Genomic DNA, 71,742 nt, shown 5'->3' on the forward strand with positions numbered 1-71,742 from the left:
ACAGGCACGACGCCTATAGGAGATGGCCTTAATAGGATTCCCTAACCCGTATAACGTTCATCGAGTAGTACACACGGACCACGTAGGGCCAAAAACGTCTTATTTTTTACATACAGAAGTTAGTTACACCGTCTTCTTCATAAAGCAAAACCACAGAATACACTAGGAGGATTACAAAAGCTAAAGATCTATTCACAAGTACTATCCGCCATCTCCATTGGCGAGCTCCGAGATCGTCACTTCCATCTATAGCCAAAAGAACCTAGCTATCTAAAAAGAAGTTCAACAACGAGGAGTGAGTCGAAGCTCGCCTAACGACTAAACAATCCTCTCACTTATTCATTCAAGTGAGTCTTAAAAAAGAATCAAATAGTGGGATACCAAGGGAAACACATAGAGGAAACATGAGACAATTGCAGATCTATCCGACGTAGCGAATGTGAAAGCTCAAAGATTCATTCAATCCCCCCCTTAGATCTCCATGGCTGAACACTCATATAGTTCCAATTCCAATCCGTGTCAAACTGGCGGCTTACCGGGTGATCCCGTTCTATTTCTATCTTGCCCCTGGCAAGGTGGTAACGATATGAGCACTGAACCCTACAAGTCCTTCGCCAAATCCATATGGCTGAACCTCCCTATACACAGTCCCACTTCAATTCGCCAAAACCCAACAACAAATAACATGAACCCAGCATCGATTCCTTTTACCCAAGACCTCAATTTGCCAATTCAAGGAATGGATCGCACCAACATCTCCTTCTTCCCCAACCACATGATCGAACCACCTCACGCATATTTTCTTCGATTCACCACAAACGGACAACATTCAGGACGATCAGCTCACATAATGTGTTTACCCGAGACCCAACGACACCGACTCAAGCAATGGATCGTTCACGAAACCCCGATTCCTGTACCATGCAAGCTCATCTATCCATGGACATATTCATTCACAAAACAACGATACACGCTCAAACAAACGAAGAATGGGCAGATTAGTAATAGGAATAGATATCTACTTGCCTTAGGATAGTAGACGAAAAAGATGGAGTCCAAATCGAGATCGAAATGAGCTCAGGCTCTTCTCTTTCTCTTCGTGAGCGATTGAGCCAAGGGCGAGAACAAGGGGACGAGTGGGCTGAGCACAAGGCCTAGAACAGCTCGTGAATCTTCGTTGTCATGCCATGGTTTCGTCGGCCAAAAATGAGGAAATGAGAGCTCGGGTGGGGGAGTTTCGGGCGGATTCAATGAAGAAAGGCTAAGTCGGTGGTGGCGTGCGGGAATCGGTGGGGGCTTCGTGGTTCCAATTCCAAAACAATTCTCACTCGAACCACAGCTATACGATCCAAACCGAACACGCTCCAAAATGTTCTTACAAGTAGTATCGTCGCGCCCGTCGACAAACTAATTCCCAATTGTCCATCGCGACAAGATTATCTCCAAATCGTAATTACAGATAATCCAAGTTCAACCTTAATCGTCCCGCTCGCTAATACAATTCTGATAGAAATTCAGGCCGTCAAAGGGGAGGTAAAATAGGAGGGTAAAACCTAGAATTACAACATTGCTCTCTTAATAAAATTTGATCATGTCTAATCTCCTATAAAAAAGAAAGTAAATCTCTCAGTGGCCTATCTAATGCTAGAGTGTCATTTATATCACATGATTGAAATATCCAAATTGCTAACCAACCTGTACATGAGTTTTCCTTCTCTGAAAGTATGTACAATTTTGAGAGAGAGAGTTGATTTCTAATAAGTTTGCGTTTAAAATAACCTTTCTTCCAGACTAAAAAATGAGAATGTCACCCAAATCTAGAGAGAGAGAGAGTTGATTTCTAAGCAAAGAAAATGATCGCTTACGATTCCACGTCCATAATAAGTTTGCAAACACCACTTTTTTATTACTCAGAGCAGGGTCTCATGAATTATCCCACAATCTGAGTCTGACCATCGCCCAGTTGATCTCTTCATCTAGTTCTAGGTTCCCCACTGGTGGTTTGACAGCAACTTTTGCTGGCAGTTCAGCGGCTTCCCTTTGGCGATCTTCAACGAGTTCCGCGGTGCTACACCCAGCAGCATGGGCGACTTACCAATAACGCAGGTGAGCCCAGTAGCTTGCAGCTACTCCGGCGGGAGTCAAGCAGTCTCATAGAGACCCTGCAGCGCTTCCATTCCAACCGCCAGCTCTTGGCCTTGCATCGTGAAGCTTTTGTACTCGAAATTTCCTAGCCGGTTCCGTTAAACCTCCCCTCCGTCGAATCCTCCCCCCGGTCTAGTTGCAATGGAAGTTCCATTTTTAAGTTCTTCCCTTAAACTTGCATAATTCCGATATCCAATTACCTAATTTGAGGTATATTGATTCTCACTTGATTTTGTGTGAAAGGCAACTCTCATATTGGCAATTTTCTCTTCCAAGTCGTTACATTTTTGCTATAATTAATTTGATCTTTAACACTAAAGATTAGATTTTCAATTAAATTGTTTCCTATTTTGGCCGTGGTGAATGTTTGATTATGTGAGGCTTATATACCATATGTCATTAGAGAAGAAAACATTCCTATTATGAAACTTGCATCACTTTTGGGATAGATTGCATCCATTTAATTTCTTACTTAAAAGAACTCATATTTTAGGACCTATGTAGTAATTAGGATATTACCTAACTTAGGTTAGGATTAGATATAAATCATATGTTAATTCAAAGTAGGTCGCAGTTTTCTATAATCCAAAATTAAAATTCATGAAAGGTAACATGCATATCTCACATGGAACTAGTTTGATAAATTGCATACCATGTATTACATGTCACTAATTATCACATGCTTTAAAGTCACGTGGCATCCATTAAAAAAAATCCAAAAGTAATTGAATGTCATTACATTAGAAATCATTTTTAGGTCATTCATACATTTTTTTAGTTAACATCTAGCGGAATATATGGGGCATTATCATAATGAAGTAATGATTTGCTTAATGCACTAAGGTTTTTAAAATCAATAAGTAAGGTGTTTATCGTTTTGATTATTAAGTGTTAAATTCTTATTCGCACATTCGCATGATCATCTCTTACATGTTAGTGGTTTAGACTTAAAATTGACTAAGGCTCTGTTTGTTTCAAGGAAAGTGTGACGTTTCCGGAAAAAATTTTCCCGAAAGTTGTTTTCTGCATAACAAATGGAGCCTAAAAGTGCTTGCAAAATATTTTCTAAATAAATAAATAAAAAGTACCGAAATGGCATCAAATTTAACTAGTGCAACCAAGTTCCCATATCAATGAAATTGTCTGCTTTGCAAACTTAAAAATGTTATTCCACAATTACTTGATTTCTAATCGACCTATAATAGATTAGTGGCTACTCATAAATGAACTGAATTATATGTTTAAATAATTAAATCAAAACCCCAAAGTTGCAATTAGTATGGGTTTAGGAAAAATTTAGTTAAATGCTTGGTTAGTAATCCCTTAGCTTTCCTTTAATGGTTCACCTCTAGAAATGTCTTGATATACATATTTTCATAAGATTCCATGCACGACTATCCATTTTCTACTACACATGTTTCTTGAACGATATATTTTGGTCCTCACCAAATACAGAATTATGAATCTATTTGCAAGTTTTACGTTTTTCGTATAACAGAAACGAAATTCATGGCAGTGTCACAAAAGGAGGGTGGCTGACATTGACATTATGATAAAAAGAAACACATAATAGTACGTAAAGATGTTAACAAAAAATTATGTGCTCATTGCTAGCTAAAGAGCACTAATTGCCACAAAATTCTTTCTGTTTCACAATAGTCTATCATGGTTCTTGGAGAGTATGGTACCCAAATATATGATAAAATCCTAATAAAAGAATCATGGATATCGTGGTGCCCAACTAGACCACAAAAGCAATCCCCGCTTGATACATCATGGGGTAAGTAGATACATCACCCTTGATCGGATTAGACCGTTTAAATTAGCTATTCCATTTAAACAACAACAAAAAAAATGGACAACAAATTTATTGGAGTAAATAGAATAATATATATTACGCTAAAATAAACAGAAAGAATATCCATCCGAATATCGCTAAATCGGAATAGTGGTATTCTCTTTACCATCCAAGTAATGAACAGAAACACGCGTAGCATGGTCGATATCACGATTAATTCCATCCATGAAGAAGAACATCGGCTAGATTAAACGAAGACCATACAAACAGCTTTGAAGTTCTAATACCAAATACAAATGCTACTTAAGCATGTAAAAACAAATATGAAAGAATTAAAAAAAAATCAGCTTCCACCAGACTAAGATATCATAGTCCTAGACACAGTAGTCAATGTATATGCATCAAGGTGAAGCCTCACTATTGGCCCCTCGCACTGTCGTTTCGTTGTTCCTCTGCGTTTTTATCTCCCTCACCATGGACCTCCACATGAATAATGAAGCAAAAGATTGCCATATATCCTCCAAGTCTACTCCTGTGTCTCCGACATTATTACGTAGACGAAAAAGAAGGCGAAGATAGTGATTGCCCATGGCGGGCCACTACCTTGTTCATAGCGATCGCGATCTTCACCTACTTATCCGTGTATGTGATAATGCCGGAGATACGGGAGCGGACTCTGGAGGAGATGTGACAATCTTTTGGCACATTATTCATGTGGAGGTCCGCAGAGAGGGAGATAGAAATGCAAAGGAACAACGAAGCGACAGCGTGAGGAGCCAGCAGTGAGGCTTCACCGTGATGCATGCACATTGAATACTATGCGTAAGACTCTGACATCTCACTCGGGTCGAAGCTAGTTTTTTGTAGTTCTTTCGGATTTGTTTTTACATGCTTAACTAGCATTGGTACTTGGTACTGGAACTTCAAAACTATTTGTATGGACTTCATTTAATCTAGTCGACTTTCTTCTTTATGGATGGAATTAATCGTGATACTGACCATGTCATGTGTGTATCTATTCACTACTTGGATTGCTAGACAGAATAGCACTATTGCGATTTATCGATATTCGCATGGATATTCTTATTGTTTATTTTAGCGTAATATATGTTCTGCTATTTACTCCAATAAATTTGCTGTCCATTTTTTTTTTTTTTGTGTGTTTATTTTAGCATAATATCTATTCTTTTTATTTAAAAGAAATAGCTATTTTAAATTGTCTGATCCGATAAAGGGTGAAATATCTACATACACCATGGTTCACATGGGGAGAATTTGTACAATTAGGCACCACAATCTCCATGAATAACATAAATACATTATGAAAATAATGGCATATGAACCATGTTAGACATTAGGAAGCACATAGAGTTTTGTGGCAATAAGTCCTCGTTAAACTGAAATAAGCACATAATCCAGTGTCTTTGTTTGTTGGATATTGTGTCAACATAATTCAATGCTTTGGGGAGTGTCCATCTACTAATACTTTTACCCTGCATTTGAAATGTTTTGTCGGGGTAGATGGTAGTAGTCCACCACTACTATTCTAGGTTGAACCACCCAAAGGGACTAATGGATTACTAAACCAAAATACTTAGCTCACGCTCTTTCAAGCCCATACCAACTCACGACTTTCAGGTCAATTAACAAGCAAAAGTAGATCCAATTAGGAGTCGCCACTCATCGATTTTCGGTGGCTCCAGTAGACACCCAATAATATATGGAAGAGTATTTTACTTCTATGAAATGGGTTCGGAAACTTGATTACACTAGTTATTCAACTAGTTCCCTTTCGGTACCTAAACTTGATCATTTATTTCCTAAACTGCCTAGCAGTCTTTGTACCAATTATGAGTCATAAAATTATCATCCCCTAAGGTGTCCATGTAAATTTTTTGGATTTATTATATCATAATTGTGCTAAAAAAGAAAAGAATAATCAATATATTGAAAATGCACAATCAAGTAAAATCAAAATGTAAATACACAAACATAGGCCTAGCATTTATGAGTAAGAACATTCAAGATCCTATTGTAAAGTCCTAAGAGCTTATTCAATTTTGAGTCCAATTTTTGTCTAAAGATTTTAACATTTTTTTACGCTAAGCCTAAAATGTTAATTAAAATTCCTAAACTATGTGAAATATAATTTAGAAAATATAAAAATAATTCTAAACTAGAATTAGCATGAAAAATCTAGTAAAACTAATCAAAGTCTAATTTCTATTTTTTAAAATTATTGGAAAATGATCCGGATTTGGCCAAGAGGCCCGACCCACTCCATGAGGATTCTAGGTTGGTCTAAAGCCCAGTTCGAAAATGGCCTATTTGGGCCTCAATTTCGTTCAGCCCATTAAACTCCTCTAACCAGCCTAAGCCCAAATCTTAAGTTTGACCCGAGCCAATTCTCAACCCAACTTTTATTTATCTTTTTCATATTTTTCCCATTTCTTTTTTTTTATATATATTTTACATTTTCTGTTTATTTTTTATTTTGTTAGTTTTTTATTTTTGGTCTTCTTCTTCCCCGGAGACCTCTCTTCCTAAAATCTTACCGTAGCCTCTCCACCCCGATTCTCAAGGCCGACCTCACCTTCATCATCGGCCCGGTCACGGCCGTTATCAAATCGTAGCTAGAAATCAAAACGAACCTTCAATTACCATTATTCATTTCCGGCCACCGCATTTTCCAACTCAAAATTAGAACTTTACTCTACATATACATAAATATATGTACAAAAAATCAGAACTTTACTCTATATCTACATAAATATATGTACAAGGAATAGAGAACTAACGCAGACGTCCTTAAATCGTGGGCTATACCATCATCAAATGAGCAGTAGTTTCAACTTGAATATTACTCCACAGCCAGCGTCGGAAATCGAACGTCATGTTACAAAGCCAAAGAAAAGTAACGTAATAAACTCGATTAGACCAATCAATGAAGTGAATGTTGATCGATCTTAGATCTAAACACCGTCCAAAGGCCGATTGCACAAGATCATCAGATTCAATATTCTCGGACAAATCATCAAACAGTTACTATGCTCTTAGAACATAAACATGCACTTTTTTGGATCCAAGACTATCGACGAGCACGAGGAGAAGAAATTTACCTGGTTCCGCACTAGGGAAACGTCGCCGGAATCGACAATGACGGGGACGAAAGCGTCGGGACTACCTCAACGAGCGGAATTCCTTTCTATTTTCTCTCTTTTTCTCCTTTTCTCCCTCGTTCTCTCCCTCTCTGTGAATCTGTCTCTCTTTTTTCTAGCTAATGAATCTCCCTCTTTCTGTTATATCCCCGATCTTATCTCCTCAAAACCGATTCTGTTAGCACTATGCCCGATTTTTCTTCCGTACCCGGAGGTGACGTGCGCCCACCTGTCACCAGAGATTCCGTCACTGTCGCTCGTGGTTTGCTTCCTCTCTTCGTTTGATCAAGCGAGAGGAAGAACTTCACTTCCTTCACTCGGGCCCGGCTAGACACATTCATTAACAAATTCGAAGACTGGGAGACTTGGGCCCAAAATGTCGTTTTTTTATCCAGCATGCATTGCTACATCGCGACTCTTGAGGTATGTAATCCTTTAGCTGTGTAGATGATGAGTTATTTGTTGATTAATCCACTGTCTTTCAGCGATTCTGCTACGTTGTTGTATCTTAAGTCCTTTGCATCTCACCTCAAAGTTAGAATTGTTTCTATGGTTATAGCCCTGTGATATTCCTAATCTGAGCGCACTTCTTGAGCCAGATACATAGACTCCTAGTCTTATCTTCTTAAATTTGAAAGTGGATAATTTAATTGCCAAGAAAAGGATGAATAAGACTCAGTTTTTCTTAATCACTTATCATATTATAGCTTTATCAAAATTTAAGAAACCATAAATTTGTTATACGGTATAAAAGGAAGACAAACCCACCTTTAAGAGATTTGATGACCTACCAGATATTACATTCTAGATACTATATAAGCTTTCAATTACAGAAACTAGTGAGGAGAAAACTGTATGAGAGTGGAAGCATTCTATCTTTCACAATGTATCTTTGCATGCGGATTCTTCTAGGAGTTAACTCTTTTTTTTTTGTTCGGTCCAATTCTAGGAGCTAATTAAGATGCAACTTTATGATGTTTTGTGTGTTTTACATTGCAAAGTTTCTCACTAACCGAGATTTTACACTACAAGAGAATATTTTTCATTTTCGTCGGGCTCCGTTGAAGTTCGCCTCCCAAATCTAATCTAGATTGAGGACATGCGTCGGAGATGACGCTCTCCTTAATCGGCTGAAAACAAGTCTATCCCGCAAGCTCGGCATAGACGACAAGTGGAGATAGACTCGCCCAAAGAGGCTATGCGAAGCCTTGAAGTAATTTGGTCATCTCATTGTAATCTGCCAACATCCCCTTTGATCGGTTAAGTTTTATCAATAAGAGTGAAGAAAAAAGAACATGTATAAAAGAAGATAATAAAAACAAAATGAAATTCATGACCACATATTCTTATATCGTATTGGTCCATCGTTGTGAAAACCAAACTCCACATGAAATATTTCATGTAATCAATTAATGTTTGTGTTGTTGTTTGATCAAATGGAATAATTATATTTAATATTGGGAAATAATTTAAGCATTACATTTAATAAAATTGAAAGCACAAAAATGACATTAGAGTATGGCCAAAGTTTAATACTATGTCGTTTTAGCGACCTCTGTGACGGCTTTAGCTGTCGTGTTTTCACTCTCTTCTTCTTCTTCTTCTTCTTCTTCTTCTTCTTCAGCGTCTCGCACAAGCTTCTACTTTTTTACTCTCTTTGTCGCTCAAAGCTTCACAGGGAAGCTGATGAAAGATTAGATTTTTCGAACCCCCAAACACGTCCAATTTCTCCTGCTAACTCCAAACCTCCATATGCATATACATATATATATGTATATGTATAAATGCAGATGCTCTCCGCGATCATGCGTCCCCATTTTTTAGCAACAATCTCTAGCTATTTCGCATGATTCCCCTGCTCTAGCTTTGTGATTCCATTCAGTCCATTTGTTTTGATATCCACATATAGACTATGAAGTATGTCAAGATTGATTTAAAAACATTGATATGTTAAGTGATGAGGCACATCATATTATACTTTGGATATGGTCCATTTGTTTTGATATCCACTTATAGACTACCAAGTATACCGATTAATATCGTGAAATTATAAGAGATGGATGGATATCGCATTTAGTGGGAGAAATAGAGACATGGTTTTCAAACGTGAGGCATACACTATGAAAATGGGAGATTTCTTAGGTAGTTCGTTAGAGATATCGAATTTTCATGTAAACAATATCTAATTTACTCTTTACTTTATATATGGAAGATAAGGATATTTTAATCTGTTGATGGGTGGACATCAAATTTGAAAGTCAACTTTACATATATTATAGAGGTAGAAGTATAGATGTGAGTCAATTCCAACGCCCGCTAATAATTTATGACATCACTTCATATAAACTTCATAATTCAGACTAAGTAAAAGTAGTATTTCTCTTCGAATATAACCAACAATACTTGGTGAATGCACGAATATAAATGCTAGCAATATTCACGATTATCTTATAATAACCAATTGGTACTTTCAAAATATCGAAACTTTTTCTCCGTCATTACATATCTACAGTGAGAAATCATTGTATAGGCTAAGCTCCAACCGTCTATTCCGGTCACATGTAAAAAAAAAAATGAAACTTCACTTAAATGTGATTTCTACACAATATTTGCATTGCGGTTAACTCTGCCTATCTATAAACAAGAATGTCTAACATATTTCAATGTGTAATGTTTAGGCATACCTATAAAATGAACTTGCACCATCAAATCTTTCGTCTAGTGAGTTCAAACGGGAAAATTCTCCAAAAAGTCCTAAACATATTGCATTTTTGTCAATTAAGTCCATCAAATCAATTTTGATGGGAAATCGCTAACATGCACAGCTGAAATGCAACTTAGGACAACTAAGTGTGGATAATTTTTTATAGTATTTTAACATCTTTTGAATTTTCTAGTACTTTTTAATGTTCTCTTTATTATTTCTTATCTTCTGTTTTCTCTTCTTCTTATTCTTCTTCTTTTTTGGTTCAAAGGGCTAGCAGCTCTGCTGGCCCTTGGCTGAGGGTCGGCAAGGGTCGCCGACACAAGGCAAGGGCTGGCAACCCTCGCTGGCCCCTAGGCAGTCAACCCTTGCCGGCCCCTGGGCAAGGGCCGCGAAGCCCTCACGGGCCTGAGCAAGGGGCGGCACGCCCTCACCTCACCAAATCTACTACAGGGAAAAAAATTGAGCTGCTAAATTATTTGGCGAAAAAAAATTGAAGCGCATAAAAGAATAAATTAATTAACATCAGAGTTAAAGAGTGAAAAAGAAAATATCTATTCTTCGTAGGTTGATGTGGTTGAATCTTCAAATTATGTAAAATCCAATTGTCGTCCACCAGGAGCTGAATAATGATCAAGACAAAAGGGTGGGCCGGAAAGGTCAAAGGAAATTTATTTTCACGGGGACATACATTCATCGTGACCATCTTATGAAACCCGAACAGACTTTAATCTTAAATAAATTGTCAAATCCCCCCAACTGAAAAGGCAATATCTTTAGTTTAGAACCTATAATTACAAAATTAAGTAAAACTGATGATAACATGGAGAAGACACAAGTGGAAGACTTGCTTGCATTATGATTATTATCGTCGCATCCATATAAATCGTCACCAGTAGTATTATTTAAGTAGTGAATGCTGAATGGTACAACCGTTTCAATTGTGCTCATGAGCTACTTCATTAATCCCCCCACATTTATTCTTAGTCTATGGATTAACATATCAAATCTCTCACGGGCAAAAAGTGACCTTATAGTTGGTACCCTTTGGGCAAGTGAATGTGCTGGTTTGATCATCTTATGGGTAGCTCTATGTAGGGCTGTTGATGGTCCGGGCCGGTCCGGTTCCAATATGGAACCAAGGACCGGACCGGTAGTCCCGGTCCTCAAATTTTTTGAACTAAGGACCAGACGAACAGGACCGGCAGTTCGGTCCTGTTTTGATCCGGTCCTAGTGAGACCACTAACACCAGTAGCTTATAGAAACCTAACCTTTGGATCTAAACTAACAACTTTCAATCTCAAACATCCAACCTAATAATACATATACATGACCATCGTACAACTATCATATGTGATCAAAGCGACCAAGCGAGGATGGAGACGAGGAGAGGAAGCAATGAGTCGACAACACCAATGGCCGACGTAGGTCTTGCCGGTGGCTGCAAGATGCTAGTAGAGCGGTGATGCCGATAAGCGAGAGATGGGACCGCGAGAGGAGCGAGCGGAGAGACGAAGGCAAGAGGAGCGAGCGTTGAGCAAAGCTATGTTGTGAAAGCGAGACACGGGCGTCGAGCAAGAGGAGAGAAGTGAGTGTCAAGCAGAAAATGGGAAAATTAGGTTAACTAGTTCTTCAAAAATTTCTAATTTTTTTTCTAATTTTGTGTGTGTGTGTGTGTGTGTGTGTGTGTGATGAATTGCTAGCCATAAAATATTATTCTCGTCAGAATTAAACCTAACTTGTAATTATATATACTTTAGGCGGTACGGTCCGGGCGACCAGTCCGATCCCATCCACCATGGAATCGGGGACCAAGCCCCCCCCTCAAGGCCGAGCCAACCCGGCCTAGCCGGTCCGGTCCAGTTTGCTCACCCCTAGCTATCAGCATCCAAGCATCCATCCTTGAAGAATTTAAAGAAAGTAGTCGGACCACAGCTCCCCAGCCCGTCAGTGCAGCAATACTTGTTGGTCTTGAACACCGCGCACGGGTTGTTGCACCCACCTGAGACCTTCAGCTCCGCCGGGCACTGGCCGTTGATGTCAGCTGCACACCTGATCTTGCGACACGCGCGGCTGGTAGAGCTGAAGTCCATCGGGATGTTGAACCCATCAGATGAGCGAAATGTCCAAGGAGTCCAGATTGTTGGGCTAGTTTAGGGCGAATTCGGTGCGTGTTGGGCGGGCTCCCCCAGCCCTGGCAATCCAGGGGTCGGTTGCAACCGTCGGTCTCGCACTAGCCCTAGTCGTTGGTGTCGAAATTGCAACAGGTCCGGCCCCATATGCGGGCCATGGTTGTGCCTAGGGCCACCGTTAGGGGCCTCGTCTAGCCGGGGTCGAACCGGTGCCCGCCACCAAGCAATACGGCAGGCCAACAATGTCGTGCATTGGTTGGGTAAGCAGCTGCATGTGGAGTGGGGAGGGTCAACAAAGTGACAAGGTTGGGACATGGCGTGAGGTGGAGCCTCTTGTTCTTGACACTTGACCGTGTGCAATGTTAAATTTCGTTTGAAGAGAGCTTTTCTCTTTGGTTTTTATTCGAGGGGTTTATATGGATTGGGGGTTTGCGTAAGGATGGAAATTTGACCATTATTTGCTACTCGATTTTCACATAAATTTCTAAGAAGCTGAACGATTCAAATGTGGGACAAAACACAAGTCAATCAATATATTTACTTGTCTTTTGAGTGACTACGCAAGGCATTCCGATGAAAGAATCGATCAATATTACGTAATTACAAAAATTAAACGATTTTGAATCAAATTCATTACCAAATTCAAATTTTAACTTTCAAAAATACTATAGATATGACCTTTTCAAAGTTAGAAGAAAGAATAGCTCAATTTCATTTTCCTGAATGACGCAATTACAATATATATTTCTGTCGCTTTCAAGATGCCTTGGTGGTGAAATGGCAGACACGCGGATGTAAAAGGTTTATAGACAGATTTAACCATTTGGAGATATTCCTTATTGATTAAAAGGAAAGGAAATTCATACGACTCCAACAAACAAAGTAAATAGCACTAGCAATGAAGACAAAAAAAGATCAAGAGTGATAGAATAATTAAATATTAAAACATGCATTCATCTCATAGGTTAAATTGTTAGAACACCTGGCAGTGGTCCTACATTTGACATGATATGAGGTTAGAGTTTAAATCTTTTGAGACCCCTGCATCCCCAATTAAATATTTTGACATTTAGTACTTAGGTAAAAAGAGCAAACTAAGCGTGAAGGGAGTGATAGAATAATTAAACATAAAACACCTTCTTCATCATTTAATATTTTCAATATTTAGAATAATTGGTAGTGATCTCGTAAAACATGACAAAAGAAAAACTTCTCTCATATTGACTTTTCAGAGATGACATTTTTTTGTTTTTTGGTCTATTTTTTCGGTGATGATTGTCGAGCACGTTATCAATAGAAACTATCTGACCAAAAAAAAAAATCAATAGAAACTAGAAACCAGTAATCACAAGGCATCAATCTGTCGGAATAGTCCATCCATCCCACATTATGTGCATTGTCAGCCGTTTGATTCAAACTGATCAACGCCATTCATTGGATCTTGTTCGTCTGATCTTTTGACAAATCCGCCTGATTTGAGCCCGGCAAATTTGCCTTGGTTTTACTCACGGCACGCTGGACTCGGTCTTTCCTTAACCTAATGAAACGATCGCTGAGAATAAGTTAATATTCATCACATTCATTCTAAGGATAAAGTACCGAGTATACTTCACATCAACAACGCCATGTTAATTATTAGACCCGTCAAACTGGTGATCCGACTCAAATAGACCCATTCCAATCCGTTTATGACTGCAAATCTAGTGACACATATCCAATCAAATTCATATTTGACTCAATCCATATTTCTAAAACAATTCCATATTTAATATAATCTAAGAAAACCCATACTCAAATAAAAGTGAAAATGTGGAATGAGTAAGTGCGAGATTGAATGAGAGCGAGAGAAGATGAAAAGAAAGTCATAGATAAGTGTTGGGCGTAAGTAAGTTGCAAACTCATTTACAACCCATTTAACACTCGTATTGTTTTTAAACATATTTATAACACACTTTATTAAATATAACTAACTCATATAAGAACTCAGCCCATCATAATGTGTTAAGAAATGAGTTTATAACCCAATTTGACAGGTATTTAAATTATCTATCTTTGTTAGGAATAATTTGTCAAAATTTCAAATGGATTTTGTTAACCCAAATAAAGACTATTTTTTATTTTCAATACACCATCCCTCTCAAGTCATGTGTAATCAATATATTGAAAATTGAAAAAAAAAAAAAAACCTCCTTATTAAATGTGATAAACAAGGAAAAAAGTGTCAAAAAAATCTTAAACCTATTGCATTGATGCTAATTTAATCATAAATCTTTTTTTATACCAATTTAGTCCTAAACCCTTTATATTTGTGCTAATTGAGTACATCCGGCCAATTTTGGTTAGAATTCGCCGACGTGAACGTCGGTTGTCTTATGTAGCCCGGTTGACGCTAACGTGGATTTTTTTATATATTTTTCAATATTCTATTATATTTTTAAAAAATTTTATTTTTTTCTTTTCTGCACACTATTTTTTTTATTGAGGGACGGAGAGTACCAACAACCCTGCGGGGCCCGGGAAGAGGGCATCAAGGCCCTTGCGGGGCTCCAACTAGGGCGTCGCCACCCTCACCTAGCCATGACGAGGGTCGTAGCACCCTCACCTAGCCGGATCTAGGTGAGTCACCAGATCTGGGCAAGGGCTCACAACCCTTGCGGACCATTGCAAGGGTCCGTGAACCCTTGCCTAGCGGCAGAGAGGGCCACGATGACCTAACCCAATGCTAAGGAGGGTTGTCGATGCTCACTGGGGATAGCAATGGTCACCCGACGACCCTCGCCAACCCTCAATCAAAAGAATAGAAAAATACATAAAAGAAACACGAAAAAATTGAAAAATATAAAACATTAGCATCAATTATGCCACGTGAAACGATCGATGTCCACGTTAGCGATTTTCTACTAAAATTGACCCGATAGACTCAATTGGCACAAATTCAAAAGGGTTAGAATTAAATTGGTAGCAAAAGAAATTTATGACTGAATTGATATCAATGTAATAAATTTAGGATTTTTTTGATACTTTTCCCGATAAACAAGTGCCCTGCTGGGCGCACCCGTTGACAAAATCTGTATTAGAATACCCATGGAGATCTGCGAAGCCATGTCAACTTATATTGTAAATACACAAAGAATATGAAATATTGGCAAAGTAAAAGTCTCAGTCATAGATATCGCTGAAAATGAAAGCTTAGACAAGTATTTTCATATTACATAATTATCATCAAACGTTATGGAATACCGCAAGATCACATGAAGAGATAAAAAAAAAAATACAAAGACTTGCATATATTTGAATACCTATGTGAAAATATCCAATCTTAGTCTAGTCCTATAGCACTAACATTGCTCAAAATTTCTCATGTAGAAAAAGTGGTAAAGTCAGTCCATTATGGAGGAATTTTGAGCGGAAGTTCATTTTTCCCTAGTTGGACGACATTGACTAAGTCTTGTGGATTTTATGTGCTTAGCGAATATTCCTGTTTTTATTTCCATCACGAGTCACTACTTTATATGTGCTCTCATTGTCTTTTATCGGTCGATTTGTGGCGCTACTAAGTCATGACATGGAAGTTCAAATAGCACTCCAGCACTCTAGATGCAATCAAGCAATGTCAACATAGACTCTTTATTCAATATAAATATGTAATAACAAAGTCTTTCTTAAGAATTATCTCGAAAAAAGTTCCACATAATACTCTGATAGGGAAAATTACCAAAAAAAGTCTTAAATCTATTGTATTTATGCCAATTTAATCCTAAACTTTTCAATTGTGCCGATTCGGGTCTAAACCTTTTGATAACTTGCCAATTCAGTCTTGAATCTTTCTATTATGTAAATTTGATCCTAAACATTTTCATGATTTACCAAACTAATCCTAAACCTTTTCATAAATTACCAATTTAGTCCTTCCAAAAAATTACTCAAACAATATGTTTAGGACTAAGATGGCAAAATTTCAAAAGATTTAGGACTAAATTAAAAAATTTTTCAAAAGGTTTAGAACTAAATTGGCATAATTGAAAGGTTTGGGATTGAATTGGCAAGTTGTCAAAAAGTTTAGGACTGAATTGACACAATTAAAAAGTTTAGGACTAAATTGGCACAAGTACAATAGGTTTATGACTTTTTTGGTAATTTTCTCTACTTTGATATACAATCGATTCATTATTCTCGTTACAAAGATTATTTCCTTTTGGACTCTCTACACATTTTGCTTCCCATTTGGGTTTGTACTTGCCTCATTCAATACTATTATTAGTTTTGTCCAACGGAAGGAAAATATTAGTTCTTACGACATTAGTTTTGTTTTTTTTTTGGTTGCCAATTAGCAATTATTGAGAATTCTAACATTTTCTGCAGCTTCTTATTATTTGCAAGGGATTAACCATTCTTCTTGCAAGTAGCATTTTTCCGGTGCCCTCCACTCTGTTTTCTTCCACCTAGAATTTGTGCTTGTCTCATTCAATACCATGATTTTTTTTTTTTGACAAAAAAACATAATTTTTAATGAGTTTCAATGTTGCAAAATAACCATTATTTGAATATTCTAACATTTTCTATAAATTTTCCTATAAAGTATTTTCTTAGATGATTTTTACTATTTTCTCAAAATATTGAGATGATATCATTGATCACATAAATATATGTATATGTCACATAGCAATAATAATTAGGAATTTTTTACTGTCGCAAAGTCCCCATATTTTAGTGTATGACATCTGAACTAAAAATTTCTTCTTTATTTTGTTTAAAAAATAGAGATTTATGCGAAATAGGATATAAGTTAGCGAATAACTTTTAATCAAATATACACGACCTTGCAACGCACGAGTATCCTCCTAGTTAATCTTATACAACCATATTTACTACACTATGATTAGGTCAATCTACCAAATCTGACGTGGCTCTCAAGTACATTTTGGGCCACATAGTACTCGTTGACAATGGGGTCCTTATCACTTCTAGTCCAATTTAACACCGAGTCTTATATGTTCTTTACATATGTGTGCTATGTGATCTATTTCCATATGATAGTTGAAGCTTTTAGATTGGACTTTCTAACAATATTAATTAAAAGCCAAGCCGAATGCACGTAGGAATCCTAATGTTCGTTTGACAATGAGTCTTATATACTTTTTATATACACATGATCTCCCTTCACATAATAATTATTTAAGCTTTTAGGCCGGAATATTTAACATGGTGTTATCCTTTTGCTTGTGTGTCCACCCCCGTTAAACTTCCTAACACCTAGCCTTAGAAATTCGTTTCTTTGAACGACAAAATTCAATTGATCAATGACCAAAACTTGCTTGGTGGTGCTTCGAATACCGAAACATGATTCCCGCAAATATTTTGGCCTCGCGTGGTGCGGTCGCATGCTTAGACTCCTCATTTGGTTCTGATAACGGCCCCGAGACATCCCTTTCATGTTAATATACTATTTCGAGGTTAAATATTACAATCTTTAGGCTTCTAGGACTTGTTAGGAAATCAAATGATGAACTTGTGCAAGATAAATGGAATCTGTCTTTATCGCCCAACATACTTATTCCCACTTATTCCCTGCAACTAAATCCATTCCCCTTGAGATAGCATACATCCAAGCCTTTGCTTGCTGGGGGGACTGATACTCTGAGTACATACATTATATACGTGTCCAACTCCATATATCTAGTATAAAAACCTCATCTACAAGGCCACAATCTCTGACTAGGTTCGGTCTGATGGGTAGTTTAGATTCCATACGGTGCCTCTCCCCGACGCTAGAGTAAGCAAGCTATTTCCATCTTGTAGTTCCCTCAAATTACAGAGAACTTCTGATTTTGCTTTGAGATTCCCTTTGTGCCATTAGAGTATCATAGGTCGAGTATAGAGGCGTCAAACAAGTGGTTTGGGTTGGGTAGAATATAATCCAACCCATATTGACCCATTTTCATGTAGTACGAATCTAACAATCCATATCCGATCAAATCCATACCCGACCCATACCCGACCCACATTACTAAAATACTCTCATATTTGATCCAATTTAGCAAAATTTATTATTATTAAGAAATTATATTACTAAGCAAGTTGCCAGATTTGAGCGAGGGCTCGTGGCTCTTACCGACCACATTAAGGGTCCACAAGTCCTTGTCTAGCGAGAGGCAAGGGCTGCGATGGCCTCACCCAGTGCAGGGGAGTCGCCAACGCTCAGCTGGGGCCAGCAATGGTCGACCAGACAACCATCGCCAGCCCTCAATCAAAAGAATAGTAGAATACATAAAAGAAAGAGGGAAAAAAATAGAAAAAAATCAGAAAATATAAAATATAAAAAAAGATGTCCACATTAGCGCTGATCGTGCCACGTCAAACAACCGGCGTCCACGTTAGCGATTTCCTCCTAAAATTGACCCAATAGACTCAATTAGCGCAAATTAAAAAGGTTTAGAATTAAATTGTCAACAATAAAAAATTTATGATTGAATTGACATCAATGTAATAAATTCAAGATTTTTTTGATACTTTTTTGATAAACAAGTGCCCTGCTGGACATACTTGTTGGCAAAATCTGTACTAGAATACCCATAGAGATCTGCGCCACCACATGAATCCCCTATCACCCATAAAATGTTTTGATTGTCTAGTGTTTTATGAAAAAGTGTTTCGAAAGCAATTATTAAATAATCAAATAAGGAAGTGTTACGATATGCACAATCACCGTCCGTTGATTCTTTACAATAAAAATTAGGCTTCTTTTAATTTTTTTTTGGGTCGGTTCGTCTTGGTGCACCTTCTAGAGAACAGACACATAAGAAAGCAGACATCATCACGTCGAGACCTTTGTTTAGTCAAATCAAGACTAGATCAAAACTCGCAGATGTAATGGAACTCCTTGGAGAAACATTTGATTAACTTTCGGTCAAGCACGTGAAATTCGATTCCCCCGCCAATCGCGGCGTTTAGGTCGGGTTTCCAGCAGATTTTAGTCTTCAGCCTCCTTTAGTCCCTGCAAATTTTTAGGTTGACATTGAATTGACTTTCATCAAAATAGATTCAATTTCTTTTCTCTTTTTCATATACTCCTCCAAAGAAAAATCATACATAGATCACTAATTACAGACACAATATGTGGGGGCCAAATCACAATAAAAACACAATTGCTAATCGGATTTGGAGGTGAAGTTTGTCTTTGGTACAAGCTCGGAAGTGGGAGCGCTGGGTTCTAGGTAAGGGCAAGCGATTTCATGTTTCTTATATGTTCCACCTGAAACCTAGAACATATTCATTGAAACAGGTCCTTTATTTTTTGAATCGGGGACTTACTCATCATACCTCGAAACCTGGAATCTAACTTGTCACAGATTCTACGGTTGGTTTCGTGGTACTCGGGAACCTACTAATTTCTTTTCTTTTTTTTCTTATCTTTTTTCATTTTTAGCCTAAGCAAAATGAGAATGAATGCTACAACCGCTAAGGAGAAGTAAAGGAGAGCAGTTGCAAGTTCCATACATGTTACATTTGGAACTTGAAGTCAACCCTTTCGAATAGGTTCCTCATTTTTTGGAACCTAAAACCTAAAAATTTGTTTGGCTCCATATTATGCACTCATTATGGGATGCAATAGAACATTATAGGATCGTGCAAAGATATATATCAAGAAAAATACAACAATTTATTTGAGGATCCAGGTTCCAAGTCCAAGTATGGAACTTGAAACCTGCATGTTAGAATAGGTTTTTCAATTTTTGCAATTTGAAACCTACCCTACATACCTTGAAACCGGAAATAGGACCGATTCCCACATGTTCTGGTTCTAGGTTCTTAGTTTTATCTTGGAACCATGCTCACTCATAGTTCCAGGATCTATCCAAATTCTACCATGTGGATTCTGCCTTGAATAACATGAAACCTAGAACATACCCCGTCATAGGTTTTAGGGCCAGCTCCAGGTTCTACTTAGGTTCCACCTACATTCACAATGGAATGATTGTATTCAATCTTTACCTATAATGACCACCATTCTCTACTACAATTTACTGACCACAACTTATATTGTAAACACACAAAGAATATAAAATATTGACAAAGTAAAAGCCTTAGTCACGGATATCGCTGAAAATGAAAACTCGGATAAGTATTTCCATATTACACAATTATCATTGAATGTTATTGAATACCGTAGGATCGCGCGAAGAGATTTAAAAAAAAAAAAATACAAAGACTTGCATATATTTGAATACCCATGTGAAAATGCCCAATCTTAGTCTAGCCCTATAGCACTAACATTGCTCAAAATTTCTCATGTGGAAAAAGTGGTAAAGTCGGTCCGTTACGAAGGAATTTTGAGCGGATGTTCATCTTTCCCTAGTTGGACGACATTGACTAAGTATTGTGGATTTTATGTGCTTAGCGAATATTCCTGTTTTTATTTCCATCACGAGTTACTACTTTATATGTGCTCTCATTGTCTTCTATCGGTCGATTTGTGGCGCTAGTAAGTCATGACATGGAAGTTCAAATAGCACTCCAGCACTCTAGATGCAATCAAGAAATGTCAACATAGACTCTTTATTCAATAATTAAATATGTAATAACAAAGTTTTTCTTAAGAAGTATCTCAAAAAAGTCACACATGATACTCTGATGTGCAATCAATTCATTATTCTCGTTACAAAGAGTATTTCCTTCCGGACTATCTACACATTTTGCTTCCCATTTGGGTTTGTACTTGCCTCATTCAATACTGTTAGTTTTGTCCAACGGAAGGAAAATATTAGTTCTTATGACATTAGGTTTTTTTTTTTTGGCAAATTAGCAATTATTGAGAATTCTAACATTTTCTGCAGCTTCTTATTATTTGCAAGGGATTAACCATTCTTCTTGCAAGTACTATTTTTCTGGTACCCTCCACTCTGTTTGCTTCCACCTAGAATTTGTGCTTGTCTCATTCAATACCATGAATTTTTTTAATTTATTTTTTGACAAAAAAACATAATTCTTAATGAGTTTCAATGTTGCAAAATAACCATTGCATGAATATTCTAACATTTTCTATAAATTTTCCTATAAAGTATTTTCTTAGATGATTTTTACTATTTTCTCAAAATATTGAGATGATATCATTGATCACATAAATATATGTATATGTCTTATAGCAATAATAATTAGGAATTTTTTAACTTTCGCAAAGTCCCCATATTTTAGAGTAAAGCATATGAACTAAAAATTTCTTCTTTATTTTGTTTAAAAAATAGAGATTTATATGAAATAGGATATAAGTTAACGAATAACTTTTAATCAAATATACACGACCGTGCAACACATGGGTATCCTCCGAGTTAATCTTATACAACTGTATTTACTACACTACGATTAGCTCAATCTACCAAATCAATGTGTACGATTCACAGGAGAATTATATATCGAGCCAGCCACCCCAATAACAATGAGCCACCGCGCGATGCCAACTCCAACTCAACCACCCGGCGCCTAACTCAACTCAGCAGCATAACCCCGACTCCGCCACCGACGCTCTCAACCCCGTCCTCTCCCTGTGGCCCCTTCTCTGCCTGTGCAAGCCGGTCGAGGCTTACGGTGGCGCGGCAAACGATAAAGTTGAAAATACACGTAAATTATCTTGAAATGAAGTCTGGTAGTTTAATATTCCGAATGCCTAAAGCCTTTATTGTTTATCTACGAACGATAGTCTCTTTTATCCAAGTGTCGCCCTCGCTCTACAGCCTCTCGATTCCAACATCCCAAGAAGAAAAAAATCGGCGAGATAGCTATATAGACAACCCAAAGAAAAAGGAATTACTAAAAAGACATATGAATTGCTGATCAATAGCGCATATAGATGTTCATTTATTCAACTTCTTTAACTTTTGTTCTTGCCTCGGCTGCATGCATGGATGAGCCTGAGGCAATACACTCGTGCAAGTACAGTAGCTCAAACTAACTTGAGCACCATTATTTAGACATAAGTCTCCTATCTAGTATTCCTTACGATTCCACTCTTACTTCATGGGCAGAACACAACCCTATAGTTGGTTCCACCAGGGCAGGTGAAAGTGCTGGTCTGATCATCCTTAGGGTAACTGTAAGCATCAGGGCACCTATCCTTGAAGAACTTGGAGAAGTTCGTAGGCGAGCAGCTTCCTGAGTTGCAGCAATACTGGTCGGTCTTTGTTGACACCTAAATTTTGATTTTTAGAAAATCATTCATAAAAATGAGAGTTATTCATAATTCTCACAAAAAAAAATAATAAATTTTCATGCATTGCATATTTAATTTTCGTCATGTCAGCTAGGTCCGGAGATAAGTTAATTGAGAGTGGTTCCAACGGACGACCGAGTTAAAATCAACTACAAAGACACTAGGGAGGGTGCATAATTTTTTTTACTATGATTTTGGACTCAAAACAGCCCGTTTGAGCTCTTAAAATTGCAAAAAGGCCTTAATTAATTACCCATTTTATTAGTTAAGGTCCAAGTGAGTCCGGAATCACAAAACGAGCCTATAAAACATTGAAAAATAACCCATTTCTCCCTCCTCATTCATTTGGCCGAAAATTGTAAGAGCCTAAGTCCAATAGGTCTCCTCAAGATCAGAATTTTTTATCTAACGATCGATATCTAATTAGAGCTTTTAATCTAACGGTTTAAATAAACTCTACAACTCAAAGCCCTACTTTTCTCTATATAAATACATCTTTATGCCTAGGGTTAGGGGGGTTAGGATCAGATTTTGCATTCAGAATAGAATTGAGAGGATACACAAAGACGAAGTGAGAAAATTTGAGGGAGACCAAGGAAAAGGGGCACACACGGTCCCAGAAAGGGCGCGACTTGCGAGATATCCACAAGGCGCGCTACCACTAGCTGTCTTTAGCCAACATCCGCATCGAATTGCCCAGCTGTCCAACACATCCCTCAAGAAATAAGGTGCAGCTCGTAACTTTTAGCCTTTGATTCAAGCTTGTCCACTGAATTCATCGCTTGCTGTTCTTGTTGGGGACGGACTCGTTGTTGTTTCATGCCCTATTTAATGCTAAAGTTCAGCCACGGTTTGGTATCCGAAATTTACTTCTAACTCAATGCTCGATTGTCTTGTGTTATCATCCTTGCTGATTTGAGGTTCGTTTTGCCGTTTATTCTAAGGCAAGAAGGGCTGTCATAAGGTGAAATTTTCCTTTTGAAAGTCGCTAGGGTTTTCATGAGCAAAATGGTAACTTCGTTTACACCTTTTAGGGTTAAATTGGTGTTAAAAACATGCCGTATTTTGATGCTATTTATACGCTGTTGGTTTGTTGTTTTATCCTGAATCAATGCTCTTTTACATGTTTTATGATATGTAACCACGCAGAATTTTGCGGAGGCATTAGGGTATGTTATTTGTGTTTTTAATGCTGTTTTGAATGGATTCGAAATTTTTTTGCTTGCTGATCTTTGAAAATCAATCATTGGTTTTCTGAAAATTCATGAAAGTTCCTTTTGCATTAAAACCTTAATTTTGTGCATGGTTTTGATTTCCTTTGATTATCTTGCAACTATTCTAAAATTGATTGCTGAAAATCAATTTTGGTTCAAGTTACGTTAGTGATATTCGATTGAGAGTTGACTCGGGAATTCTGTTCATGGATAATGATTCGATCTTTGCATATCAAATTTGAATTTTTCCGCATATCAAAATTTGGCTTATAGGATGATTATGCATATCTTGAGCATATTTATGATTGTTTTAGGGAAGAAAATATTCGCCGCATGTTGTCTGCATAATCTTCGAATGGTTGGATCTAAATTTTTTCGAAAATCTAAACATTTTGGATAAGATTGCATCCCGATTGAAAATTTCAAACATATCTTTAAAATCTGGGAAATTATTTAAAAAATTCCTCTCAAATCTCAAGAGATAATCTTTCCTAATTTTAAAAGATATGCAATCCTTTGTGGATAGGGCCTTATCTCCTTGAAAATTTCAGAATCCCTTAAGGGTTTTTGAAAAATTCAATAAATATTTGCACATCTTTAAACAAAACCGCCTATAATGTATGCTCCCCGTGCCTAGTCCCGTCGGAAAATTAAATCACACGCCTTACGCCACAATCTTATGGAATGGGATGGTGATTTAAATATAGAAATTCGTATTCTACCCTTTGGCGAGAAGGGATGTTGTATTTCTATATATTTATCCGCATACGGCTCGAATCTTCGAGGATGTAGCGGATAAAATCTCGCTCCGGCCCGGATCTTCGGGAATGATAAGATTTATCTGAAAATCGGATTTAAAGGTTTATTATGGGCATTTTTGTTTAATTTTGTTCAAATTCATCTGTTTCAATTCAAAAATCCGAAAAAATAAAAAAAAAAATTCAAAAAAAAAAATGAAAAAAAAAAAAAAAGGAAATCAAAATCACAAATCATCAATCAAGAAAAGGCATTTTCATGAAATTTGGTACCGAAAGGGTGTTAATTAAAAATTAACATAATCAAGTCCCCGAACCCTAAATCTACGGTTAGCAGAAAATAAAGTATTCTCCCATACTTTATTTAGGTATCTAATCTACCTACCAAAAAAGATTAGTGGCGGCTCCTAAATTAAAAATCAAACCTAAGTTGCGATTGGTAGGGCTTGGGAGAGTCCGTATTAGGTTAGTTAATTCATCTAATTAACCTAATAATCCATTAACCTAAAAATTTATTTTTAGGTCGCGACAGCTTGGCGACTCCACTGGGACATTTGAATGAATTTGCTCGAAAATTTTGTTGGTGAACAGAACTTGCAAATCAATGATCGGAAATTAATCTTTAATTTTCGAAATTTATTAATTCACCATTAATTAATTTTCGGACGAATTTAAAAATTTGTGGATTTAAGCCGTGGATTTCATGATATATGTCTTAGTTGGTCGTTTGTGATCATTTGTGGTGAGTTTGGATCAATTTTTTTGGGCCATTTTGCCCTCCGTTCGTTTTGCCACGCGACACTAGATTAGCAGTTGGCTAGCTTAGAATAAGCTCAAATTTGGTGGGCCGCACAGAAACGGCGTTTTGAACAAAAGTCATTGTTGTTGGCAATGAGGTATGATGGATTTTGGTGATTCGGGATCATCTTGATGGGTTTCCGAGCATTTTTTGGTATTTCTAGTTATTTTTAGCATTTTTTTTTTGTCATTATTTTTATGCTCTTTATAACATGTTTGATCTGATTGATTATACACATTATGCATGATTCATGACATTGCATTTGACCCTAAAATGTTAGATGAACCTAGGATGGTGTCGGGGTAAGAATTTGCCTGGCCTCGGGATGGAGGAATGGACGTTTTACCTTTGACCTCGATTATGTTAAGACTCCCCGTTCGGGCCTGAATCTGCGGGCACGAGGGGCTTTTCTTAACATCCCCTAAGCTTAAAAGGGCGAAAACACGGCTTAAATCGTTAAGTCGGGCTCGCTTTTGAAGGCTCTAAAAAATCTGACTAATAAAGCATGCATTTGCCATCTCGCTTGTCTCCGATATCATGAGCATCTTTTTGTCTATGCATTTTTTTATGAGTCGGTCCATGGCTATTAGGCGTCTTGTCTTATTATGTGTGTCATCTTGTTAGTCTATCACTTCATGGGGCACGACAACATTCGTCTTGTCACGGTGGCGAAGAAAGGATTTGATTGACTGGCTCCCACAACTTGATGAGGTTACACGCCATTACGTGGAAAGTCGACTAGGGAAGCTCATTCATCTTCTTGATATTCATGTTCGCATCGGTATGATCCAGGCCCTTGCTCATTGTTGGGTCCCTCAGACGGCTACTTTCTTGCTCGGTAAGCATGAGCTCACCCCTACATTGGAAGAGTATAGCGTGCTCATTAGTAAGTCTCTCGACGCCGAACTCATTAGCCCGTACTTGAAAGCGGATGCCTCACGGGTTCTATCTGAGTTTTTAATGGTCGATCCATCCGTCGTGCAAAAAATTTTAAAAGGAAATTATGGATATTGCTCTTTTACTTTCCTCACAGATTGCTTTAACAAAGCCCGATCACTGCAAAAGGGCAAGATCTTTTACTTGGCTTTCTTTGGTTTGCTCATTTTTCCTCATTATAAAAATTCTGTCATTCGCCGTCTAGCACATTTTGTCCAACAGGTTTGTGAGGAAAGGAATTTTGTGCATACCATCATGGCTGAAACCGTCATTTCTTTGAATAATTTTAGACGGGGCAAGTCCAAAGTCCTTAGGGCCCCTGCTGAGCTTTTGCAAGTATGGTTTCTATCGCATATTAAGGAATGTAAGGAGCTTGTGTCAACTGATGTCTTGAGAAACTTCGCACCTCCCTTGGTTATTTACAAAGAAAAGCAATCTAATACCCACGACTATCATTTTTCTGAATGGATAAAACTCGTGAGGGCTCCATCCGCTAAGTCTCTCCAATGGCATGCTAGCTGGTTCCAATGTAAGGAGGCTCGTCTTGCCTCTAGTCGCGTCGGGCCGGTCCCCCTCCTGGGCTTTACGAGGATAGCCGAGTATTATCCACCCCGAGTTGTCCACCAGTTCGGATGCGTTCAGAAGATGCCTCCGCCTTTACCGTCCGTCCAGACCCAACTAAACCTTGAAGACTTGACGATGGACCATGAGCAGATAGTTGTCACCACCCGTTACCTATGGGCCGCAAGTCAACCAATCAAGCTTAGTTTTCCGAGGAAGCCTTTGGAGCCCGCTGAAGAAGTTTATCGATCCACCAGAGAATATCGGTTGCAGCATTCCATTCCCGAAGATTGGCGTCCGAAGCTCCCTGATGTCACCCCAACCGGTTACACAAACAATGAGCTGAGGCATTCGTTGGCCGAGGCCCATGAAGAGATCGCCGTGGCACAGAAGACAATCAAGCGTCCGAAGGCTCAAGCCGGTTCCCAACCAAAGCGATCGAAGAATGGAGCCGAGCCCTCGAAGTGATAGGCTTTTGTCGAGTCGTGTCATTATGTTATTTCTTACTTTCCTAGGTCTCATGTTATGAATTTTTGTCAGATTTTGGGTTTGATCATACTTTTGTCCAGTTATTCGGTTCTGTTTTAGTCTGACCTGCGGGAGGTTTTCGAATTTTTACACCTGTTTCAAGATGGATTTGGTCTCCGAGTCTCAAATGAAAGATGTTCACAGGATTCTGATCTATCACGTCGGAAAATTTCGTGGCGATCTGATGCATTTCCTATTTAATATCGAATTAATGGTCGGGATGGAGTAGGCTGGAATTTCACATGTTTTCAGACTCCATAACCATTTCGCGATTTACCCTCAATAAACGGCTTCCTCTGTTAAACCACCAAACATGAAAGTTGTAGGTTGATGTCTCAAATAAAAGCCTGAAAAATTTGGGAATTAAATTCTCCGTTTAAGGGGCCCCTTCGTTCTTTTAACAGCAGGTGGACGAAACAGTTTTCTGAACGTAATTTTTCACAAAGATGCATTAAACTAATTTGATCCGCTCAGATCTAGCTCGATCGTCCAACATGAAAGTTGTTTATCAGCCTCTTGGGTATAAGCTGGTAAATTTTCACACCATTTTCACTATCGGGTGATTTTTCATGAATAATTTCCCGAAACCCGACGAGGCTGGAACCTACAGGTCAAGGTCACGAGTCAAGTGCTCATGAGTCTAGTATAGCCATGGATCGACTCGACGTCTCTCACGCATTATACTCATCATATGACCCTCCTTTGCAGGTAATTTATCACGGATCCTCCACACATTACCCGATCGGTGGCTAAGAAAATGGCGGACAAGGCTAAAATCAACAACGCGGTCCGGGAAGCTCTACGAGAGCAATTCGAGGCTATGAACCAAAGGTTTGAGGGTATGATGAGCCAGATGATGGAACGTATGATGGCTGCTACTATTGCTTCTGCTAAGCACCCGACCGGTCCAACACCTCAGAACGTCGTCTCTCCGACCCTTCCCGCAAGCAATCCCGAGAAGGCTTCCGAGCATGTCCTTGGTTACACCATGCCGCTAGAGGATGTTGTCATTGCTGGTGCTAGCTCGAACGCCCCATCACCAGCTCTCATCCCCCAAGCCAGCCCCGTGACTATGGGACCGTCCGATGAAATGGCCAAGTTATTGGCCCAAATGGAGCAGCGGATCCGTGAGGTGGAAGGAACGCACAGCATACCTCAGATTGACCTGTCTGTCTTTTCAAAGGTCGTGGTGCCGGAGAAGTTCAAGATGCCCGATTTCGAGAAGTATGATGGGACTTCTAACCCGATCCAGCACGTTCAGATGTATCAAGCAAGAATGAACAAGCATGTGACCAATGGCCCCCTAATGGTTCGGACTTTCCAGGCTAGTCTAAAGGAAGCTGCCATGAGATGGTATATGGACTACGAGATCTATCGGATGGATGATTGGGAGAAGGCAGCTAATGCTTTCGTCAAACATTTTAGCTTTAACTTGGACGTGCTCACCACCAGAGAAGATCTTGAGCAGCTTGAGATGAAGAAAGGAGAAACGATCAAGCAGTATGCCACCAGGTGGAGGAACGTGGCATCTCAGCTGAAACCGGTCCCTCCCGAAAGGGAGCTCATGAAATTGTTTATTTCCACCATGCCACAAGTTATGAGAACTCGAGTTTTGGGATCTATTGCCAAGTCATTCAGCCATCTCATTGCAATGGCTGAAGAAGTCGAGAATGGCATGAAGAAAGGTTGGTACGGTGATGCAACCACGACAACCAAGAGGTTTGCAAGGAAAGACAAGGAGTCGGCCCCACAGGTCAACATGACCTACAGCCAAAAACCCATGACCCAAACGCCGGTCGTACAGATTCCTAATCAGCAGCAGGCTAATTTCGGCGCACAATGGCAAAGAGGGAATCTACGGTCCCCTCGGCGGTTTACCCCTCTACCAAGAACCCCGTCGTAGGTACTCGCGGTTCTACGTAAGAGAGGCTTAGCGACTTCCGAGCCTCTGCGACCCAATAACACGAGCTCGCCGAGATACGATCCATCGAAGAAATGTGATTACCATTGTGGGGAGCTTGGACATGACACCGATGGCTGTTTCGTATTGAAGCATCGGATTCAAGATCTACTCGATTCTAAGGCATTCTCGTTCCAGAGCAACAAACAGCCGAATGTCCAGAATAATCCTTTGCCGGATCATTCAAATAAAGTTAATGCTGTATTTGGGCTAGGAATCGAGACAGGTTGGTCTTTGTTAAGGTTGAAGTAGCCGATATCCTCGACGCTCCGATCAGGGCAGGATATTATAAGGTCGGTGAATTGATACCACTCGATCGGTTGAAGGAAAAAGGTCTCCGGTCTCATGAAGAACGGATTCATAGTATGGGCAAGTCAAGCCGGGACAGTGGCCACTATATCTCGGATCGTCATTGATTGGGATCGGGAGCTTGCAGCTTTGACCCAACCCGGCACCTTTCGAGAGTCTCGGGTAGAAGATGCTGATGTTACCGACTTGATCAAGAATGACCCAAAGTTGGCAGATATGCCCGGCTTGGAAGATGCAGTGGATGATGAACTCGGAATCGTCATTGCCTCGCCCTAGCTTTTTCCGTATGTTAGCGACAAGGCGGTTCCTTGGTCCTACGATCTTGCCCCGATAACAAGATCGGGACGTGCTTATAACGATGACCAGCCGACTAAGCAAGTTGCTGAGAAGGATGCTAAGGAATTCTTGGTCGTGATCAAAGCAAGTAAGTATAGCATTGTCGACCGATTGCGGAAGTCACCGGCTCAAGTGTCCCTACTTGAACTTTTGCAATCATCCGAGAAGCATCGGGAGTCCTTAATGAAGGTACTTGGTCAAATTCACGTACCTGAGAATATTGAGCGGGACAAATTGGAGAATTTTGTAGGGACGATCCTTCTAATGGATCAAGTCGCATTCGCCGACGATGAGATTCCGCTCGAGGGCGGGAGTCATAACAAAGTTTTGCACATAACAGTCAAACACAAGCAAACTTACGTGGCTCGAGTACTTATTGACAACGGGTCGGCACTAAATATTTGCCCATTAGCCACATTAAATTGTCTTGGAATCGACTTGGCCGGGTTGCAGACGGCCAAGACTTCCGTCCGGTCGTTCGATGGCGTGAAGAAGGATGTGTTGGGGCAAATCAACTTGGAGATTCAGATCGGGCCTTCTTTGTTCGACGTTCTCTTCCAAGTCTTGGATATTCCTTCGGCCTTTAACCTTCTCCTAGGCCGTCCTTGGATTCACAACGCCGGGGCTGTCCCATCGAGCCTTCATCAAAAAATTAAGTTCGTGGTCGAGCAAAAGTTGGTGATTGTCCACGAAGAGGAAGATCACCGGATTTTCAATGAAACGGTCATCCCTTACATCGAGCCGGTTCATGATGAAGAAGATTCTTACCACGCTTTTGAGATAGTACACACCATCCATGCATCCCCGGAGAGCCCTTTACCCATTTCGGAAGTGTCATCCGCATCCCTTATGGTGGCAAAAGTAATGGTCGGTTGTGGTTTCGAGCCTGGCATGGGTTTAGGTCGACACGGCCAAGGGATCCGCACCCCGATCAAGCTTAAAGAGCAGTCCCACACAGGTGGTTTGGGATATTGAAGGTATAACCACCCTAGGCGTGATAAGCGATATACAATGGGTTGAAGTAAGGAAGAACGCAGCCCTTTGCCACCCCCCTTGTACACTACCTTCCGATTGGCTGAAGTGACCGGTGGTTACGATGAGTTGAGCCGGTTTGAAGATGATCCGGGAATAGTGTTCCCAAAATGCCAAGATGCTGATCCGATGATGCTAGACAAAGAGGATGAGGACCTCGACCTCGCCGGCTGGTTTGATAATATGACTATTGCTGATGTATTGGAAGAGACCACAGAGGTTGATGACGCATTTGAAGAGGAGCCTAATATAGCACGTGAACTCCCGAGGCTATCCGTCAACGCCACGTTAAACGATCCCCCGGAGGGATTGGTTTCAGAGTAACACTTGCTTATTTATTTCCATATTCCCCTGTGTGGGACATTTCCTGCTTTCCTTTAGGTCACATTGCTCTCGTAGGATTTTGATTCAATGTCATACTTCCCTTTCAATAAGATGTAATTCATTGATTTGATATCAATAAAATTACAAACAATTTTTATTATGATCTTTGAAATCTTGTCGGAGTATCCCAAACCAATCCAATGACGATAACCAACGATTGAACAATCAGTCATCTATGGTAAGCACCGAGGGTTGGACTCCGTCAAGATTTCTCATCCCAGGGTCTTCGAAAATAAATAAAAAAAAACGTGGCTAAAGGTGCTCGATTTGCAAAGAAATGCATCGAATGTCTAAACCCTGTTTGCCCTCCCGATTTTACTATTTCTTGTTTCGGGGGTAAATGGGAAGAGGGAGACCTAGCGGATTCCGGAGTATACGACTTGGACAAGTTTACTCCCGACTACGAGGAGATACGTCAAGACTTCAAGCAACACGAGACGTTTAAACCTCTAACCGGCGAGGAGACTACATCAATCAACTTAGGCGATGAGGAAAATCTTAAAGAGATTAAGATAGGGGCGAACCTTTCCCCGGAAACGTCTGAGCGCCCGATCAAGCTCTTGAAGGATTACCAAGACATTTTTGCCTGGTCCCATGCAGATATGCCCGGTCTTGACCGTTCCATTGTCGAACATTGTTTGCCGATCGATCCTTCGGCTAAGCCAGTGGTGCAAAAGTCAAGGAGGGCCGGACCTGAATTGGTGCGGAAGATCAAAGAGGAGGTCATGAAGCTTCTCGACGTAGGATTCATTGAGACTACAGAATATTCCGATTGGGTTGCTAACATAGTCTCGGTCATGAAGAAAGACGGCCGCATTCGGGTTTGTGTCGATTATCGAGACTTGAACAAGGCCGATCCTAAAGATGATTTTCCCCTCCCGCATATCGACGTACTCGTTGATGATCTTGCGGGGTTTGAATTGTTTTCATTCATGGATGGTTTCTCCGGGTACAATTAGATCCCGATGAATGTCAATGACAAGTTGAAAACCACTTTCACCACGCCATGGGAAATGTTCCATTACCGGGTGATGCCGTTCGGTCTCAGAAATGCTGGAGCTACTTACCAATGAGCCATCATTGCCCTTTTCCATGACATGATGCATAATGAGATTGAGGTTTACGTTGATGACATGATAGCAAAGACGAAGAATGGAGAAGATCACGTCGAAACGCTAAAAAAATTATTCAACGGACTCAGAAAGTTCAAGTTACGCCTCAACCCCACCAAATGTGTCTTTGGGACCAGCTCGGGCAAGCTGCTCGGATTCATGGTAAGCAAGAAGGGTATTGAAGTCGACCCTTCTAAAGTCAAGGCTATTCATGAGTTTAAGCCGCCGACAACGGTTAAAGAAGTTCGAAGTTTGATGGGTAGGCTAAACTATATCGCTCTATTTATCTCTTAGTTATCAGAAACCGCTAAGCCGTTCCTCAAGCTGTTAAAGAAGAATGCATTAGTCGAATGGGATAGCGAATGTGAGGAAGTTTTTGAGAAGTTAAAGCAGCATCTAATGAATCCACCCGTGCTTGTTCCTCCAACACCGAGGCAACCTTTAATCCTCTACCTCACAATCCATAGTGAGTCTTTGGGCACTATGTTAGCCCAAGAAAGGCAAGAGGATGGAAAAGAACAAGCCATTTATTATTTGAGCAAGAAATTCACAGCTCCGGAAATGAAGTACTCAAACGAGAAAACATGTGCGGCGTTAGTCCGGGTGCGCACGGGCTTCGGCAATATACCTTGCATTACCAGGTGTTTCTGGTGACAGAGTGCGATCCTATCAAATACTTGCTGAATCAACCCGCCTTGATTGGTAGACTTGCCAAATGGCAAGTCCTCATTTCTGAGTTTGATGTTCAATATTTGTCCCAAAAATCAATCAAGGGATGAGCTATAGCGGATGTCCTAGCTGAAAATCCGGGCGAGATAATGATGCCTATCATCTCGAGGATCGAATCATGTCGGTAGATGATTACATTTGGACCATGTATTTTGATGGAGCTGTAAATTTATCTGGATCAAGTACTAGAGCGGTCCTAATATCCCCTTGTGGTCAACATTATCCTGTGGCGGCGAAGTTGGTATTTCCTTGCACAAATAACATAGCAGAATATGAGGCATGCATCCTCGGTTTGCAGGCCGCCATCGAGATGGGAGTTACTCGACTCAAGGTATTTGGGGATTCGGCGTTGATTATCCTCCAAAGAGTTGGAAAATGGAAAACTCGGGATGCCAAACCGCTGCCCTACCACGAGTATATGGATGAATTAGTAGAGGAGTTTCACGATATCTCGTTCGAGTATTTGCCTAGAACTCACAATCGGTTCGCCGATGCTTTGGCTACCCTGTCCTCAATGTTACAAGTCACTAATGGACTTGAGGTTGAGCCGTTGAAGATCGAGGTACTAAGAAAGCCAGCATATTGTATGGCTATGACCGATGAACCCGACGGCAAGCCATGGTACCACGATATCAAGACTTACCTTCAGAAGCGGGAGTTTCCGGAGAAAAGTACCGCGTCCGACCAAAGGTACATAAAGAAGATGGCCTCAAAATTTTTTCTGAGCGGAGAGAGTTTATACAAACGGTCGTTCGATTCGGCCCTTCTAAGGTGTATAGATTCCACCGAAGCGGTTCGACTGATGATGGAGGTGCATGAAGGAATTTGTGGTCCACACATGAACGGACACATGCTAGCCAAGAAGATCATGAGGTTGGGCTATTCTTGGCTCACCTTAGAGAGCGATTGTATTCAACATGTCCGGAGCTGTCACAAATGCCAGATTCATGGTGACAGGATTAACGTTCCTCCGAACGAGCTACATCGGTTGTTCGAACCATGGCCATTTTCCATGTGGGGCATCGACGTGATCGGTCCTATTAATCCTAAAGCATCTAACGGGCATCGATTTATTCTTGTCGCCATTGACTATTTTTCCAAATGGATCGAAGCTACATCATACTTGGCGATCACGGCTCGGAATGTCGTGAAATTCATCCGTCGAGACATTATCGCGTGATATGGTTCGCCTGAAGCCATAATCACCGACAATGGTTCAAACTTGAACAACAAGCGGGTCGATGATCTGTTCAAGGAATTCAAGATCAAGCATTTGAACTCTTCTCCATATTGTCCCCGGATGAACGGGGCGGTGGAAGCGACTAACAAGAACATTAAGAAGATCTTAGCTAAGGCAGCTGAGAATTATCGCGACCGGCATGAGAGGTTGCCGTTTGCCCTCATGGCGTATCGGACTTCGATCCGAACATCTATTGGGGCAACCCCATACTCTCTTGTATACGGGATGGAAGCGGTATTACCGGTCGAAGTGGAGATTCCTTCCTTACGGGTCTTATCTCAAGTCAAGCTGATTGAGGCTGATTGGATCCAACAGAGGATGGACCAGTTAAATTTGATCGATGAAAAGCGGCTTAGGGCCGTATGTCACGGCTAATGCTATCAGCAAAGGGTTGCTAAATCCTTCAACAAAAAGGTTCGGCCTCGACACTTCCAGGTTGGTGACCTTGTCCCGCGAAAATTGTTGCCCATTGTTCCACTTCCGGAAGGGAAGTTCGCTCCAAACTATGGTGGCCCGTATGTTGTGAAGAAGGTACTCCCGGGAGGTGCTTTGATTTTGAGCGAAATGGATGGTCGTGTTTTTACCAACCCTGTCAATTCGATCTTTGTAAAGAAATATTATGCTTGATTTGCTCCAACATTTAAATCAAGTTACAATTCATCTAATGAATGTTCTTGCATTATACTTGTACTTGAATTGTTCCTATTCGCATTGTTAATCTTCAATTTGGGAAGTTTTCGATCAGGAAATTTCTTTGATCTCTTTGAATTGATCATTTTGAATGAGGAATATCAAGACGATGAAAGGCAAGCCATTTCCTATACACGTCCATATCATAACCCCCAGTGAGAAGAGAGAGTTTCCACACTCACAAGATGAAAGGGCTATCTCACGAAAAGTATGACAACCAAAATGATATAAGGCATTCATTTCCTCCATCCAAACACTATAGGTTGCCCTTTGCTAAACCCCTTTGAACGGCATTTCATTTCATGCCCCTGTCAGGAACAACCCCACATCGGGGCAATTCTCAAATCAAGGGATGAGTAAAATTTTCTTGCTCTCACTTGCATCAATCTTTGAGTGTATTTATTGCATGCGAATTTTGTATTAGTCCAAGTGCCTTAGACATGACGAAGAGCGTTTCATTCCCTACATCATGCACATTTATCCCTTTGCAAACCCAATTTGAGCGGTGGATTCATTTCTCGTAACCCAATTGGTGATCATCCTAGCAAGGAATCATTTCAAATCATCTAGCAAATGAGCAAAATGCCTTGGGACAAACTCGAACTCGAAAGATTTGCCAGCAAAATATGCAAGGACTGGATGAGACCCCTTCTTTCCTTTTGAAAAAGAGAGAGGCAAGAGAATGGAGTAAGAAAAGCAAAGGCTTACCACTCAAAAAAATAAAGAAAGAGAAAATAGTGGGCAAAATTTTGAGCATCCCAAAATTCAAAAAATGGGAAAAAGAAAAAAATGAGAAATGCGACCTAAAAAAAAAAAAAAAAAAAAAAAAAAAGGGGCCATTTCCGTAAAAGAAAAGAAAAGAAAAACTCTCGGAGAAAATCTCTAGAATGAAGGGGTTCTCGGTTGGACACATTCGAATATTCCTCGGGGAGTCTGCAAGAATACCATTCTAAGCAAATAGATGGTTACCAGTCTCATCATTATGCACCCTTTGTTGCAAAATAAGCCTTTCATTTCTAAACCTACCCTGGACCTACATTACAATCGTTACCAAAAGTCTCTTCAAATTAGGGCACTTGGGTTAATGTAGGGTTTTGAATTGCTTATAAATATCGCTCGAAGAAGTGCGAGCAAGATCATTTTTACTTCATTTTGCGGGGTTCTTGACTTGTAAACCCGATGTAGTTGACAAGAATTTCATTTCATTTCAAAGCCAAAAATGACTCATACGAGTCCCCTTTGATAAACCCTTTTACCAAGCCCGAACTATAGTCCTTGCAAAAGACCTCATAGATTGGTCTGGTCATATTGATTGCGAGAATATCCGGACCCTTGTCAAGTGTGATGATGACAGTTCTAAGTGTTTTCTCTTACCCGTATCAATGGTTGGGTTTCAAAACCTTTTTCATGAGAGTGAGCGGAAGTCCTTTTTGACTGCAGTTCCTCATTCGATTTGATCAAACTCATCAAAAGGATTAAACTTATTTCCTTATTGACAAATCCCCAATGGAGCTTTGCAATGAAAAAAAATTGTGGACGTGTCATGTTGTGTTAACAATTGATCATGTTCATCTCAAGTGATTAAACAGGCACGATACAAGCAATCTACCTCGTTTCGTGATTACTTGTTTGGAGAACCCGGGTAAGTTTTCTGAACCTCTTTTCAAATTAACAACTCTTTTGATGATAGTTGTTATGATTTAATTCGGGCAATATGCCCCTTTCGTATTTATCGATTCCATTTGGTAGTACTCTTCTCAAATATTGTTCAAATCGGGCAATATACCTCTCCTGTCAGGTCGTGTAGACATATGCACTGGCGATCTTGACATCTTATCAAATCATAACGACGTAGCTCTTATGATTTCGGTCTCGAATCACGAAGACATATGCACTGGTGATCTTGACCTTTAGTCGGCTCATAATGACATAGCTCTTATGATTCTTGGCTCTTTTATCAAATCATGACGACATAAGCACCCATGATTTTGATCCAAACCAAATCATAATGACGTAGCTCTTATGATTTTGGTTCCCCTTTGTCAAATCGTAAAGACATATGCACTAGCGATTTTGACATTTTATCAACTCACAACGACGTAGCTCTTGTGAACTTGATTTCACTTCTTTCGACTCACAACGACGTAGCTCTTGTGATCTCGAAGGACACACATATCTTGCGTCGTCTTGCATCGGGGAGAAATCTCTAATAACAGATGGGCCCAGTACCTTAAGATCCTCGCATTAGAAACTTGGAAATTAAGGGAATCATCAGCATTATGAGGTATTTGGTACAACAGGTATTCTCATATGCGATCCATGTGCAGATTTCACATGTTATTTACGATCTTGCATTTCATGCATAATTTATTTCACATAAAAAATGGGATTCAATCCCACAAAAAATTACTATCACTTGCATTTGCAAAATTTAGGTTGCAATCTTTGGTCTTTGAGCAAAACCTCTACGAGCTTCCACTCAAAGAGGGGTAGCTATTGACACCTAAATTTTGATTTTTAGAAAATCATTCATAAAAATGAGAGTTATTCATAATTCTCACAAAAAAATAATAAATTTTCATGCATTGCATATTTAATTTTCGTTCGGTCAAGTGTACGTCATGTCGAGATAAGCTTAAATGAGCAGTGATTCCAACGGACGACCGAGTTAAAATCAACCCACAAATGACAATAGAGAGGGTACGGAATTTTTTTTACTATAATTTTGGACTCAAAACAGCCCGTTTGAGCTCTTAAAATTGCAAAAAGGCCTTAATTAATTACCCATTTTATTAGTTAAGGTCTAAGTGAGTCCGGAATCACAAAACGAACCCATAAAACATTGAAAAATAGCCCATTTCGCCCTCCTCATTCATTTGGCCGAAAATTGTAAGAGCCTAAGTCCAATAGGTCTCCTCAAGATCAGAATTTTTTATCTAACGATCGATATCTAATTGGAGCTTTTGATCTAACGGTTTAAATAAACCTTACAACTCAAAGCCCTAGTTTTCTCTATAAATACATCTTTATGCCTAGGGTTAGGAGGGGTGTTTTAGACATTCAGAATTTTTCAGATTAGTGAATTGAGGGAGAAGGATACAGCAAACACGAGTCCGAAAATTTGAGAGAGAGAGCAAAAGGAACAAGGCGCGTTCCCCGAAGCTGCTGACTCCTTTAGGATATTCTCTGCATCGCTACCACTTGCCGCTCAGCCAGTGTCCGCTCTTGCAAAGCGGTCCAACACATCCCTCAAGTCACCGTTTTAGCTTTGATTCAAGCCTTTGTTCACTCGACAATTCATCGGCTTGCTGTTCTTGTGGGACAACTGCTGATCCGGCCTCGTTGTTGCCATTCATCCTCTTTAGTGCTCAAAGTTCACTTTGATATCCATAACTTTGCTCTTATCATTGTGTCGGAATCCTTGCCGATTTGAGGTTCGTTTTCACGAATCAAGGCAAGAAGGAACTGCTATTAAGGTGAAATTCCAGCTTGGACAAGTGCAGGATTTTCTTTAGCAAAACGTAATGTTTTCATGTCGATACACCTTTTAGGGTTAATTTGGCGTTGAAAACATGCTGTTTTGATGCTGTTTATACGCTGTTGGTGTGCTGTTTTTATCTGAATCAATGCCCCTTTTACATGTTTTATGATATGTAACCACGCAGAATTTTGCGGAGGCATTAGGGTATGTTATTACTATGTTTTTAATGCTGTTTTGCATGGATTGGTGCTATTTTGCTTGCTGATTTTGGGCGTGAATCATTGGTTTCTGAAAATTCATGAAAGTCGAACCTTTTGCATTAAAACCCTAATTTTGTCATGATTTTCGAATTCTTTGGGATTATCTTGAATATTCTAAAATTGATTAGATAAAATCGATTTGTTCGTGCTAAGATACGTGTAGTGATATTCAAGTGAGATTTGGTGGGTCGATTTGGTATGATAATGACTGATCTTTGCATATCAAATTTGAATTTTTCCTCAAATCTTTTGGCTTGAGGATGATTATGCATATCTTAAGGCAAGATATTTGTTTCTTTAGGGAAAAAATATTCGCCGCATCTTATTGATAATCTTCGAATGGTTGGATCTGAATTTTTTTGAAAATCTGAATATTTTGGATAAGATCGCATCCCGATTGAAATTTTCAAACATATCTTTAAAATCTGGGAAATTATCTAAAAAATTCCTCTCAAATCTCAAGAGATAATCTTTCCTATTTTAAAAGATATGCAATCCTTTGTGGATAGGGCCATATGCTCCTTGAAAATTTCGGAATCCCTTAAGGATTTTCGAAAAATTCAATAAATATTTGCACAACTTTAAACAAAGCTGCCTATAATGTATGCTCTATGGTGCCTAGTCCCGTCGGAAAATTAAATCACACGCCACGCCCATGATCTTATGGGATGAGATGGTGATTTAAATATAGAAACTCGTATTACGCCCTTTGGCGAGAAGGGACGTTGTATTTCTATATATTTATCCGCATCTTGGCTCGAATCTTCGAGGATGTAGCGGATAAAATCTCGCTCTGGCCCGGATCTTCGGGAATGAGAAGATTTATCGAAAAATCGGATTTAAAGGTTCATTATGGGCATTTTTGTTTAATTTTGTTCAAATTCATCTGTTTCAATTCAAAAATTCGAAAAAATTAAAAAAATGGAAATTCCAAAAATTAAAAAAATTAAAAAATTCGAAAATATAAAAAATTAAAAAATCAAAATCACAAATCATCAATCAAGAAAAGGTATTTTCATGAAATTTGGTACCGAAAGGGTGTTAATTAAAAATTAACATAATCAAGTCCCCGAACCCTAAATCTCCGGTTAGCAGAAAATAAAGTATTCTCCCATACTTTTTTTAGGTATCTAATCTACCTACCAAAAAAGATTAGTGGCGGCTCCTAAATTAAAAATCAAACCTAAGTTGCGATTGGTAGGGCTTGGGAGAGTCCGTATTAGGTTAGTTAATTCATCTAATTAACCTAATAATCTATTAACCTAAAAATTTATTTTTAGGTCGCGGCAGGTCTTGAACACGGTGCGGGGGTTGTTGCGGCCGCGGGCGCCTTCAGTGGGCGGGGCACTGGCCGTTGATGTCGGCCGTGCACTTGATCCCGCGGGTGCACCCATTGGAGGTCGGGCTGAAGTCCATGGGGACGTTGAACCCGTCGACCGGGGAGATGTCAAAGAAGTCCTTGCCACCGAACTGGTTCGGTGCATACTCGGCCGGGGTGTTCGGTGGCTGGCCGTAGGGCTCCTTGGAGGACGCCGCCGCGATCGCTGGTCTGGCACTTGCCCTTCCCCGCCCCGTCGAAGTGGCGGTTGGTCCGGGCCCATATGCGGGCTTGGTTCGTGCCGGGGCTCACGTTCGGAGACCGGGAGCGACCTCGGTCGAGCCGCCGGCCGCCTCCGGGGACTGCCGCGGCCCGGACCGTGTAGGGGCAGTTGTTCTCGATGTTGAATGTGGCAGCATTGGTGCAAGTGAGGAAGAGGGAGAGCAAGAGGAAGGAGGAAATGCAGATGGCATGGAAGCGAGCCATGCTTGGGGTTTGCTCAGAATATAGGGTTTCGGTGTGATTTTCTCTATGTGATAGTGCTTGGTGTGGTGTCTTGGTGCGTAATGAAGAAATACATGAGGGTTTATATAGGGGCAGGAGCAGCTAGTGTTTGGTGGAGAGAGCCCAACAGGTGTTTCTACATGATTACCCGTTTGAATATTTGATGGGGTTTGATAATATTATCCTTGGCTTGGCTCGACGACAAGTCAAAGAATGAAGATAAAGCCTCCACGATGCAACAGAGGCTTGTCTGTAACCGCTCAACAATTTTTACCGTTGCAAACTTGTAAGCTTTTCCTGCAGACCAATGGAGTTTATCATCAGGGAGCGGCTAATGGGTTTGGTAATAATCCACCATTTGGGCCCTTCCGCTTAGAAATTTCAACCAGTTTATGCTACAAAACACGAGGAAAAAAGGAACCTAACAGATAGAATTAACAGGTGAACTTCTGCAAGACGAGTATGTGAGCTACAGCCTACCTTTTGAATATAAGTATGTACGTGTTTTTTTCTTAATAATTACACGCATTAGAGTTAATGTTTTAAAACGAAGAGTTTAATATTATGCCCTGATGCAATTTCCACATGTCGATCACATGGGCATTTCGAGTTTTGAATTGCTAGAGATTATAAAGTTATGGTGACATTATATGCTTCTTTATCGTATATGTCGCTCCAAAGCCAAAAGCCCAACCTAGAAATCTCTCGCTAGTGTGGAACAATGAGGTCGTGTGTCAATCGTAACAGTTAGAAAGTCTGTGGAAGAACTTGGTTTACATGGTAATGGAACTTGCTGCTCTTTTTGTTATCTTGATTTCAAGCCTTGTTGAGCGTACTTCAGAAGTTAAACTCTAAAAGCACCGGGGCTGATATTGGGGGAATATGCTCTTAAAATCATCCGAGAGTGGGATGGCTAGTCGAGATGCATGAAAACTAGCTTGGACAACACTTGACCCCGCTATAACCAAAAAATCACTAGACACAGTTATGTCAAGAACATTCAGTCATTTTCAGTTAAACATTATTTAATTATATATGTTTTTGGAATTTATGATTATCTGGATGTTCTTTTATTTCCTCCTTTCGGGATATCAAATAAATTTAAATTTCTCCATCGAACAGTGATCACTCTCGAATATAGCAAAAAGATTGAACTCGCTCAAATAAATTATACATTATTAATGGGAAATAGCTTGAAAATTATTTTCACTTAGTCGTATATGAATATTTCTTCCACGCTTCATCATCACAAGCACTAGTGTTCCACGATGTATATGAAGAGATAACATGTCCTTTTCTTTTCTTTTTCTTTTTCTTTTCTTTTCTTTTTTTTTGTTTGGTCTTTTTCATGATGCTATTTGGGAGGGAATTATTCTCGGAGGATCAAAGTCCATAATCAAGAATACTCCACACACGTTATGTCAAAGATTTGACAAAGAAAATGAGACGCAGAAAAAATCAAAAGAAGGAGAAAGGGATCAATGGCGTGCTTACACCTGTTAATCTGACGGTACATGATGGGTTCTTATTGTAGACAAAAACCTTAAAATAGGAGAGAGAAAAACCTTGAATTGACAGCCAGAGAAAAGTCGTCGAGAGCATCCGATAGGATTATTGTTCCTAAGGAAGAACATACGATTTCGACTCGTGGCATCACAGATGAGAGCCTATCGATGCGAAGCAAGATGAGCACATTATGTCGGTTCAATAATTAAGTTCCATTTATTTCACGCAAAATAACTTTAGAAAAATTCGATGTTCAATTCGCGAAAAATAAACTAGTCAATAAAATTACCTTTTACCGATGAAAAAAATTAAAAATAGAGAAAATGATTTCCTCTTACTACTAACATTTCATGATATAACTCGTTGATCACAACTTATATTAGAAACATGAAAAATATAAAAAATTAACAACGTAAAATCAATCGTGGATATTGCTAGAAATAGAAGTTCATACTAGTGATTCTAGATTACACACTTACCATTGGACACCATAGAATAACACATGATTATGCAATGATATAAAACAAGAAAGACACAATGACTTGTCTAAGTTTCATGTTACGGGCTAGAAATTGAAACCTACCTGTAGAAACCGATTTCTCAATTTTGAAAACTTAAAACCTACCATGTATACCCTAAAATCAAAAAATTAGATCGGTGGTTATTTGGTTCTATTCTAGAACCATGCTCACTGCTACTGATGAGCGCATTATGCAGAGTTCAATAATTCACACGCGACCATTTGCACCTATTCTCTTCCTTTCTTTTTTATGTTCAACCGGCAAATGGGTGGGCTTGTATGTCCGTGCCCATGATTCTCGATTGGTTGGCTTGGACAAGTAATTGAACTTAGCCCGCTCAAGTCCATCCAAAAAAGGGTTATTGTTAGATTGCATCTGCATATTAGGAGCACCTTTAGTAATAGTATTCAAGTCCGCATAAGCTACATTTTAGTTGGACTGATACTAAGCGGACTTAAGCAGGGGAGTTCTGAGCTTAATTGAATTACTTGGACAAAACAGATGTAAATTGAAAATTAAGCTCATTATTCCTTGAGTGACGCAAGATTTGAATCAAATGGGGTGCCAGGCTGGAAACTGAATCATTAAAGCAAACTTGAGGAGTAATTAAACATAATGTTACCCAATTTAACTTACATAACTTTAAAGGAAAGGTTTCATATTCTTAAATATTGCATATATTCTTTGGGTTCCAAATAGGAAAGTGGTCTTGCAAGAATGCCCTAATTACATCCTATATAAACCTTTGTCCTTTTGAGAATTGGGGGTTCATGAAAGGGAGGTTAGACACAGCAGAGAAAAGGCACAATAGTACGTGCAAGAGAGGGGGGATTCCATTCACGCCTTGACTATTTGCTTGAGTAAAACCTCGCCATATTTTCTAGTTCTATGTTTTTTGCTTTTGGGGTAAAATAGGAGGGCAAAACCCTAGAATTACAACATCACTCTCTTAATAAAATTTGATCATGTCTAATCTCCTATCAAAAAGAAAGTAAATCTCTCAAGGGCCTATCTTATGCTAGAGTGTCATTTACGTCACATGATCCAAATATTCAACTTGCTAACTAATCTATACATGAGTTTTCCTTCCTTGAATGTATGCACGATTTTTAAACAAAGAAGATGAGAATGTCACCAAATTAAGAGAGAGAGTTGATTTCTAAGTAAATAAAATGCCGGCTTGCTGGTCCACCTCCATGATAAGTTTGCGAACATCACTTTTTTATTCCTCAAGCATGGTCGTATGAATTAGCCCACAATCTGAGTCTGACCATCGCCCAGTTGATGTCTTCCTCTAGTTCTAGGTTCTCCTCTGGTGGTTTGACAGCAACTTTTGCCGGTAGTTCAGTGGCTTCCCTTTGGCGATCTTCAACGAGTTCCGCGGTGTTACACCCAGCAGCATGGGCGACTTCCCAATAACGCAGGCGAGCCCAGTAGCGCAGGCGACTTGACCATTACTTGCAGTTACTCCGACGGTAGTCAAACAGTCTCATCGAGCAAAGCCAGGTCCCCACCACACCCTGCCCGCCACACCCTGCGGTGCTTCCATGCCAACCGCCAACTCTTGGCCTCTCATTGTGAAGCTTTTGCGCTCGGAATTTTCGAGCCGATTGCCGTCAAACCTCCCCGCCGTCGAATCCTCGTCCCCGTCTAGTTTTAATCGAAGTCCAATTTAAGTACTTCCTTTAGACTTGCATGATTCCGAAATTCAATTACCTAATTTGAGATATATTGATTCTCACTTGATTTTGTGTGAAACGCGATTCCCACATTGACAATTTTCTCTTCCAAGTCATTACATTTTTGTTACAATTGAGAATTTGATCTTTAACACTAAAGATTAGATTTTCAATTAAATTGTTTCGTATTTTGGCCGTGGTGAATGTTTGATTATGTGAGGCTCATATACCATATGTCATTAGAGAAGAAAACATTCCTATTATGAAAAACTGCATTACTTTTGGGATAGATTGCATCCATTTAATTTCTTACTTAAAAGAATTCATATTTTAGGACCTATGTAGTAATTAGGATATTACCTAACTTAGGTTAGGATTAGATATAAATCATATGTTAATTCAACGTAGGTCGCAGTTTTCTATAATCCAAAAAGAAAATTCATGAAAAGTAACATGCATATCTCACATGGAACTAGTTTGATAAATTGCATACCATATATTACACGTCACCGGTTATCACATGCTTTAAAATCACATGGCATCCATTAAAAAAAAACCCAAAAGTAATTGAATGTCATTACATTAGAAATCATTTTTTGGTCATTCATACATTTTTTTAGTTAACATCTAGCGGAATATTTGGGGCATTATCATAATGCAGTAATGATTTGCTTAATGCACTAAGGTTTTTAAAATCATTTAGTAAGGTGTTTATCGTTTTAATTATTGAGTGTTAAATTTTTATTCCCGCATTCGCATGATCATCTCTTACATGTTAGTAGTTTAGACTTAAAATTGACTAAGGCTTTGTTTGTTTCAAGGAAAATGTGGCGTTTCCGGAAAATGTTTTCCCGAAAGTTGTTTTCTGCATAACAAATGGAGCCTAAAAGTGCTTGCAAAATATTTTCTAAATAAAGAAAAAAAAAGTACCGAAATGGCATCAAATTTATCTAGCGGAACCAAGTTCCCATATCAATGAAATTGTCTGCTTTGCAAACTTAAAAATGTTATTCCACAATTGCTTGATTTCTAATCGACCTATAATAGATTAGTGGCTACTCATAAATGAACTTAATTATATGTTTAAATAATTAAATCAAAACACCAAAGTTGCAATTAGTATGGGTTTAGGAAAATTTTAGTTAAATGCTTGGTTAGTAATCCCTTAGCTTTCCTTTAATGGTTCACCTCTAGAAATGTCTTGATATACATATTTTCATAAGATTCCTATGCACGACTATCCATTTTCTACTACACATGTTTCTTGAACGATATATTTTGGTCCTTTTACCGAATACAGAATTATGAATCTATTTGCAAGTTTTACGTTTTTCGTATAATAGAAACGAAATTCATGGCAGTGTCACAAAAGGAGGGTGGCTGACATTGACATTATGATAAAAAGAAACACATAATAGTAAGTAAAGATGTTAACAAAAAATTATGTGCTCATTGCTAGCTAAAGAGCACTAATTGCCACAAAATTCTTTCTGTTTCACAATAGTCTATCATGGTTCTTGGAGAGTATGGTACCCAAATAAATGATAAAATCCAAATAAAAGATTCATGGATATCGCGGTGCCCAACTAGACCACAAAAGCAATCCCCGCTTGATCCATCATGGGGTAAGTAGATACATCACCCTTGATCGGATTAGACCATTTAAAATAGCTATTCCATTTAAACAACAACAAAAAAATGGACAACAAATTTATTGGAGTAAATAGAAGAATAGATATTACGCTAAAATAAACAAAAAGAATATCCATCCGAATATTGATAAATCGGAATAGTGTTATTCTCTCTACCAACCAAGTAGTGAACATATATACACGTGGCATGGTCACTATCACGATTAATTCCATCCATGAAGAAGAACATCTACTAGATTAAACAAAGACCATACAAATAGCTTTGAAGTTCTAATACCAAATACAAATGCTACTTAAGCATGTAAAACCAAATCTGAAAGAATTGCAAAAAATCAGCTTCCACCAGACTGAGATATCATAGTCCTAGACACAGTAGTCAATGATGTATATGCATCAAGGTGAAGCCTCACTATTGGCCTCTCGCGCTGTCGTTTCGTTGTTCCTCTACGTTTTTATCTCCCTCACCATGGACCGCCACATGAATAATGAAGCAAAAGATTGCCACATATCCTCCAAGTCTACTCCTGTGTCTCCGACATTATTATGTAGACGAAAAAGAAGGCGAAGATAGTGATTGCCCATGGCGGGCCACTACCTTGTTCATAGCGATCGCGATCTTCACCTACTTGTCCGTATATGTGATAATGTCGGAGATATGGGAGCGGACTCTGGAGGAGACATGACAATCTTTTGGCACATTATTCATGTGGAGGTCCGTGGAGAGGGAGATAGAAATGCAAAGGAACAACGAAGTGACAACTGAGGAGCCAGCAGTGATGCTTCACCTTGATGCATGCACATTGAATACTATGCGTAAGACGCTGACATCTCACTCTGGTGGAAGCTAGTTTTTTGTAGTTCTTTCAGATTTGTTTTTACATGCTTAAATGGCATTGGTACTTGGTACTAGAACTTCAAAATTGTTTGTATGGACTTCATTTAATCTAGTTGACTTTTTTCTTTATGGATGGAATTAATCGTGATATTGACCATGTCATGCGTGTATCTATTCACTACTTGGATTGCTAGAGAGAATAGCACTATTGCGATTTATCGATATTCGCATGGATATTCTTATTGTTTATTTTAGCGTAATATATGTTTTGCTATTTACTCCAATAAATTTGCTATCCATTTTTTTTTTTTTTTTTGTTTATTTTAGCATAATATCTATTCTTTTTATTTAAAAGAAATAGCTATTTTAAATTGTCTAATCCGATAAAGGGTGAAATATCTACATACACCATGGTTCACATGGGGAGAATTTGTACAATTAGGCACCACAATCTCCATGAATAACATAAATACATTATGAAAATAATGGCATATGAACCGTGTTAGACATTATGAAGCACATAGAGTTTTGTGGCAATAAGTCCTCGTTAAACTGAAATAAGCACATAATCCAGTGTCTTTGTTTGTTGGATATTGTGTCAACATAATTCAATGCTTTGGGTAGTGTCCATCTACTAATACTTTTACCTTGCATTTGAAATGTTTTGTCGAGGTAGATGGTAGTAGTCCACCACTACTATTCTAGGTTGAACCACCCAAAGGGACTAATGGATTACTAAACCAAAATACTTAGCTCACGCTCTTTCAAGCCCATACCAACTCGCGACTTTCGGGTCAATTAACACGCAAAAGTAGATCCAATTAGGAGTCGCCACTCATAGATTTTCGGTGGCTCCATTAGACACCCAATAATATATGGAAGAGTATTTTACTTCTATGAAATGGGTTTGGAAACTTGATTACACTAGTTATTCAACTAGTTCCCTTTCGGTACATAAACTTGATCATTTATTTCCTAAAATGCCAGGCAGTCTTTGTACCAATTATGAGTCATAAAATTATCATCCCATAATTAATGTATTGAAAATGCGCAATCAAGTAAAATCAAAATGTAAATACACAAACATAGGCCTAGCGTTTATCAGTAAGAACATTCAAGATTCTATTAAGAACATTCAAGATCCTATTGTAAAGTCCTAAGAGCTTATTCAATTTTGAGTCCAATTTTTGTCTAAAGATTTTAACATTTTTTTACGCTAAGCCTAAAATGTTAATTAAAACTTCTAAACTATGTGAAATATAATTTAGAAAATATAAAACTAATTCTAAACTAGAATTAGCATGAAAAATCTAGTAAAACTAATCAAAGTCTAATTTCTAATTTTTTAAAATTATTGGAAAATGATCCGGATTTGGCCAAGAGGCCCGACCCACTCCATGAGGATTCTAGGTTGGTCTAAAGCCCAGTTCGAAATGGCCTATTTGGGCCTCAATTTCGCTCAACCCATTAAACTCCTCTAACCAGCCTAAGCCCAAATCTTAAGTTTGACCGGAGCCAATTCTCAACCCAACTTTTATTTATCTTTTTCCTATTTTTCCCATTTCTTTTTTTTTTTTTTTACATTTTCTGTTTATTTTTTATTTTGTTAGTTTTTTGTTTTTGGTCTTCTTCTTCCCCGGAGACCTCTCTTCCTAAAATCTCACTGTAGCCTCTCCACCCCGATTCTCAAGGCCGACCTCACCTTCATCATCGGCCGGTCACGGCCGTTATCAAATCGTAGCCAAAAATCAAAATGAACTTTCAATTATCATTATTCATTTCCGGCCACCGCATTTTCCAACTCAAAATCAGAACTTTACTCTACATATACATAAATATATGTACAAGGAATAGAGAACTAACGCTGACGTCCTTAAATCGTGGGCTATACCATCATCAAATAAGCAGTAGTTTCAGCTTGAATATTACTCCACAGCCAGTGTCGGAAACCAAACATCATGTTCCAAAGCCAAAGAAAAGTAACGTAATAAACTCGATTAGACCAATCAATGAAGTGAATGTTGATCGATCTTAGATCTAAACACCGTCCAAAGGCCGATTACACAAGATCATCAGATTCAATATTCTCGGACAAATCATCAAACAGTTACTATGCTCATCGAACATAAACATGCACTTCTTTGGATCCAAGACTATCGACGAGCAAAAGGAGAAGAAATTTACCTGGTTCCGCACCAGGGAAACGTCACCGGAATCGACAACGATGGGGACGAAAGCGTCGGGATTACCTCAACGGGCGGAATTCCTTTCTATTTTCTCTCTTCTTCTCCTTTTCTCCCTCGTTCTCTCCCTCTCTATGGATCTGTCTCTCTTTTTTCTAGCTAATGAATCTCCCTCTTTCTGTTATATCCCCCGATCTTATCTCCTCAAAACCGATTCTGTTAGCACTATGCCCGGTTTTTCTTCCGTCCCCGGCGGTGACGCGCGCCCACCTGTCACCAGAGATTCCGTCACTGACGCTCGCGGTTTGCTTGTTATCGTCGTTTGATCAGGTGAGCGGGAAGAACTTCACTTCCTTCACTCGGGCCGGGCTAGGCGCATTCATTAACAAATTGGAAGAGGGGGAGACTTGGGCCCAAATGTATACAATTTGATGGGCTTAGGCAAGACTCTTCTAGATTTTAGCATTCCTATTAATTTGTTTTTTCCGTGGCCCAATTTATTTGTGCCCTCTTTTGTTTTTTTTTTTTTTATATGTTTCTCATCTTTTTTTATTTAATTTAGTGGCAAAATAAGGGTGTCAACATTGACTTACAACATATGTTGCAACTGGATGATGCAACTCTGAAGCAAATATGTCGTTTGTTTTTTTTTCCAGCATGCATTGCTACATCGCGACTCTTGAGGTATATAAACCTTAAGCTGTGTAGATGATGAGTTGTTTGCTAATTATAGCCCTGTGATATTTCTAATCTGAGCGCACTTCTTGAGCCAGATATACAGACTCCTAATCTTATCTTCCTAAATTTGAAAGTGAACAATTTAATTGCCAAGAAAAGGATGAATAAGACTCGGTTTTTCTTAATCACTTATCATATTATAGCTTTATCAAAATTTAAAAAACCATAAATTTGTTATACGGTATAAAAAGAAGACAAACCCACCTTTAAGAGATTTGATGACCTACCAGATATTACATTTTAGATACTATACAAGTTTTCAATTACAGAAACTAGTGAGGAGAAAACTGCATGAGAGTGGGAGCACTCCATCTTCCACAATGTATCTTTGCATGCGGATTCTTCTAGGAGCTAACTTTTTTTTGTTCGGTCAAATTCTAGGAGCTAATTAAGATGCAACTTTATGACAGTTTTATGTATTTTCCATTGCAAAGTTTTTCACTAGCCGAGATTTTACACTAAAAAAGAATATTTTTCATTATTGTCGAGCTCCGTTGAAGTTCGCCTCCCGGATCTAATCTAGATTGAGGACACGTGTCGGAGATGACGCTTGCCTTAATCGGCCGGAAACGAGTTTATCCCGCAAGCACAAGTGGAGATAGACTCGCCCAAGGAGGCTATGTGAAGCCTTGAAGTAATTTGTTCATCTCATTGTAATCTGCCGACATGCCCTTTGATCGATTAAGTTTTATCAATAAGGGTGAAGAAAAAAAGAACGTGTATAGAAAAAGATAATAAAAACAAAATGAAATCCATCGTTGCGAAAACCAAACTCGACATGAAATATTTCATGCAATCAAATAATGTTTGTGTTGTTGTTTGATCAAATAAAATAATTATATTTAATATTGGGAAATAATTTAAGTCTTACATTTAATAAAATTGAAATTACAAAAATGACATTAGAGTATGGCCAAAGTTTAATACTATGTCGTTTTAGCGACCTCTGTGACGGCTTCAGCTGTCGTGTTTTCGCTCTCTTTCTTCTTGGTCTTCTTCAGCGTCTCGCGCAAGCTTCTACTTTTTTACTCTCACTGTCGCTCAAAGCTTCGCAGCGAAGCTGATGAAAGATCAGATTTTTCGAAACCCCAAACACGTCCGATTTCTCCCGCTAACTCCAAACCTCCGTCTGCATATATATACTGGCTTTCTCGACGCTCTCCGCGATCATGCGTCCCCCTTTTTTAGCGACAATCTCTAGCTATTTCGCTTGATTCCCCTGCTCTCTTCGGTGTTCCCCCTGTCAGCCGCTGTCCATTCTCGGAAACCCCGAGGAATTCTCTCTTCGAGGTTCGTCTTCATCTCTTCCAAGAACGTGTTGCGGTTTTTGTCGTTTTTTTTTTTTTTTTTGGGTAATGCTCGGCTCTGTTTCGTGTGTTTTTCCTTTTCCCCCGACAATGTGGAGGCGAAAGCAGAAGAAACCCGCGGAAGAGTCGACGTTTTGCAATTTGGGTTTTCTTGTTGGGTCTTGTTGCTTAAGTCAACCAATGGGTAGGAACTTGTTGCTGTGGCCTACACGGAATCCATCGTCTCTTCAGTGTTGAGTTCGTAAGCTTCGTCGCTGTCGTGAGTGGATTAATCTGTATGTGTTAGTTAAGCAGTAGATGTTAATGGCAAAGCCTTGGAGGTTGATACATGTCGAAGGACTCGGGAAAGATGATCGCTTGGACTGAATTGTAATCTTCTATTTGCATTAGCGCTGATTTTGTTGCTCTGGCGAACTTTGGGTGATTTTGCATTATTATTTCTTCATTTAGTTCTTATTGCCTTTGACCTGTCGTTGTCCTGATCTGATGCTTATTTACTTTGTCGTGCCTTTTTTGGTTAGCATGGTGAGAGTTAAGGAGGAATACGATGTGGTGGCGAGCCCTTCATTTTCTAATGGCAGCTGCGACTCGTATCTTAAGAAATCACCGTCCACTTTATGGTACTTTTGGAGGTTTTAGTCTGCTTTTTAAGTTCCGAGGCCCTGTATCGGTCCTGCCTCTGGTTTTGTTAATCATTCAGTAATGGAGCAAGCTCAAAACCTTCTGACTGCAGTTAGGATCAAGTTAATTGGACATTAATATTCAAAATCAGCATGCAATGAAAACTGAGGTGCACACTTGTGATTTGTTTGCATCAGCGTGATATCACCCATTATTCAACAACAAGGCACATAAGTTGTTTGTTCAGAAGCATAACAAATGAACTGCTTTTCCCTTTCTTGAATGAATTGGGCTTCATGTTCCCTTTTGATGTGGCATTTGATTTGACTTTAGGAGGGCAAGTGGTCCAATAAGGCGTTCAACAAGAGGAAGATGGACAAAGGAAGAGGTTAGTTCGGGAACAGCTTCATTTTGATTCCTCAGTAAAGATAGTTCGAGTCCAAAGCCTTTCACTAGAGAAGATAGACCAATTAGGCACATAAAGCTTATGGTGAGAATGCCAATTGTGCATAGTCAAGCAGATTAGGCTACTCTGTTGTTACTGTAAAGGGTTTCATTCCCTCCAACTTCATATGACAGCAGAACATACTTCTTTCTCAGAATCTTCCCCTTCAACTGTGTATTGCCATGATGTTTTCTCTCTAGAAGAGTTCTGAAGCTTTCTAACTCCAGCTACGCTACAATTTGATATGAGCAGGACAGATTTCTTATTGCAGCGGTGCAAAAATTTGATGGCAAAAATTGGAAGACAATAGGTTAGTGTTACCCTTCCCTCCCTCGTGACTTACTCGATTTTTTGCACAAGGAAGTGCTAGTTCTTTTTTTTAGTGGAGCAGGACCATCAAGAGATTTGTAATTGGCGTCATCAGAACTTGATTAAACGTAATATGATGTTGTAATTAAGCATGGTTGCTCTGGTTGTTTTCGTGTGTTACCAGCTGAACGTGTCCCTGGTAAGACAGATTGTCAGTGCTTGCATCGCTGGCAGAAGGTTCTAAATCCTGGTGTTATTAAAGGATCTTGGACAAAGGGGGTAATCTCAAATATATATGCTTTTAGTAGCTTTTCGATATAATACTGTATATTGTCAGAGAAATCAAAATGACTTGCTTCCTCTTTCTATTTCAGGAAGATGATCTTTTAATCAATTTGTTCAAGCAATACGGCTGCAAATGGTCGCTGATTGCAAAAAACTTTCCTGGTCGCATAGGCAAGCAGTGCCGAGAAAGGTGAGCTATCACCGTAATTTCAGTTTAGTTTTCCTTTTACCAGATTGAGACTCTTCGTCGAAAGACCTTTTTTTTTTTTTTTGTTGGTCGAAAGACGTTAATATGTAATAATTGTTGTTAATTAATTATACTTAAATTTGTGTGCTTGTTAGAGAGTATTAGTGACTAAGCAGCTGCTGATTCTATCTTTAGGTGGACTAATCATCTCAATCCTTCAGTAAAGAAGGTTGCCTGGACAGCAGAAGAGGAGTCCATTCTTGCTCACTACCACCATGTTTATGGTAACAAGTGGGCAAAAATAGCAAAATTTCTTCCTGGAAGGTACATATAGACAGTGAATGATTACCAGTGGCCAGCCCCCACAACATTGTTGCAATCACTTGCTTTAAAAGAAAGAGAAAGACTACTTTGAGATGATAAACATCAAATGGTTGGGTAATTTTTTCAGTGTTACTTCCATAACACTTAAATGGTGCTTAAAATGCATCTGGTTAGGAGCTTCATAATCCTGATCAGCTGTTGTCCATAGTTTCACTGCATTCGTTCTTGGCCTTTCGGACAATGACCTGTTGCGGCCATTGTTTTGCCTTTTTCACCCGATATCTGCACATTTCTAGTGCCTACTGGAACATTATGAATCTGATGAATACCCCATCCCCTTTCATATCCAAAATTGTTCGGTGAATTTTATGCATGTGCTATTTAAGGGTCTCCAAAAGGATTACGGGGTATTGATATCTTTCACACTGGCAGGACGGACAATGCCATTAAGAACCATTGGAACTGCTCGATGAAGAAGAGATTGGGTGCAGGAACTGGCTGTATAATGGAAATGTCTGATGATTGCTCTGGATTTTGCGGTCCAGATGTTAAGGCAGATTGCTTGATGGTTAAATTGGAGCGACAAAGTCCTGATGAAATCACTTCTGTTGATCAGAGAATGCATCTGGACTTGAATAGAACTTGTTTCACCGACTTCAGTCCTGTATATTCTCATGGTGGTATCAAGGATTCAGAAGCAGAAGATTGGTGGATATCACCTCCTTGGCATTCAACAGCAGGGTCAAATAGCATAGCATGTCCAATTGCCAATCCATTTCATATGGCGACTGCTTTTTCTCAGGATGCTGATAACAATTCTAATGTTTCCGTTTCCTCACTGGCTGATCCTTCAAGCATCGGTGCATGTTCAACTGTTGAGTTAACTCCTAGTCCTGTCAAAGTCAATATTTCCGTTGCTTCCCATAGTTTTGAATCACCTAAAAGGATAAGAGTAGGTGCTACTAGTACAAAATGTGGTGATGATCCTGGATATTGTTGTTGGTCTTTCTCGGAATCCACAGGTGTCATGGACTTCACTGGAGCTGATAAGAGAAATGACGTCGGTGACACATTATTGTCGGCACTTCAGCCAAGAGATGCGGTCACTTTGGTTGCAAATAATGGTTTCATATGTGTAGAGAAACAATGTAGCCCATCAAGGAGTTTATGTTACCTTTCCACTCCCTCTAACTCGGTGAGCAGTGTTAGTGTCAAAAGTTGGAGTCCAGAGTTGTTTTTGAGGAACTTGGCAATGACCTACAAGAACACTCCTTCCATCATAAGGAGGCGACGCTCAAAGAAATCAGGTGATGCTTCTTTCTCGGGCTCTGCTAGCACGCCAGCATCGATGGTATCAAGTTCTCAAGACAAGGAAGGTGGTAGTGTACATCTTCTGCATGTAGAATGAGGTCTTCCATCGAATTTTCATAATGCTACAATTTCCACCGCTGCTAAATATCTGGGGAAACACCTAGAACATGCCTTCGACATGGAAATGGATACGGCTGTTCCCTGAACGTGGAAGTTAATGCCAATCGCGCATTCCCTGGAAATGAGTGAGCAATTCAATGATGTTTCACTAGTGCCGAGCATTACTATCATGCCAACAAGCTCCAGGACGGGGCCTACAGAAGAAGATAGCTATATCACTGATAATATCTTCGTCTGCATCCATTTTGTAGCTTACTTTGCTCCATGAACTTGTTTCCTGTTAGTTTGACTCTCGGTGACGACAATGGCACAGCTGTGTGTATAACGTGGCTCTGCTACTTCAATTGAAAACAAGTACATACAAAACAGATTTCCCTCTCTACTGCTGTAACTTCAAGATTGCCTGGACTGGCATTTTGTAAATGATGACACTTCAGCTCTGTCAAGGAATAAAAAGTAGGAAAATTTCGCTATCACAGTTCTTTAGGCCCATTCTTTCATGTTTTGACTTGATTCCATGGTTTTTGTCCTGTGATTTGTATTGTTTTTAATTGCCCGTCACGGTTTTCCCTTGTGTTAGTTTGGCGGGCACTCTGACTTGTTTGTGGCCTCGGCAGGCCGACAAGCTCATGAGACGCTAACCATCAATTTCGTTGGGGGTGTGTTTGGACAAGTCTTGTCGTGGCCGATCAAAGGTTCGCCAAGCCGAGCCACAAATTCAATTAAGGGTGTTGGAGTTAGAACATATTTCATTTAATGATTTAAAGGAAAAGTGCACTAGAAGTCTTAAAATTTATCACGAAAGTGCAATTAAATTCTAAAACTTTAAAAAAATGCAATCGATTTGAAAATTATTCAAAGGGCACATCCCTTCTCAGCCCGGCTTTCTCCATTGATCAAGACCAAGGGGTGACAGCTTCCTGCTTCAGAGGAAGCACCTGCAAACAAACATTGATGGCGCAAATGAGATTCTCCATCCATATGCCTGCAGCAGCACGGAACAAATGAAACACATCCAACTTTCTCCTTCTCGAGAAAGGTTTAAGTCTATCTACAGCTGTGTCAAGTAAATGAAGCGTGTCATCCTTTTCGTACTCATTACCTAACCCACCATGTGTGCGCGGGTCCTTGATCCCATGCTTCGTCTCCACCCAAGCGTGACCGTCGGCTCAATACCCACTCCTCGAAAAGCAGGACTTCTTATGAAACCTGCAGGACACCATTTTTCGCCGTTCTTTTCATGTCAATAATTTTCGATTATAATTAATTTGATGAATTTAATTGATAAAAGGTAAAAAGATTTATGATTTAATTTATAAAATTAAATATTTAGAACTAAATCGATAAAAATACACTAAATTTAAAATTTTTTAGATAGTTTTTCTGTGTTCATCATCAAAACAATCACTTGCTTTGTCCTAAGATGCTCTAATGCAGAAGCTGTCCTCGTTGTCATCATTAATTTGGTGGTTGAGCCTTCCAAGTTTTCCTTTTTAACTCCTTCCTACTTTTGATTCGATGCCATCCCCTTTTTGCATCATCTAAAAGGTGATTTCTTATGTCCCACATGGCATTGAAACAAGCAAAAGCGGAATCCCGAAATACCGATCGGTCGGTCGGTCGGTCGGTCGGGTGTTCGAACTGAACGCGGACGGCAAAACCTCATCTTTTTGCACTTGCGATTCGCAAATGTCATGTAACATATACATGTATGTCAAATGATTCAAAATACATTTTTTTTCTTTCCCCTTTCTATAAGAAATTACTACACTTTTAATGGAGCACTCTCAAAGCTAGCGGTTTTCTTTTCTTCTGGAGAAATGGGAATCATCATTATCCTCACTTTGAGGGGGTCCCTGTGGCATATTGTTTGCCTGGAGGTTGCACCAATCTCTTGTGGGCAACTTTTGATACAGTATGCTTCTTGATTTCACACGCCAACTCCTTAATTTTTAGTTTGTTGACATCCAAGGTTGATGTTCATTTTATTTCTCCTATGGTCCTAACTAGGGATGATACGAATTTGAAATGGAATGCATTAATTTGGGATAAACATGGGATAACTTGGAAGTTATTAAAACCTAATAAAAACAACAATAAAAGGTGAATATCCTGTGATTGCATCGTCACCTGGCAAATGGGTGACCGGATTGGTGTTTTAAATTACGATAATGACATATTTCGTAAATCTGTATGTTTATATTTGTAATTATTTGGTAGACTAGTAAGGATTTGGATTGCTTAACATTGGAATTTTCGTAGCATGCGTGATATTATTTAAATCAGGCCGTCTAAATGAAAATGAATGGTTTGATTTGAGCCACGTCATATGGTGAAGGGGAGGAAAAAAATGTTGGCGAGAATTTTTTTGGGGTTTAAAAAATTTTGAATTCATGACGTGGCTCAAATCAAGCTGTCCATTTTCATTTGGACGGTCTGATTTGAGTAATGTCACGCATGTCTTAGAAAATCTCAATATTAGGCTATCCGGATCCGACTGTAATCAACAAAGGAAAAATTTCGACCCGAAAAAAGAAAAGGAAAAGGAAAATTGGAACACCCTATTTGGAAAAAAAAAATGAAGAAGCGATAACCACCCTTGATTGGATAACGATGAACCATCATCGTCAGTTACACTTGTCCCATCGATGACTTTTTTTTTTTTTACAGCTCCGAAATTTGTCTTAAAAACACTTTGTGGGCCAAATTACTCGCTTTATTCTCATTTCTCGTACTTGTTTTTACACGAATCCAAGAAAAAGCGCGCGAATAGATTCATCCTCCGGCTAGCTCGACTACAACGACAAGGAAACAAAAAGCCGTAAACTTGATAGATATGATCCCGTCTCTCTTGTCTCTCTTTCTCTCTCACATGCGTTTTGTACTTATCCCCAACACCCGCAGAATTGCTTCCTTGATTTGCTCAGACTCTCGTCACCTCCCACTCTCCTTTTAAATGTTCAAAAGGGACACGCATTTAACGCATTCTTGATTTGCCCTCTGCTCTCGCTGAAGAAAAAAACCGAACTTCGGCGATTTGATGAGATGGGTCCGCCGGGAAAGGCCGTTCTTGTGACCGGTGGGGCTGGTTTCATCGGCACCCACACTGTGGTTCAGCTTCTGAAAGATGGGTTCAGGGTCTCCATCATCGACAATCTCGACAATTCTGTCCCCGAGGCCGTCGATCGAGTTCGACAGCTCGTGGGTCCTGAGCTCTCGGAGAATCTCGAGTTCCACTTGGTACTTCCATTTTTTGAATTTTTTGTTCGGTTTCAAGGTTTGGTGGATTGGGTGTTTGTTCGTTTGTCTGTTTGAGGAAGGGAATGTGGGAATTGAGTGGAATTTGAAGTTTCTGGCGTTTGGCTTTGTGTTTCACTGAGGATCATGTTGTCTGGAATTAGAACAGAGGTTGAAGAAGATGAGTCAATGCTATGTGGTGTCAAAGTGAAACGGTGAAATTTTTTTTCCTGACTGCCTATCAATGCTATGTGGGGTAAATTCTGTCCGTCTGCGCTAGTTACTTCGTAGGAATTGGGGAATCAATTGGTGAAGATGTAAAAGGATGTAGTATTCATTCAGTTTAAGTTTATGAGGTCCACAGTATGGTGGAGTGGACTTTATAGAGCTCACATTGTTCCTACTCTTTGCGCTTGTTGCAGGGTGATCTCAGAAACAAGCAGGATTTGGAGGATCTATTTTCTCAAACCGAGTATGTACGCCGTCCTTGATCCTTGCTCTCATCTTTGTCCTTGTCCAATGGCCTCATTGGTTCTCTGTAAACTCAAGGTGATTAAACCCTTCCTTTTTATTATTTTTCAATGAAACAGCTTTGATGCTGTGATCCACTTTGCGGGGCTGAAAGCCGTTGGGGAAAGTGTAGCAAATCCTCGAAGGTATTTTGACAACAATTTGATCGGGACAATTAATCTGTACGAGATCATGGCAAAGTACAACTGTAAGAAGGTCTGTTTGACTTAGCATATGAATACTTGTTATTGTTGTTTCAGTTGCTTGCTTGACATTCGTAAAGATAATGTCTATAATTAAGTGAAGCAAATAACCGTGGCCCAAAAGCCCCATGCAGAACAGAAATGACTGATTTAATGTGCTTTGAGCCATAACTGTATGTTCGATGGCATTTTACCCATCATCAAGAAAAGTTTGCCTGCATGAAACTTAGAAGGGCAATTCCACTGTCATTGTATAAGATCCACTCTTGCTTCATGTCTTAATGATCTCATAATGCGCATGCATAGATTAATCATTCCTATTGAGGTATGAAAGCTTTTATATACTGTGATAGGACAGTTGGATCGTGAATGGCTTTGGATAATTTTTTTTTGCCCTTCCTTTATGCTTTTCTCAGACCATGCCTTCAGCTGAGTTTGCTAAATTATATAGCATTTTCCAGTTTTTTAAAATGAAGAAATCAGTGTCTCCCTATTCTAGTGTTGTCATTAGAAGAGAATAATTTTATCATCTGCTATGCCCTCCCCTCTGCTCTCATATGACAGTAATGTTTTTGGGGTGCTACAGATGGTTTTCTCCTCATCTGCGACTGTGTATGGTCAACCTGAAAAGATACCTTGTGTTGAGGATTTTCAATTGATGGCCATGAATCCTTATGGGAGGACAAAGGTGCGCTACTATTTTGGTCAGACTCATTTGTCCTTTTTGTGCGGGGATGATTTTGTTTTCTGCATGCTGAATATGGCTTCTATTTTTTGACCCCTTTCATGCACTTGCTTCTCGATAGCTTTTCCTTGAAGAAATTGCTCGTGACATTCAAAAGGCTGAACCTGAATGGAGAATTATACTGTTAAGATACTTCAACCCGGTCGGGGCTCATGAGAGCGGCAGAATAGGCGAAGACCCTAAGGGAATTCCAAACAATCTCATGCCTTACATCCAACAGGTGGCTGTTGGCAGACTGCCTGAACTTAATGTGTATGGTCATGATTATCCGACAAGGGATGGCAGTGCAGTACGTTAAGATCTGTTCTCAGTCAATTATTTATCTTCATCGAATCATTGCCCTAATTCATTGTTCTTCTTAAGTATGCACCTACTCATGCCGAAGTGACTTGTTTTAATCAACAGATCAGAGACTACATCCATGTCATGGATTTGGCAGATGGTCACATTGCAGCTCTGAGGAAGCTTTTTACAACAGAAGATATAGGTGATCTTCAGATATTCTTTTTGGTTTAATCTTGTAGAGCAATAGCTTGACATCATGTCTTCCAATAACATTCAAGTCTCTACATCTATTTCTAATTAAATGATTTAAGTATGTTTTGTCGTTGTTGGAGACAAGTTATATAGTTTGGTAATTCTCTTGACTATTTTCATAGGTTGTACTGCGTACAACTTGGGGACTGGATGTGGTACTTCAGTCCTTGAAATGGTGGCAGCATTTGAGAAGGCCTCTGGCAAGGTAAGCTTCCTTTAGGTTCCGCAGATCCTTCTAGGCTACTCATTGACATTTTTCCTGCTAGCTTACAGAAAATTCCCATTAAACTGTGTCCAAGGAGACCAGGAGACGCTACGGAGGTTTTCGCCTCTACTGAGAAAGCAGAGAATGAACTCGGCTGGAAGTATGTCCCATACTCTATGCGTTTTTTTAGCACTTATCGACTTGATCTCTCTCCTTTCCCTTCTTCATATGGCCACTTAAAGATGGATTCATGTGATTTGCTTGATCATGCGAAAAATTATTTATGGTCTGTTTCATTCGAAACTTCTTGTCCTAATTTTACTTATGGCTGACAATCATTTCCTCTTCAATATCTCGATGACTAATTTGTTCCTATCCGTCTAAGAATCCATATACTAACTGCCTATGCTCCATGAGGAAATAGTACTTGGTGATGTTCTGTTCTTTCTTTTTGGGTTTACACGACTGTAAATTCGACCACTTATGATGTAGGTGGTCTTAGACAAATACAATTTTCACGGATTGTCTAAGATGAATTGACAATTAAAATCTCCTATGTCGGTTTGTCCTGCTGTCGAGGTGCTAAAATTGGTAGCCATGGACCAAGGAATAGGTCGTGTTGTTCCTTTTCCTTTTGGATCCTAGTCTCGAATATACAATAAGTTTACATCAGGATTGCCTCCATTTATTTCTATTAGAGCAAATTCATAGAAATTGCTTTCCCTGATGAACTTCATGTTTAAGATGTAGATAGATCGATATCGAAGAATGTATTCTGAGTGGTGATTTTTTGTTGCCTCTTTTTCAGGGCCAAGTATGGCGTGGAGGAGATGTGCCGGGACCAATGGAACTGGGCAAGCAACAATCCCTGGGGCTATCAGCCCGAGCCTTGAACAATTTACAGCTGGGGATATACCATTTAGCTGTTTTGCACCTTTAGGGATCACCAAATAAGTGAACTGAATGTCGGCAAAGAACACTCGAATCGGAGTACTACGGCCAGATCACTTTCTGAACTTTGAAATGTTCGCACAAGGACTTACAATTTTCTCCTCATTTCGACTGCAGAGACTACGAGTCTCCTCTCTTACCTCAAAAATAAGAACAAAATTGAAAATACCCCGGCATACAACATTCGCCGTGCCCAAGTTTTGTGCTCAGATGATGAGATTTGATTAGTCCTATTGAACACGTTCTAGCATCAGATGAGTCAGATGACAGATGGTCGAGCCCTCCTCTTGTTTCTTGCTTATTGATTGTTAATGGCAAGTGTGCTGTTCTTTATTTGTACTGTGATAAAATAAGGATGATTAGTCAATAAAAAATAGTTGACGTGAAGCATGTTTCCTTGGGCATCACCTGCCTCGTCTTCCTGTAATTGGTGGACGTGAAAGAACTATTATCTCCTCCGTCCACAGATGAAGCAAGACTTGACTAAAATAATTGACAGAACCAGACTTGTCTCACAAGAGGCAAGAGAGATTTTTGCATGCGACAGAGATTGATGGAGCTTGGACTTCTGAGGGTACTTTCTTCGAAATTGTTGAGGATGTTAGCTGTTAGAATGAGATAAGGACAGACTGATGCTAATGTGGAGCTCATACTAGCTCAACTCTGTGGTCTAGAGGGCTCCACCCCCAACATCTAGGTTGAACTTTGAGGAACCTTCATTTCAAGAAAGGAGCAGTTGAAAGGAATCAATCCATCAAAGCCCTCTCTTTGAAAGTATGATATGGTGATTGCTCCTCCATCGATGGACGGTGCATCTCCGGCTGCTTTCACCCAGCAGCTCCCGACGCCTTCACCGTTCTCGTTCTCAGTCGCCTCTACCCGGTGGACAGTGGTGCCGCCAATCCAGCTCTCGATTCTCTTCCTCCGGTTCCTCGCGCTACTGCTGTCCTTCGTCTCGGCTCTCGCGCTGACGACCCCGCTGAAGAAGATAGGTCAATCTCCTTCCAGCTGCGGCCAGCTTCCTGAATTGATGTAAGAATGAACTCTATCGACGTGTTCATCTCTTGTGCAATTTAAAAGCCTCATAAGGGCTATCAAACTTGAACAGAGTTCGTAGCACAACCTATTGCCAAGTCCGCATTTCACTTCTTTTCATGCGCACTAGGGTATTCGATGCTCACAATTTACTTTCCCCCTGTTGCTTCCTCGCAGGTATTGCTTCATTGTCACCGTCGTGGCTTTCGTTTACTCAGCTTTTCAGCTCTTCAAAGGTGTCTGTGACATTTCCTATAGAGGGATTTTAATCTCAGACAGGTTCTCGGACTACCTTAGCTTCATCCTCGATCAGGTAATGGACATTTTTTGACAGGTCTGAGTCAGTTTCTTGCTATTGCTTCCCTCCATCAAGCAACCCGCGTTTCTTAGCTTCTTCCATATGGCTATGTTAAGGCTGAAATCTTACTGCGTGATGCAGCTGGTGGCTTACCTTCTCATTTCGAGTTCTTCGTTGGGGATACAAGCAATTCAACGGACAGGAAGGGCAACACCACTCTGCAGGGCGTCTGTCATATCCATCAGCATGTCTTTTGCAGTCTTCCTGGTCACAGCAACCTGTGCTCTATTGTCGGGTTACAAGCTTTGTAAGAGAATTATTTGGTGATGGAACAGAATAGTCTGCTTGTGGATGAATTGATGTCTGAGTTCTTGAAGTAACTCTGTTTTTGGTAGACAATTCATTATGAAGGCATCTACGATGCTCTAGGCAATTCTAGAGTATAATCACCAAATTAGTACTAAGTACTACATACTAGCACGAAAATAACCACATAAATTTTGTCAGTCGTACTGAAGCTGTCACTCAGTCGATTGCTCGTGAAGTATTCGAAAATTATCAAAGTAGAATCACTGCGTATTAGTAAATTAGCCTTAACAGCAGTCCATCCATCCTATAATTCCATTTGAAGATAGTATCATTGAACTAACACAATTCAAAGCCGTGCTATGAAACGGCGTGCATCACTTTTAGTAGACAAAAACAGGGTCACCTGTCAACCATTACAATATGCAATAGACTATATGCTAAGCTTGTAGAACGAGAAAAAAAAAAAAAAAGCCCACTATCTTATGGGCTCCAAAGTCCTCTCTTCCTCCCCAGTCATGACAAGCTTGCCCTCGATAAATTCACAAGCAGGAATCTGAACCCCGAGCTGCTTCTGCAGTTTCTTGACGACGAATACTTCAGGCACCTCACATATGGAAACCACATTACCCTTCCTACCAAGCCGTCCTGTGCGGCCAGCACGATGAGCATAGTGAATGGAGTCTGTTGGCAAGTCCAGATTAACTACAAGATCACACTCTGCTACGTCCAAACCTCTCGCTGAAAGCTCATTTGTCACCAGAACACGCAAATCGCCATTCTTGAACTTCTTTAAAGTTGTTGATCTAACAAGCTTACCCAGATCACCATGCAACTCTGCAGCATCAATTCCACGGGCCTCTAGCTTAAAAACAGCATCTTTCAGCTGCTTAGTGTTGTTCATGAAAGCGATCACGGACTTTGCATCGAGCGCATGGATGCATCTTCTCATCGTGTCAATCTTGTGCTGTAGCTTTGTGACACAGTAATAGTGCTTCAAAGAGGGAGGTAGACTTGTAACAGCTGGTTGACCCTGCAAATTTGAGGTATTACTCGAACTTAACGACGGCTTTGACGGATTAACAGGTACGGATATCGGGGCAGAATCAAGCGTCACGACTTTTTCTGCTTGCACAAGCAGCGGATCATTTCCCCAGCTCCTAGCGGCCCTTATAACGGAAAAAGGCACAGTTGCAGAAACCAAGATAGTCTGACGTTCTGCCTGCCTTACCCTTGGAACTTTAGGCTCTCGTGCATCCATGCCGGATCTTCTCCCTACATGTTGCAATATCCGATGCATATCCTCCCGGAAGTTAAACGAAAGAAGCTCGTCGACTTCATCCAAGACCAAGAAACGACAGTCATGGGTGTGAAGCTTTCCAGCAGCACTTATTTCTGCAATCCGCCCTGGTGTTCCGACGACAATAGCTGGCTTATTTTTCTTCAGAGCTTCTTCTTGCCTAGAACGATTTGCACCCCCTACAAGCTGCTGAACAACTTTCTTATCAGAAGGTCCCAAGAGCTTCTCGACCTCCCTCACAATCTGCATTCCTAGCTCCCTAGACGGAGCCACAATAACAGCCTCTATCTCCATTTTCTTCCCATGTTCATCCTTGCAATCAGGAGATCTCTTTCTCAGTGGACCTACTTCCGAAAGTATGGGGAGGAGATACGCCAACGTTTTTCCCGAACCTGTGTAAGATTGAATCACAACATCATGATTCTTAAGAATGGTTGGAATTGCAGCAGCTTGAACATCAGTTGGAACCTTGAACCCTTCAGCCTCCAATCTTTGCAACAACAACGGTGGCAAGCCAAGCTCTGAAAATGATTTCGCATTAAATGGACCCAGTCCTGATTCAAATGGTTTTCTTGTAGCAACTGACTTGAATTCATTGCCACTAAGAGGCTGAACTTCACCCATTTTTTCTTTTCTAAGAGAAGTTTCATACTTAGTTCTGTTATTTTTGCTCCTATTGGTTTTAACAGTTTCACTTTTGGGACCAAGGCTTGCAAGAGTAAGGGGTCCCTGGTTAATTTCAACACGACAGAGCAATTTTCCACTCCCATGAAAGCAAGCAGCCCTAGAAAGAGAGGATAGCTTTTGGCAGGGCAGGGACAGGAGCAGCAACCGTGTTGATGATAACATCGGCATCTTCAACAACACCATCCCCTCCGATAATTGTATGAACTTCAGAAAACCAACCTCAAGAAGCACGGAAAACTCAATCCCGGCTTAACTTTCCTCTCGCACTAGAGGCTGACATGGGAACACCCTAACCCTGGAAGATGAAAAAGGAGATACACAACCAGTACATCTTTGGGGCCTTGGGACAGTTATTGTTGACGGGCAAACTAACTTTTGGGGGTCTTCAGAAGAATGTTTAGTGAACTGCATGGAACAAAATAAGAATAGTTAGAATCACTGCTGACAATGAGGTCATACTGATGCTAGCATCGGTGTCAACGTGAGAACAGTGCGACTCTCTTACCAAAGGTTGGATCCTGAATTTCGCAACAAAAAGATGATCATAGACCCCCTGATACACATCTTGACCGACATGAAAATGGGCCAATAGAGAACTAAAACATGTATGTCATTAGACACATGGTGGCTGATCCAACTTCTAAAAGATGCATGCCCGGTTACAAAAGGCCACGCCTTAGCATCGTGCTTTAAGAGATTGACGTCCCACCGCCAGTAAAAAGCGCACGAAACCTGTACTTCTTATGCCTTAGAACACAAACCTCCCTCCGTAGTCACCGAGACATTTTCTCGAACACCATGAGGGCGTGACGGTTACACGGCGGCTGACGAACTTAAGACGTTAGCCCACCCAACTCGCGAACCGAAAAATCAGCCGCGACGATGTCTCGATCCCCCATATATTCAACTCATTCAACGAGAAACTAAACCAAACGAAACGGTCCCCTCGGTCGGGGTTCAAGGAGTCTATCTCGTGAACATGGAAAGAGAGAAAGCGATAAAAAAGAAAAACGAGCCTCCAGCACCGGCAATGTATTCAAATGCACGAGTGCGAGCACGAGGAACGAACCTGGGGGTGGGTGCTGTGCGCTTTTGTCGGTTGCGGGCTACAATGGAGGAGAAGATTTGCAGCGCGGGTCGCGTTGCGGTGGAGGTGAACGCCGGGCCTGAACGTCGGTCGGACCTAATCTCTTGGAACTGCAATTGCCTTGCCCCCCCCCAAAAAGGAAAGAACAGCAAAGAAAAAGAAATACACAAAAATGACATTTGCAATTAAACTGAAACTACGCAGCAAACGGCGTAGTTTCAGTTTAAATGTAAGTGTGTGTGTGTGTGTGTGTGTGTGTGTGTTTTGGATTTGGATAAATGTATTTGGCGGTGGGATTTTCGTATAATTTATTAATCACTGAGATAAACACATTATGTTACGTACGTACATACATATATATAATACTAAATTGATCGCAAAATCGTAGTCAGATTAGTGTTGATTAATGTGTGCGAGGCTACATCGTTAGAGCCGGAGGAAAATAGTGTAAAATGCCCCCACGTTTATAGAGCTGGGATGTAATAGAAAAGGCAATACCTTACTTTAAAAACAGGTAGGTGGAATTAAGTTTCTGGCCAATAGGTATGCGATCTTGCTGATAAAGAGATTGAGGAGGTTAGGATGCTAGTATCAAAGGTGTGGGGTCGGTTTATTTTTCAGGAGGATGTCATCTCCTTCTTGAGCTCGAGAATTCACTTTCTTAACTTTAAGCATGTGCATTTTCTTTTATCATAAATGATTTTTTGTTGATCGGTCGTTTCTAGCGAATCAAACTTTTGAAAGTCCAAAAAACTAATTCACATAAATTTTTTTACTCAAATAAACGCAGCTTATATCGGTTTTCACAATAAACGAAAAGAGCTTTAATAGGGATATACGACCATATGAATCACGATATTTACAAGTGATGAACATCGCCACAACTTTTATTTACATCGTTTTCGTTATCTTCTTGTTTATTTGCAGATGAAAGTTTTTTTTTTTTTTATAACAGAGGTTTCCCACGTGTAATGAATTATTCCTCGAGGTGGTAGGAGTTTTTGCCAATACCACCGGATAAGTCTCTCAAGACGTGGTCGCTAGGAGTCGAACCTGGGATCTCATTAGTTTAATTGTCTAAGACTCGGATGTCTCAGCAACTTGTCCAACGTCTCAGTGGCATTTGCATAGGGAAGTTGCCACGTCTTTATTTGGATATAAGTGATGTAGTATGCGTTGACGGGTGAAATCACTTGACTCAGCAGCAAATAGACTATCTTGACCATGATTACCCAAATGCCACTTTCCCTCTCAATGATGAGCCGCTCACTCTGTCCGAAACCTTAAGGGTGGATTGGATCGGGCAAAAAATCATCCGACTCAAATTGATCAATTTAACTCGTTTTGATTCATTTGCACATAATATAAATTTAGTGACCCATACCCAACCCATCTTATATCCAACACATACCCGTCCCAACCCACATTGTTAACTCACTTTCATATTTAATCAAATTCAAGAAAACTCATAAGCAAACCGAGGTAAAAGCGAGAAGTGATCGAGCGTAAGATCAAGTAAGGGTGAAAGAGAGAGAGAGTCATAGAGACGAATTGAGTTTAAGTTATGAACTCATTTTTTAAACTTATTTATTACTCATTTAACAAATATAATTCCTCAACCTTGAAGTATGGATTCTAACCCCCAAAAAAAAAAAAAACCATGGAGTATGGATATATATAATTGACTTTGAGAGGACTACGTTGGTCCAACGAAGAGATGACAATACATTGGTCCCTGCTCAAGCGACCACAGGGTCAACGTCCTTAACCCTTTGAGCTGTCCATCGTGATTGTCATGTGTCGGAAGCAATTTCTACACGGAATGAGGTCAACATCTTCCTCAGTAAAGATCAAACGATGTCTTAGTCGTCAAGAATTGTTCAAAACGTTATAAATTCATTATACAACGAGGCCTAATAATTCGATATTTAATCCTAAGTTTTTTTAAAGATTTGTGAATATAATCATTTCGGCCAATTTTAATCGAAAATCATTGACATGGACAACGACCGTCCGACGTGATACGGTCGACAATGGACATTGACCGGACCGACACATTAGCGGTTTCTGGTCAAAATTGAACGAAATGACTATATTCACAGGTGACAAAGTTGGTTAAATTGAAAAGTTTAAGATCGACAAATCAGCTTAATACAAGTATCTTTTGGGCGATTATTTCATGCAAACTAGCCATTGGTTTAAGTATCTTTTGATTTATTTAGTCTTTTTTAAAGTTTGCATCCATTCCATTCCATTGCTTGGCGAACTCAATGACGAAATTGAAAGGCGTGAAATTCTTTCGCGAAAAGGACAGGCGATCGTTTCCCACCATATGCAGCGCAAAAAGATCTGTGAACACGTTGACGTCTTTGGGAGTATTGCTTGGAACATCACCCTCTGGTGCTGATACATAAATTAATGAAAATTATGGATGATGCTGATTGAAGCAAGGACAAAGAAAAAAAAAGTAATTAATTAACTTTGCAATTCTATTTAGAAAAAAAAATCATGAAAAAATTCTCAAACTATGCCCACTATAATATATTTCCTCTAAACTTTTTCTTTTAACATCCAAAATCCTACACTATGCTCATTGTGAGACATTTACCCCAAAATTTCTAACCGTGATATAAAAAACTCCAAACTTGTACCTATGTGATACATTTACCGTCCATCATGATTCCTTCGGATAATTTTTTAGTCAAAATAATGTCATTATTATTTCACTTAAGCATATCAACACCGTTTCCATGTAAACAGATTTTTAACAATCCTCATCAATGGAACTTTAACGTAAGGTGAATGTGCCACACATGTACAAATTTAGGAATGCAATTTGCTTTCAGGCATCCATGTAGGCAGAGTTTTAGTAATTCTCATCAACAAAACTTTGACGGAAGGTAAATGTATTACACATGTACAAGTCCAGGATTTTTTGGTGTCTAGAATAAAGTTTAGGGTAAATGTGCCCTAATAAGCATAGTTTGAAATTTTTTTTTATGGCTTTTGCCTTATATTTATGAAAAGAAGAATTCCACTAATACATGGGTAAGTTTCGACAGTGCTTCACGTATAGAAAGGACGGTTTGCTAGGAAGCTGAAAGCAACCTTCGGTTTTGACAACTCCTCAAAGACGATGTATCGAGGTTTCAATGCCCTATTGACTTTTTCATCCTCAAAAGAGTTCCGTTCTCGGCAGAGCAAAATTTGACTAGCGAAAGAAAAGGATGTTCTTTTTTAGGTCAAGAAGTCATAAAATAAACAGCATAGAACCCACCCACGCATGGCGTAGTTGTTTGAGCTTGAGCCCCTCTTCCTCTCATGAAAGGTTGGGGGTTCAAAACTCATGGTCGCGCTCCGTGATTTAAGTGGGGGGCCCGGCGGTGGGTTGCTAGGCCAATCCCCCTCCATGTATAGTCACAGGTTGGCCCTCGGGCCGGACACTGGGCAAAGTCCGATGGGGCCGGTGGATCTTGAATTATCAAAAATAATAACAATAATATTAATAAACAGCATAGAACTAAAAAAAAAAAACCACTTTTTAATAAATATAAATACGAGTATAAGAATTATCTAGTAAAATTACTTGCATGGAACAATCTTAATTACTAATGGTAAAAAGGTAACAAGAAGATAGCATGATATTTGTATTGATTTAGAAAACGATTTAAAGGAAAATTTGTTGCATAGTATGGGCCATGGAGCAAATATGAAAACTTGGGAATAGTGCCGAATGACTAATTTAACTTCGTTATGGAAATTTGAGAGACTAGAATGAATAAATTAAAAATTTAGGGACTACATTGAACATTAATGAATAATCCAATGACCATATTGGATGAATTAAATTTCAAATGATGACGTTGTCCATTAATCTAAAATTTAGATGCTAGGGCTAATTCCCTAAAAAAGCACTAACTTTAGGTTTAATGACAATTCTGGCATGAGCTTTTTTTTTTTTGTCTCTATAAAAAATCATCCACTTTAACTCGAGTCCCAACTCGCGAACCGAAAAATCAGCCGCAATGATGTTTCAATCCCCCGTATATTCAACTCATCCAACGAGAAACTGAACCAAACGAAACGGTCCCCTTGGTCGGGGTTCAAGGATTCTATCTTATGCACATGGAAAGAGAGAAAGCGATAAAAAAGAAAAACGAGCCTCCAGCACCGGCATTGCATTCAAATGCACGAGTACGAGGAACGAACCTGGGGTAGGGTGCCGGGCGCCTTTGTCGGTTACAGGCTACAATGGAGGAGAAGATTTGCAGCGCCGGTCGCGTTGCGGTGGAGGCGAACGCCAGGCCGGAACGTCGGTCGGGCCTAATCTCTTGGAGCTGCGATTGCTTTGCCCCTAAAAAAGAGAACAGCAAAGAAAAGAAATACACAAAAATGACATTTGCAATTAAACTGAAACTATGCAGCAAACGGCGTAGTTTCAGTTTTAATGTATGTATGTATGTATGTATGTATGTGTTGGATTTGGATAAATGTATTTGGCGGTGGGATTTTCGTATAATTTATTAATCACTGAGATAAACACATTATGTTACGTATGTACATACATATATATAATAATAATAAATTGATCACAAAATCAGAGTCAAATTTGTGTTGATTAACGTGTGCGAGGCTACATCGTTAGAGCTGGAGGAAAATAGTGTAAAATGCCCTCATGTTTATAGAGCTAGGATGTAACGGAAAAGGCAATACCTTGCTTTAAAAACAGGTAGGTAGAATTAAGTTTCTGATTAATAGGTATGCGACCTTACCGATAAAGAGATTGAAGATGTTAGAATGCTAGTATCAAAGGTACGGGGTCGGTTTGACTCCCGCATTATGCAAAAAGGTAGAGCAAAAGTCAAAGAGATGAGAATTCGAGAAAAAACAGACATTAAAAAAAAATTAAATCTATGGATTTGCTTGTTCTAAGTGAGGTGCTTTCTGGGAGGAATTACATGTCTATCCTTGTCATGTCCATCAAGAATTTCTTTCTCTTTCCTTTTTTCTAAAAGAGTATACCAAAATTGTGCTTTCATCATGCGATACGTTTTTCAATTCGGGTACATTTGACCGTCGAAACTGTGTAGGGCTCTCTCGTGAAAGGCACAAGATCCGAAGGCTGGAAATGATGCGGGCGACGGTACTTTTGGCCGCAATTTAAGAGGGGTGGCCATAGCAAGCGTCGACCATCGTGGTGGCGGTTGTGTTTGACAATGATTTGTAGGGCATCGTAACGGTCCGCGGTTCATCCACTTAAGATGGCCTATCTCATCGTTAAAAAAAAAAAAAGGAGTAAAACAATCATAAGGGTGTTACGGAGAAAATTTCATGATAGAAGATTACGTTTTCGGGGAAATTATTTTTCAGGAGGATGTCATCTCCTTTTTGAACTCGAGAATTCACTTTCTTAACTTTAAGCATGTACATTTTCTTTTATCATAAATGATTTTTTGTTGATCGGTCCTTTCTAGCGAATCAAACTTTTGAAAGTCCAAAAAACTAATTCACATAAATTTTTTTACTCAAATAAACGCAGCTTATATCGATTTTCACAATAAACGAAAAGAGCTTTGATAGGGATATACGACCATATGAATCACGATATTTACAAGTGATGAGCATCGCCACAACTTTTATTTACATCGTTTTCGTTATCTTCTTGTTCATTTGCATATGGAAGGTTTTTTTTTTTATAACCGAGGTTTTCCACGTGTAATGAACTATTCCTCAGGATGGTACAAGTTTTTGCCAATACCACTATGTAAGTCCCCCAAGACGTGATCGTTGGGAGTCGAACACGGGATCTCATCAATTTAATTGTCTAAGGCCTAGACGTCTCAGCAACTTGTCCACCACCTCATTGGCAGTTGCATATGGAAGTTGCCATGTCTTTATTTGGATATAAGTGATGTAGTATGCGTTGATGGGTGAAATCACTTGACTCAGCAGCAAATAGACTATCTTGACCATGATTACCCAAATGCCACTTTCCCTCTCAATGATGAGCCGCTCACTTTGTCTGAAACCGTAAAGGGTGGATTGGATCGGGCAAAAAATCGTCCGACTCAAATTGATCAATTTAACTTGTTTTGATTCATTTTCATATAATATAAATTTAGTGATCCATACCCGACCCATATTATATCCAACACATACCCGTCCCAACTCACGTTGTTAACTCACTTTCATATTTAATCAAATTCAAGAAAACTTATAAGCAAACCGAGGTAAAAACGAGAAGTGACCGAGCGCGAGATCGAGTAAGGGCGAAAGAGAGAGAGTCATAGAGACGAATTGAGTTTAAGTAAGTTATGAACTCATTTTT

At 39.6% G+C, this 71,742-nt stretch overlaps 4 protein-coding genes and 1 pseudogene across 10 annotated transcripts; 3 read left to right on the forward strand and 2 right to left on the reverse strand.

Annotated features, from left to right (window-relative positions):
• Positions 1-10,802: 10,802 nt before the first annotated feature.
• LOC115730174 lies at positions 10,803-13,369 on the reverse strand (annotated as a pseudogene).
• A 37,008-nt stretch (positions 13,370-50,377) lies between these two features.
• On the forward strand, positions 50,378-54,794 carry LOC115737119. Of its 3 annotated transcripts, none has more exons than XM_030669101.2 (8): positions 50,378-50,694; positions 51,233-51,343; positions 51,666-51,720; positions 52,030-52,087; positions 52,271-52,365; positions 52,461-52,561; positions 52,754-52,882; positions 53,315-54,794. In XM_030669101.2, the coding sequence occupies exons 2-8, from the start codon at positions 51,234-51,236 to the stop codon at positions 54,288-54,290; spliced, it is 1,524 nt and encodes a 507-aa protein (XP_030524961.2). In that variant the 5' UTR covers positions 50,378-50,694; position 51,233; the 3' UTR covers positions 54,291-54,794. The 3 variants fall into 3 exon arrangements, with proteins under 3 accessions (XP_030524961.2, XP_030524962.2, XP_048141773.1); XM_030669102.2 differs by having other exon boundaries at positions 51,233-51,331; XM_048285816.1 differs by lacking the exon at positions 50,378-50,694 and adding an exon at positions 50,760-51,080 and having other exon boundaries at positions 51,233-51,331.
• A 2,262-nt stretch (positions 54,795-57,056) lies between these two features.
• On the forward strand, positions 57,057-60,817 carry LOC115736958 (bifunctional UDP-glucose 4-epimerase and UDP-xylose 4-epimerase 1). Of its 4 annotated transcripts, none has more exons than XM_030668873.2 (9): positions 57,057-57,553; positions 57,973-58,022; positions 58,141-58,276; positions 58,850-58,951; positions 59,070-59,297; positions 59,414-59,495; positions 59,668-59,750; positions 59,819-59,910; positions 60,559-60,817. In XM_030668873.2, the coding sequence occupies exons 1-9, from the start codon at positions 57,359-57,361 to the stop codon at positions 60,641-60,643; spliced, it is 1,053 nt and encodes a 350-aa protein (XP_030524733.1). In that variant the 5' UTR covers positions 57,057-57,358; the 3' UTR covers positions 60,644-60,817. The 4 variants fall into 4 exon arrangements, with proteins under 4 accessions (XP_030524733.1, XP_048140958.1, XP_048140959.1 ...); XM_048285001.1 differs by having other exon boundaries at positions 57,060-57,553; positions 57,973-58,026; XM_048285002.1 differs by lacking the exon at positions 57,057-57,553 and adding an exon at positions 57,588-57,765 and having other exon boundaries at positions 57,973-58,026.
• A 124-nt stretch (positions 60,818-60,941) lies between these two features.
• Positions 60,942-62,499, forward strand: LOC115736959 (CASP-like protein 4A4). The gene is made up of 4 exons (XM_048285003.1): positions 60,942-61,275; positions 61,376-61,733; positions 61,914-62,049; positions 62,176-62,499. Exons 2-4 carry the CDS (start codon positions 61,483-61,485, stop codon positions 62,359-62,361), a joined length of 573 nt encoding a protein of 190 aa, XP_048140960.1. The 5' UTR covers positions 60,942-61,275; positions 61,376-61,482; the 3' UTR covers positions 62,362-62,499.
• A 146-nt stretch (positions 62,500-62,645) lies between these two features.
• On the reverse strand, positions 62,646-65,527 carry LOC115736957 (DEAD-box ATP-dependent RNA helicase 47, mitochondrial). Of its 2 annotated transcripts, none has more exons than XM_030668871.2 (2): positions 65,397-65,527; positions 62,646-64,732 (listed from the first exon to the last, which is right to left on the reverse strand). In XM_030668871.2, exon 2 carries the CDS (start codon positions 64,508-64,510, stop codon positions 62,819-62,821), a length of 1,692 nt encoding a protein of 563 aa, XP_030524731.1. In that variant the 5' UTR covers positions 64,511-64,732; positions 65,397-65,527; the 3' UTR covers positions 62,646-62,818. The 2 variants fall into 2 exon arrangements, with proteins under 2 accessions (XP_030524731.1, XP_030524729.1); XM_030668869.2 differs by lacking the exon at positions 65,397-65,527 and adding an exon at positions 64,833-65,282.
• Positions 65,528-71,742: the final 6,215 nt, after the last annotated feature.

The sequence above is a fragment of the Rhodamnia argentea genome, chromosome 9 (genome assembly GCF_020921035.1).
Source record: "Rhodamnia argentea isolate NSW1041297 chromosome 9, ASM2092103v1, whole genome shotgun sequence".
Classification (NCBI taxonomy): Eukaryota; Viridiplantae; Streptophyta; class Magnoliopsida; order Myrtales; family Myrtaceae; genus Rhodamnia; species Rhodamnia argentea.

Coding starts and splice junctions, on each gene's coding strand:
- LOC115736959 (XM_048285003.1), top strand. CDS start 61,483: ATGGTGATTGCTCCTCCATCGATGGACGGTGCATCTCCGGCTGCTTTC. Junction 61,734..61,913: donor GGCCAGCTTCCTGAATTGAT/GTAAGAATGAAC, acceptor GCTTCCTCGCAG/GTATTGCTTCATTGTCACCG. Junction 62,050..62,175: donor TTAGCTTCATCCTCGATCAG/GTAATGGACATT, acceptor TGCGTGATGCAG/CTGGTGGCTTACCTTCTCAT.
- LOC115736957 (XM_030668871.2), bottom strand. CDS start 64,510: ATGGTGTTGTTGAAGATGCCGATGTTATCATCAACACGGTTGCTGCTC.
- LOC115736958 (XM_030668873.2), top strand. CDS start 57,359: ATGGGTCCGCCGGGAAAGGCCGTTCTTGTGACCGGTGGGGCTGGTTTC. Junction 58,023..58,140: donor GATCTATTTTCTCAAACCGA/GTATGTACGCCG, acceptor TCAATGAAACAG/CTTTGATGCTGTGATCCACT. Junction 58,952..59,069: donor ATCCTTATGGGAGGACAAAG/GTGCGCTACTAT, acceptor GCTTCTCGATAG/CTTTTCCTTGAAGAAATTGC.
- LOC115737119 (XM_048285816.1), top strand. CDS start 51,040: ATGTCGAAGGACTCGGGAAAGATGATCGCTTGGACTGAATT. Junction 51,081..51,232: donor ATGATCGCTTGGACTGAATT/GTAATCTTCTAT, acceptor TTTTTTGGTTAG/CATGGTGAGAGTTAAGGAGG. Junction 51,332..51,665: donor AAATCACCGTCCACTTTATG/GTACTTTTGGAG, acceptor ATTTGACTTTAG/GAGGGCAAGTGGTCCAATAA.